General features: G+C 51.6%; 5 protein-coding genes across 5 annotated transcripts; 1 reads left to right on the top strand and 4 right to left on the bottom strand.

Annotated features, from left to right (window-relative positions):
* Nucleotides 1-18,916: 18,916 nt before the first annotated feature.
* On the bottom strand, nt 18,917-21,158 carry MIND_00278700 (uncharacterized protein; the record flags this gene model as incomplete). Its single annotated transcript, XM_037359659.1, has 3 exons — nt 18,917-19,043; nt 19,517-20,587; nt 20,635-21,158. 3 exons carry the CDS (start codon nt 21,156-21,158, stop codon nt 18,917-18,919), a joined length of 1,722 nt encoding a protein of 573 aa, XP_037224754.1.
* Nucleotides 21,159-32,746: 11,588 nt separating this feature from the next.
* MIND_00278600 (CxC2 domain-containing protein) lies at nt 32,747-36,369 on the top strand (the record flags this gene model as incomplete). Its single annotated transcript, XM_037359658.1, has 13 exons — nt 32,747-32,944; nt 33,002-33,102; nt 33,141-33,215; nt 33,260-33,665; nt 33,715-33,908; nt 33,960-34,122; nt 34,175-34,323; nt 34,370-34,803; nt 34,857-35,039; nt 35,089-35,227; nt 35,283-35,433; nt 35,474-35,987; nt 36,035-36,369. 13 exons carry the CDS (start codon nt 32,747-32,749, stop codon nt 36,367-36,369), a joined length of 3,042 nt encoding a protein of 1,013 aa, XP_037224753.1.
* A 1,028-nt stretch (nt 36,370-37,397) lies between these two features.
* Nucleotides 37,398-39,725, bottom strand: MIND_00278500 (AP-1 complex subunit gamma; the record flags this gene model as incomplete). The annotated part of the gene is made up of 10 exons (XM_037359657.1): nt 37,398-37,480; nt 37,526-37,588; nt 37,690-37,828; nt 37,878-38,093; nt 38,140-38,422; nt 38,500-38,831; nt 38,878-39,051; nt 39,103-39,244; nt 39,296-39,662; nt 39,704-39,725. The coding sequence occupies 10 exons, from the start codon at nt 39,723-39,725 to the stop codon at nt 37,398-37,400; spliced, it is 1,821 nt and encodes a 606-aa protein (XP_037224752.1).
* A 198-nt stretch (nt 39,726-39,923) lies between these two features.
* MIND_00278400 (SF3b1 domain-containing protein) lies at nt 39,924-41,718 on the bottom strand (the record flags this gene model as incomplete). Its single annotated transcript, XM_037359656.1, has 6 exons — nt 39,924-40,156; nt 40,203-40,472; nt 40,525-40,697; nt 40,756-40,771; nt 40,820-40,897; nt 40,947-41,718. 6 exons carry the CDS (start codon nt 41,716-41,718, stop codon nt 39,924-39,926), a joined length of 1,542 nt encoding a protein of 513 aa, XP_037224751.1.
* Nucleotides 41,719-41,846: 128 nt separating this feature from the next.
* MIND_00278300 (ARM repeat-containing protein) lies at nt 41,847-42,968 on the bottom strand (the record flags this gene model as incomplete). Its single annotated transcript, XM_037359655.1, has 1 exon — nt 41,847-42,968. The coding sequence occupies one exon, from the start codon at nt 42,966-42,968 to the stop codon at nt 41,847-41,849; it is 1,122 nt and encodes a 373-aa protein (XP_037224750.1).
* Between the last annotated feature and the right edge of the window lie 17,114 nt (nt 42,969-60,082).

Genomic DNA, 60,082 nt, shown 5'->3' with positions numbered 1-60,082 from the left:
GCGTGGTCGAATCGGCGGTTGAACTCGTTGGGTGCGTTTGCGTAACCGTGGGCCATTGTGACTTGCTGTTTAGGACCCAGTGGCGAGTGAAAAGATTGCATTGCTCTGGAATTTTCGTGAATCCATACGGCATCGAAACCTGAGAAGAGGTCAGCAATCCCATATATCGCATAGCCAACAAAAGATTCTGCGAATTCGTTGATATTTGGGACCATCGCGGCGTCGAGTATTGTGACTGCGTTGAGCGGCTCGAGGTTTAGAATCACTCGTACGGGTGGGTCGGAACCTGGTTTCTTGGCCACAGGAAACATAGCGCAACGATAACTCGACACGCTTGGCTCGAAGCGTCCGTCTCGCTCGCCGTCAGCGATGACTTTCCGAACCGCTGGCTCCAACGCTCGTGGTATGCGAATTGGCGCTGCCTGCCATGGTGTGTGTTCGATGGTGGGGAACTCGTAGTCGGGGTAGTACTCTCTGGAAAAGAAGCCTTTTTCGGCGAAATTCCAAGCAAAGGCAGACTCACGGGTGACGACAATAAATGCGAGGAGGTTTCTCTCTTCCTCACTGAGTATCCCTGGTTGAATGTTGGCTAACATGGCTTCTAGTCGTTCGCTCGTGACTCGTGTCCCAAGCTTAATGGTCTTGTAGTTCGGGGGATGGACAGGGAGTTCGGTTGGCTTGGCGCGGGGTATATCGCGGAAGAAATGCTTCCTCGGGTCAGGTTGGTAGGTTGGCACTGGTCGTATTTTCCTCGCTACGGGCTTGTATCGGCGCTTGGCAACGATCGGCGCCTTGGCGCCGGCGCTGGTCCGGTAAGTGTGGGTATCAGAGAAGAGACGCGTCGTCCACGGTGTTGGTACAACGGAGTCAAGGTTGACTCCTGTAGATATGGCGTAGTTCATTAAAATAGTATCGTATTCTGGTGGTGGTGAAATATGAAATAAGGATTCAAACTCGGAAAACTCAGCTTGGCCCATCAATGCCTCGATAGATCTTCCCAATGTATTTGCATGGGGCGCGGGGAAGCTCCTAGACGCGTGCCCTAGCACCAAAAATCCTCCCCCTCAGGGAGCTCCTCGACGTAAGCAGCATGGTGTGAGTGATCAGTGCCACGCGTCATTGCGATCGCGTTCCGCGGGTCGGCGGGGTTAGTGATGGCGATGCCTATCGTGGGTTGTCCACGACGCTCACCTTCCTTCCAAAGATAGAGGCTGACGGCGCCTCCTCGTTCGTAATCTAGACGCGCACAGAACCATTGCAAGAATGGTTGGCCCAGGATCATGTCGTGCGGCCCGAGTTCCTGGTGGGAAATGAAGAGGTGGTGGGGGAATTCGTGTTGGCCAATGCGAAGCGGTACGTCTGTCGCACAACCTCGCAGCTGCTCGGGGTCGCCGTGGATGCCTTTCAAGGCCCACCGTGTTCCCTGGTAGTCAACAGCGAGTGAACAGCGAGTTGGTACTGATAAACTTGCCAGGTTTAGCTCCGAACCCGAATCTATCATTGCCTTCAGCTCTACACCGCCCACCGTCACTGTTAACGACCCAGTGGTCATCGCAAAGAAACGACTTGTCGGTGGTGCTTTCGCCACCGCGTTGCTGTAGCGAACGAGGAAGTCTTCAAGCTCGTACGATGGTTCTGCTAGCATTTCTTGTGGCTCGCTACTCTGAATCTGCGAGGATAGCCGAATCAGCTCTTCTGCATCACCAAGCGAATACTCAGCTTGTTTGCTCGAGTACTCGCGTTTGGCTCGAGTCTGCTCGCTCATGAGCTTCTGCAAGGCTGGGCTCGCACCTATAATTTCGAAGATGGGGAGCGTGACATTCGTCTTGAGGATAGTCTCCAAAATTCCTGGTGGGTTAGCGCGCTCCTGTATCGCAGATGTTATATGATACTTATCTTGCGTAGGCTTGTTCGCGTCCCTCATGACAACATCTTCGCCCTGACCGCCTGCTCGCGGCGCGCGCGCATTTTTCCACCCGTCCTTGCGGTTAATCGGATTCGGTGGGGTTGGAATCTTGTTGTCGTGCGATGGGGGTGGTGGAGCTTGGGTTGCGGGGACTTTCGGAGCCGGCGGGGGCGCTGTCTGCGGCGGGGGAGCTCGAGCCGTAGGCTTTGGGGCTGCGGGAGCGTTTGGACGCTGACCGACTGGGTTGAAGCGGTTCGTATCCTTGCCGCTTCGAGTAACGGGGTTTGCTAATTGTTCGTCGTAGCTGAGCGAAGAAACAGCAAAGAATTCGCTGTCCAGTACTTGCGAGTTGCCGAACGCGAGTCCCGCGGAATGTGTCGCTGCAGCTTGTACTCCATCTGCGCGCGCACGCATGTACGACGAAACACCGCCTCGCCATCCCTGTGGAGTTTTTGGAAGGTCAGTACCGTCCATCTGGACGTATCTTTGCGTATTTGGGTCGATCTTGACAAGTGCTCGCTCGATGAGCTCGCGCATTTCAGGGCAATATCGCGGGTGAAGTTGGTGAGTGCCGACCTTTCCGCAAACGAAGCATCGCTTACCCGCATTAGTAGCGAGCTGTCTTTCCGCAAGATGGAGACGCATTTGCTCCAGCTGGCGCGTCAAGTCGGCAATCTGGGAATCTGTCGAAGTTGTCGGCGCCTCAGGCGCGTGGTCTTGAGCGGGTCGTTGCTGGATTTGGACTGGCCGCTGTTGCGCTTGCTGTTGCGCTTGGAACTCTATGGTTGGTGCAGTCTCAACATGGTTACCAAACTCGTCAAACTTAACTTGGCTTGGATTATAGGTCTTTTCGCTCCACGGTTCGAAGATCAGCGAGTCGGGGTCAAATCTCTTCTTCAAGATCTCGACTGTCGCGGACAATGTGGGTGCCGTATCGCGTGTCCGGTTGTTGGTCGGGGTACGTTGATAGAACCAATCTTTCATCGTAGTCGGAATGCCGCTAACGAACATGTAGTTCGCAGTCTCTTGAGTAATTCGTTTCTTCTTGACAAGGTTTCCTGACATCCGCAGAAATTCTCGATAGTATGTGTCAACGGCGAGCTTGGAAACGAAAGGGGACTTAGCGGCATTGGATTGGCAAAAATCCTTCAACTGCTGCTCAGTATAGTTCTGTGCTGACTCTTCGTCAGGATATACAGCAAGAAGCGCCTTCGAAGCAGTGATCCAAGTCTTGCCAGCTGCCTCAATATCAAGCTCCGGTATGTAACGTATGATGTCCTTGACGCGGTCGCTGGAGTATTTGTAGATATGGTCGACAAGTTGGTCTTTATCGACGATACCAGCTTGAATTCCGCATTCGGCGATCTGGGTGAGGAAGTCTTTGGCATATTGGCCATTGAACTTGGGCGCATTCTGTGAGCGCGGAATCGGCATGGGGGTGTGAAGGGTCGCGGTTGCGATTGGAGTTGCCATTGTCGCTAGCGGCGGGAGTGAGTGATCAGGTTAGGGGTCAGAAATGGTTAACGCAGCGTTTGTAGCTCTCGATATCGGAATACCAGCCCCCTCGCGGTGGGCTCCACTGAAGAAGGACAACTAAGTCCAAGCGAGGACTAGATGTGGGCCGAGGTCGTACCGAGGGGCGGCGCTGCGGGAGGAGTAGATGTGCGGGGTAGATTAGATAAGATTTACTTAGCTTTTGCAGTAATCGTAGAACTCGGGCTCGATGTAGCGCTTTCGCTCGCGCTCACTCTGACTTTGAGATGGGGGCAAGAAGTAAGGGATGAGATACTCTCCTATTCGACACATGAAACCGTATCTACGCGATCGAAAGGGGTGATGAAATACTTTGTAAGTACAGAGACCATGAATCCTAAGCTTGGTTAACAACCACACACACAGCCAGGTAGAGGACAATTCGGATAGGGTGGCGACGCTGCCGCCTCCAGCGCTAACTTCGGGATGACCAAGCCCGTGTTGATGCGCACCCCAGTCCCGCCGAGCTGCCGTGTGGTCGCAACTTCCGCTTCGGATATAATGAGATAAGGAGGAGGGAGGGAATAGAGAAATGGACAGATAGAGGAGTAGAGTAGAGGAATGTGGCTGTTAACGCCCGAAGATGGTCGTCGCGTGGAAGTCGCGTGACCGTGATAGCGACGTGGAAGCCAGATGGCACTTCCACATCGGCGTTGATCGTCCCGTCAGCGTTGTACACTGGGACTGGGTGCGGTAGGGCTTCGAGTTCCAGTTGCGAGTCCTCCGCGAACCGCTTGTGCATGAACTCGGAGGTGGCGCCACTGTCGAGGAGGGCGTCAACCGAGTACCCGCGGAGGTCGTTGACCCCTTGAAGGGTGACGGCTACCCGTGTAGCCGTGGTGCCCTCACTTCTCCGAAAGGGGGAGCATTTTGCAGTTGTCGCAAAGCTTGGCTACGTCGGGGGCGTACCCCGTTCGTATGAACTCTTCTAGTTCGGGCCCGTTCTCGGCTCGTCGGGCCGGATGTATCCACTGTTGTAGTTTCGCACGAGCCTTCTCGGGCTGATCTCGACCGCGCGACAAGCCTCTCGGCGCTGGCCGCGGGCCAACTTTTCCAGCGGGCCTTGGAGTGTCTCGTATGGTTTTATGCGGGTTTTTTCTGCGGGCGGAAACGGTGGGTTGCGGGGTTCGTTGTTCGGGGTTGGTTTCTACGTCTGGTCCCACGTATCTCTGGATTGGCAACACGGAATATCGATTATGCGGGTTGTAACTAGAGACACTTGTGGTATACGTCGGCGGGGCGTAGGCTTCACTCGCGACGATCGCCAAAATCCGCTTTATCCACGTTATCTTTGACAAACTCGGAGAAGATAGCCCGGATCTGGTTTGCCGATGCGGCCCGGTTCGGGCACATCCGACTGATGTGTCCTTCCTGGCCGCAGTTGTAGCAGCGAGTGCTGCGGGCCGTAGCGGGGGCCTGGGCCCGGTCGATCTCCATAGGCGCGGGCCCGTCGAGGGTCCGGCGACCGTGGTTGCCCCGTTTCCTCGGGGTGCGGCCACGGTCGGTCCGGGTGGCGCTGATCGCTGCGTTGGGCCCACCCGTTGAACGGGTTGCGGTTGCTGAGCCCGCTCTTGGCGGGGCGGGCGCCGTCGGGGGGTTTTGGCCCGAGGGTGGTTAACCTTGTGGCTTTCATCGAAAATGCGGTAGCGGCGGAGTGCGCCGTCTTGCTTGATGGGCTCTGCCTTCCAGGCCTCGTAGGTGTCGGGGAGCGTGTCCTTTCGGTAGACCGCGTTCAAGCGCCCGGAGCATACAGTTCTTGGCGACGCGAATAAGGTTAACGTCGTCGTAGTGCGCGACTTTATTGAGAGAGTCGAGGACCGTGAAATAACTAGTCGCGTCCATGTCTTTGGTCTGGACGAAGGTTTCCATCTTCTGCTGCGCGATTTCGGCGTGAGCTTCCCCGCGGAAGGCCGCGATGAAGGCTTTCTCGAAGCCTTCGTACGTAGTATAGGCTGCGGCGGTACGGAGCTTCATGGCTTGGGAGACGTTTTCCTTCCACGTGACCGCGTTCCTGCCTTTGATATAGGAGAGTGCGTACGAAATCTTTCGCACCTCGTCGTTGTAAACATTCGGGTTGGCTTCGAAGGCCAACCAACAATCGGCCAGGAAGGCGTCTACTTCGCTGGCGTCGCCCGTGAACTCCTTAGGGGGAGAGACGGTTACTCGTGTATTTCCCCCGTGGGGCCGATGAGCCAAGTCCTCTCTGGCTTGGCGGAGCAGATCGTAGCTCTGCATGACTCCCTGCTGTACAGCTGCGTATTCCCCGTTTACTCGGGACAGCTCGGCCTCGAGGACCACTTGTCGATTCGTCAGGGCGGTGTTTTCCGCCTTGAGTTGCTCCATCTCCTGACTCGTTCGGAACAGATGGGCGAACAGGAACTCCTGTTGTTCGTTATGGCCCAGGGCCATGAATCGGGCACGTTCGTCCCCCTGGCTTGGGGTGCCCATCGTACTGTCGTGCTCGGTAGACATTTATCGCGTTTCTTGCGTTCGTGGGGGAGACTAATATTCTGTCAGCGTCGGGCTCGGGCCGTATCGGGGCGTCGGGGGGTCCGACTTCGAAGGGGTCTGAGGAGCACGAGAGATGGGTATTCGCCCAGAGAATAGACGATATTAGCCTAGCGACTACATCTTGTAAGTACGACTTTTATACGCTACGGTATTAGGGATGGATCGGATGGGCGCCAGGTCCCAGGGCGGATCGGATGGGCGCTGCGTAGGGCTGTAGGGGTGAACGGAAGGGGTTGGAAGAATGAGGGGGCGTCCAGGAGGACGGCGGTATACGGGCCCCGTGCGGCCTTATGGCCCGGACGGCCCGACCCGAAACGTGACAGGGACCTTGCAGTGAATGATAAGTGAACTGTTGCACCACTTACCCACTTGCTCTGTTTGGAACTCTTTACACCAATGTTGCACTCTGCCTGCTTGTCATGACTAAGAGTTTATTAAGCTCAGGTTGAACGAATTCAGTTTGAATTGAGTGTCTGGAGCCAGGAGGTTTGCTTGTGACATAACTTGTTATGATCAAATCGTGGTACTTCAAGTCTAACTGTGTAAGTAGAGGTATAGCTGATTACAGAAGTTTGTGTGGGCATGGAGCTTTGTTCGTTGTTTGTGAGTGTTGTGGTGCTGTAAGAGTTAACACTGGTGTAAGATATTCAGTGGAACTTCTCGACTATATAGTATAGGAAAATTTTTGACAGAATTGGAGCTTGAATGAGCTCCACAACCTGCACAAACTTCTGCAATCAGCTGTAAGTAGAATACTTCATAGAATCATATGGCATGTGATATCACACAGAAACATTTTTCTCATACTGGTCTGGAATCTTGGCAACAGGTTCTCTGTTAGTGGTCCTTGCCACCCTTTTGCTATTCATTGCAGTAACAAAACTTGCAGCATCATTCATGGTGGCTTGAAATGTTCACGGTTGAAGGGACTTGGAGCTGCAGTGTATCGGTAGGTGCAGGTGGCTAGGAGAGGACATATGGTGAAAAGGTGGGGGTGTTCAAATTGGTGTATTTAGAGTCGAGGGAGATGGGACATTGGTCAGGATAAAATTCATTTTGTACAACATACCAAGGGTCTATGCCAGTGATATGACATCACAGCCATGATTCAACAATATTTAAGTGGGGAACATTCCTGGGAATGAGTGACTTCCTATAAGGAAAAAGAAATTAGATGCAATTTCTGAGCGGTGCCAATCTATTACTTTTTTAGCTAGAAATTCATGTTTGAAGACTGTGGCTTCCTGTAAGAATAAATAATTTTGGATGTGATTTGACGCAATGGTTGAGATCATTACATCATCCAATGTGATCAGTATTTATTATGACCAATATGATGCAGAAAAGGGGAGTGATGCCTAGATTATCAGAATTAGTCTACATATTAATAAAGAGAACACATGATAATTTGAGTGTCAGGGGAACCCCCACCTTGGCATCTGTCCATCACATCTCGGCATCAGACACCTGTCCATCAATTACCTACGTGATGCCCAAGCGACTGTCATTTTGTTCACCGATAGGAATCAACGTAGGTAATGCATCAGGATCTGCAAGAAGATCCTCTTGGGACCTGGCATGCGACATGGCGCAGGCATATTGCATAGAGCAACGATCATTCTTGGTGCATCAAGAGCGCGGTATATAGTTGGCTACCTGGCAGGTGGACCCTCAGAGTATCTTCTCTTTGAATCCTGCCAGACCTTGATCTCAGGCCTTGGTTGCCCTTACATTGAGCTGTAATAGCCTTTTCAATCTAATTCAACTATCAAAATGAACTTCCTGTTGATTATGTTACCAAATCAGGAAACATAAAATTTTGTTAAGTAGTAAGAAGGTATAATTTGAACTTGGGAGACATGAACTGTAATTTTCAAGAGTGTGTCAAAGTGTTTCTAAAGCCTAGAACTCCTTGAATTGCACTGTTATTATTGATTTTAGTCTGCTAGAAGTGGAAACCATTTGAACTATTTATTTAACTTGAAAAATAAAATGGTCATTTAAATGGTTATTACCATTTGTAAACATTTACAAATAGAAAAGGTTGGAGCCCTAGAATTAAAGAAAGCACAGTTGTGTGCTTGTGCTAGGATGTACTAAGTACCTATATTGCTGGCGCAGCTCATTAGTAAGCAAGATATCACACTGTGACACTGTATGACAGTGATCACAGCTGTCCCAAAATGGTAAGTTTTCATGATAGAGGCAAGAAAACAGTTTATTTAGGGGGTTCTGACCCTGTGAATAAATCTGAGCACCTTTGAGGTTTACTGTAGACCCAAATGGGGATCTCAGTCCGATGGGGTCCTGGGATGCCTGGCATCTTGGCAAAGGGGTTTATTTATGCAAAATTCATCAAATTCCCCTTATGGGAAGTTGTTATATCCATATCGACTCTGGCATTCAATTCCGATATCGACTCCGGTATTTGGTTTTTACGCTGATGAGTGTGGAGTGGGGACAGCAAATGAGCTCTCTAACTAACCAAACCAACAAAAACAACCAAAACTCCACTTTTCGTAGAGAGAAAGATGTATAATGTCGAGTAGGAAAAGTCACAAAACCCAAAAATCGTCAACTCCTTGTGCGAGTACAGGCCCCTGTGAACAGAGCCTTGGCACAAATGTGTAAGGTTGTAGGGTTGATACGAGTTTCTTGCGAAAAACGTTGATTTGTTGTGCCCCAAAGCGTACTATCGACGAAACTCAGCAATAGAGAAGCGCCAATACGATGCCCGGAGAGTTTATACTCGTTGGATCAGGACTAACTGCCTTAAACCCTCTGAGTTGTCTCGAGTCAGGAACTAACTGCCTTAAACTCTCGACCAGCAACCGAAACCCAATAAACAGCAACCGGAACTCTTGTATTCAGCAACTGAAACCCTCAACCAATAATCCTTCCGACGCGATAATACTATTTCAAAGAGCTAGCAAGATAGATTGACGAGCTAGATCCCCAGATGCACCTAGTAGAGCGGGGCAATCCGTGAACCTGCCAAATACAAAACAGAGATATAAATACTAAACAGAAATTGATAGAATCAGGGAAAATCTCGAGTAAGAAAAGTAGTCCATGTGCATATTGTATAGGTATCGTTTCGCCATACGGCCCAGAGTCGAAAATCCAGGTCCAGATGACTGGCATCGCGTGTATTGGAGTCAATGACCTGTGTAAATCTTCCGTGTTCGCGACCATCTAGTTTGTCTTGTGAAGAATCCCTCGATCTTGAGTAGGATAAGTGGATAGCTCTGCTTCCCAGCTTTCGATTGACACCCATAACTCGTATCTTGTGCATATGGCCTCAGCGGTGGTTGTCCCAACTCTCCTGGCGCATTTCCAATGTTCAGATGATCTGTTCCTCGACAGTGTTTTAGAGTCGCCGTTGATCACAGGTCCAGGCCCCAATCAATTGAGTAGGTTTTTGCCGTTTAACCGTCCCTTGGCACTCTCGATCCTCCAGCATGATCCGAAACCACGTTCCAATGATGTCAGTCGTCGATGCCAACAGAGATAGGGGTGTCCCTTATCTAGGAGAAGTCGATCCCGAGTCTCCACTGAGCGCCAAACCGAATATGCCTTTTAGAATACACTCCCTTTGGGTATTTTGCATAGAATTGGATAGATTCTAGCGTAGAACGGGCTCTGCGAACTTTTCCTAGTCAAGATTTTGGAATCACTGAGAGCGATTTGATAGATTTTGACTGGAGTTTGACTAGTTCTTGTTCAGGTAATTCCCTAGTTGACCATTCGGGACTCATGTCAACTCTGAGACGTGCGCTGAGCAACAAAATCGACAAAAATAGTCGTTTCCTGGTCTGTCCCAGACTGCGGCTTATCAACGCAATGAAGATTTACTGAGCATTTCCAATTACCCTGACTTATAATCTATGCAATCACCTATGCCTTGTTCCTCGTATGCAACTGCTCTTCTACTTTACTTGACTTCGTTCTAATCTTGTTGCTTACTTTGTTATACCTTATTCTGTTTCCGTTACTTCTCATACTATAGATACTTTGATGTATTATCACGTACTTCAGTTTGTAAATTAACATTGCTGGTCTCTATCTCTCAGCGTCATCTCGACTCTGCTCTTCTCTTCTTGTCTTGTCTTGGGCCCTGATCGGGTGCGCATCATTCACGCGAGAACGCGTGAATGTCACATTTTGTCACAGGCCGCGCGTCTTCCTTCCTGACGGCCACTATGCTGCCCAGTGTAGTCCCCCACGCTATCCGGCGCCGGCGCCACGCCCTCTTCGTGGCTATTGTTGCCTCAGAATATCTTGCAAACACCTTGCTGCGTCTGGAGCAGCCCATTGCAATCCCCATGCATACTTCCATACTCACTGGAAAAGAATGGCTCGACGAACTGATATACGGCCATGAACAACGCTGTCGTAATCAGCTGGGCATGTCGCCTGCAGCCTTCTGTTTGCTATGCTGGGAACTCGTCATCAACGGCGGCCTTACCCATGGTCGAAGTATTACCGCTCCAGAACAAGTTGCCATCTTCGTCTACTGGCTCGTTCATGGCAGTAGCCAACGAGAGCTGATGGAGCGATTCCAGCACTCAGGCGATACCATCAGCAAGTATACTAACCGCGTCCTCCGCCTTGTCTGTGGCCCATTCTACGCCAAATATATTCAGAATCCGCGCAACGAGACTCCCACCAAGATCCTCGAAAATCACCGTTACTATCCATTTTTCCGTCATTGCCGTGGTGCCATTGACGGTGTACATATTCTTGCTCATGCCCGGGCTGTCGACATGATGCGCTATCGCGATCGCCATGGACAAATAACCCAAAATGTGCTTGCCGCATGCGACTTCGACCTCAGATTTGTCTTCGTCATGGCTGGCTTTGAGGGCACAGCCGCCGATGCGCGTCTTCTCTGCAGACTGCCCGACGCAAAGGACTCTACCTCCCTATCCCATACTTTTTCCTTGGAGATGCTGGCTTCCCCAACTGCAAATTGCTGATGACACCGTTTCCCGGCGTTCGGTATCATCTGAGCGAATGGAGGCGTGGTGGACGTCAACCAGAGAATGCAGAGGAGCTGTTCAATCTGCGCCACTCCAAGCTGCGGAATGCCATCGAGCGAATTTTTGGGGTCATCAAACGACGCTTCCATCTCCTACTTGTCCGGCCCGAGTACAGCTATGTCATTCAGTCGATGATTGTTTGTGGTGCCGCCGCGCTCCACAACTTTCTCTGTATTCATGGTGGCCTGGGGGGACTTGACGACCTGGACGACTACGAAATCGATGCACCATATCTCCATGGGCCCAACTTTGGCAACCCGCTGGCTCAAGCAGTCACCGCCCGAAGAAACCCGTATCGCCAACGCTCGACGGACAGCCATTGCCAACAGTATGTGGGCCCAATATGTGCTCGAAAACAGCGACGAGGAGCTCAATTCAGATGAGGAGTAGTAGTAATACAGCTGGTGTCCATAACGTAAAGAATAAAACTATGTATCCATTTCCTCGTCGTCATCGGGTGCGTAGCTGTCGGGGACGGGAAGTCCTTGTTCGATGAAGATGGCTTTGAGAAGTGCAAGCTGATGCACGCGGGCCGGAGCGGTAGTCAGTGTACGGGCAGCGTTGACATCGTTGCTGAGTTTAGCCATTGCTGCGACATAGTAGCGGGAGCCTTTCGGAAGGAGAGCGCGGTCATTCTTGAAGAGCTTATTTATTTCGTCAACATGAGTGGTGTCCGCCTTCGTAACAATAGGAGCTGCCATATTCTGCCCAACGAGACGAAGAGACTGGGCCATTTGGGACCCAGCCTCGGCATTGCGACGGGCCACAGTACCGCTGGATATCGAGCGCTCGCGATGGCGGGAGGCGGAAGATTCGTCAGATGCAAGCTGGCTCTTTGCGTCAACCTTGTCAGGAGAATCGTCGTTGCCATTCTCTTCATGTGCCGAAGTGCGGAGACGTTTGCGCCGAGATTTAAGCTTCGCAGGGTTAAGAATTTCGTCTTCATAGAGCTTGGCAGTCGTAGCGGTGCGTTTGACAGACTTTGGTGCTTCTTCATCGCTCTCAAGCGACAAATCGAGTACTGCGTTGGACTTTGCTGCCAGAGGGATACGAGTTGGCGAGGGAATAGAGTCGTGGTTGAGGGAAGCAGCGGGAGAGGGAGCGGCATTGTGTTTGGGGTTATATGCAAATTCGCCTGTCGCCTTGCTGCCGCTGAAGAGCTGGTGACAGAGCTCATAGTAGGGGAACGAATGGGAGAAGACATAGGCGAATTTCTTCCCATAGGCCTTCAAAAAAGATCAGGAAATGTCCTTATCGATGCCAGCCGGCTGCAGGACACGCACCTCAAGATATTGCGCCTGCTGGCTCTCCTCGGCAATGACATGCTTCTCCTCCTCGTCCCAGCCCATCCCAGACAACCCACGTGCATGCTCGTATGCGTCGAAGCGAGTTTTGACCTGTACGCTATCTGGTTATCCAGACAACGCATTTGAAGAGAATACGTACATAGCTGATACGGTTGCGACATTGGTCTGCCGAACGCGGTGGACGCGCCGCAAACTGACGCTTCACCTCTGCTGCAACCTTCGTGAATGCCTTGCTTTTGAATCCGCGCCCGCCATTCATCAAATCTTCAGCATTCGCGACGATGTACTGCAACATGTGCAGGGTTTCGGGCTCATTGAACAGCTCGGACGCGTCATTGTGCTTCGCAGAACGAGCCGGCTTGGTTTGTGTGCTTTTCGGGGCAGCAACGGTCGGAGGGTCGTCCGTCTTGCGCGTCAACGTGTCCAGTACCGGTGTCGCACTGCTGGCAGTTGCGGCAGATGGTTTGGTGGCTTTGGACGTCTTGGAAGCGTGTTTGGCGGGGGATTTGACCGTGGAAGCGGTTGTGGAGGTGCGGGAGCGAGTTTGAGAGGTAGAAGGCGCGACTTCGGGTCGGACAGCAGCAAATGGGCTTGTAGATGGCCGGGTAGATGCACGGACCGCAGCAACTACTTCGGGCGCCTTTTTGCCACGCGCAGGCATCTGGAATCAAGTTAGCTAAGTTTCAGATGTGTTGGAGGGCACACACAGCAAAGACGGGGCAAAGGACAACGAAGGAGATGGACGAATGGGAAAGAGAAGCAAGCGTGACATGTCATTCACACGTTCTCGCGTGAATGATGCGCACCCGATCAGGGCCTTGGTCAACTGGAAGCCCTGGTCACCTAAACAACCTTCTGTGGTGTTCCGCCCCCAAGTGCACTTCGACTTTGATTCCGTTCTGACTCCGACTTCGACTCCGGTCCTTTGGTCAACAGGGCACTGAACGGATGTCATCTAATATATAAAGTTTCTTTTGGCCAAAAACTCATTAAAAACTTTGAATATTTTGGTTCTGAAAATTCTTTCACCTCAGCAAACTTTCACCTCAGCCAAGTAAGCATTTTTGTGGTTAAAAAACTCTTTTAAACAAAAAAAAAATTAATCCCAAAACTTAACATATTCACAGTAATGTTTCCCACCTAAACATTTTTAAAACATGGCAGTGTGCATAGAGAAGGAGAAAGTGTTTATATCACAGTGAGATGACACTTCTGATCATCTGTCACAGGATAACATAGCATGTCTTGACAAGGATCAAATGCACCTTCAACCCTGTCTTAGGATTTATCCCTTACATGAGATAAGATAGTTATCTGATGGATGGACTAACTTTAGTTAATATAATCTTACTCATCAATGAACTTCATATAGGATCAGAACATCAATACCTTGTTTCTAGCTTACACAATCTAGTTGCAAACCAGATTTTAATGGTGTTGGATAGCCCTAATATATCTCTTCATTGTACAGTATTTAACTTTCCAAAATTTCAATCGCTAATAGGTGAAAATATATTTTCTTGTAAAATTTTAAAGAAAAATAAAGATATATACATTATCTTTTAGGCAACTTCACCTTAGCATCAGAACATCCAAACCTTTTTTCTAGCTCACACAACCTGCAGACCAGATTCTGTTAGTATTGAATACCCCTCACATATTTTTTCATTGTATTATATTTAAATACCTAAAATTTCAATCACTGACAGCTGAAACATGTTTCCTTGTAGAATTCCAAACTAAAATAAACATATATTATCTTTTAGGTAACTGGTCAAGGATTTTTTTTAGTATTCTTTACAGATGCATTCTTTCCATTACTGTCTCCAAAGGCAGATACTAAAAAAGCAAGAAAAAAGAGAGAAAAAAGATAGAGTAATATACAATTATGACAAAAGTTGAATTAAGTTAAAAATCTGATCCAGAATCAGGATGTTTCTTGCAGAATACAGCTGGAAAAGATATTAACAAAACATTTAGCAAGTGAAAAATCAAACCAAACAACTTACAAAGAAAGAGCTATAGAAGATCTCACCATAAGAAGAAGCAAGTCCAAAAAAGAAAAAAAAAAACTCACAAGAAAGCACCATATATGCAATTATTTCAAAGCTTCTTGGAGAATGAAACTCCCTTGGGCAGCCGTGCATGGCCAGCAATCTGTTTCTTCCTGCCTTCAAGAGTAGGCACAGAGGTTTCAGTGTCAACCCTAGTCCTCTTGAGTGCAGAAACAGAGGTTTCATAAGGCAATTCCAGGGGCCGTTTGTTGGCACTGGTACTAGAAAACGGCTCCTCTAACTTGGCACCAGATCCAACTGGATAGAAGCTTTTGGTTGAGCCTGCATGCAAGGCCTTTCCTGTTTTCATTAAGGAGGATGGAGATGATTCCTTTACTTCAACACTTGAGCCACTCTCAGCATTCCACAGAGAGACATGTTCAGGGCCTTCTGGAAGAGGTGGCTGACCTGGAATCCTCTTATAACACACAGATCAAACACCATATGCAAGGATAGAAAGAATTATACCTCAAGGACCACTTGACAAATTTTATGTTCTTCTTTGCCAGTAACACGCTGTGCCTTGGTTGCAACATAGAGGCCATCATAGCGATATCTAGTTTTGTTACAGCCGGTTTTGAGATTGCTAGCTGAAAACCGGCTCACCCTGACTTCGGAGCATACTTGGACTTGGACTTGGGTCCTCGGATGACCCGGATTGGATTGGATGTTTCATAGCTCATCTGCCAAGCAAGCCCAGAGTCAACTATGTGTGAAGATAGTGATGACATGTGATTAATTACCTTCACTGCTGAGAAGCATAGTAGTTGTTGGGCTATAGCACCAGTTAGCCTCCACTCTGCAGACTACAACCATCCTACGTCTTTGCACCCCCCCTTGCCTGGGTAGAGGAAGTGAGTCACTGTACCCGCTGAGCTGCTGAATGCTACCTTGGCCGGTATAGATACTATGTGATATATATATCAGCTCTTTCGAGTTTCCAGATGCAAAGAAGAGCAGCATACACCACATCACCACGATCTTCGTCGTCCTCGTAGCCGCCCGTTCAAGACAATGGAGCGTGCACCCAACTCGACGTTGGCGGAGATGCCCGCGACCAGCGGCGCGTGCAGTCCGGCCTCGCGGAGGGCAGCGCGGTTAGGGAAGGTCGCGCCCGATGGGGATGCCGGAGATGTGACCGCATCACCAAAGTGACCCGAGACTCGCAAGTCGGTTATGAAGGGGTTACTAATCATAAAAGTTCCTGTAAATACTACGAATCCTAAGTCGATTCCAACAAGGCCAATGCAAGGGGATCTTCAAATGGGTAAGTTGTTGAGACTCCCTAGCAAGTTCAACAACCCTATGGGGTTCATATAGCAAGCAGCTCGTCTTGTTAATGCTTCCTGGTCGCTGTTCGTCGCGCAAGAACCAATAACTCCACACCATTCTCTCTGTTTGTTGCAGTGTAGTGATACTCTTCGGAGCACTTTTTTAGCCATACTAAGGATATGAAGTACTTGCTCGTCACCGTTCATCGCGCAATGACCAGTAACTTAACATAATTCTCTTCTTTTCTTGCAGTGTATTGATAATCTTAGTAGCACTTCTCAGCGGGAGCAAGGATATGAAGTGATTATTGACTTGCCAAATATTATAGAGATCTATAAACCCACTGAGAGAGTAGGGCTATCCTATACACCCTTACTTACTCTGTTCTTATTGTAGGCAACCAGTAAACATTCCCAGGTATGCAGCCAAATTAGGTGGGTTATTATATTTTATAACTGCATACAAAGAGCGCAGACAAGCAAACGAGTAGTAATAAAGCGTAGTAGAGTATTGGAGAGGAGAGAAAAGAGAAGAGCAGGTGCTCGTGACGATAGTCCGATTATTGCCAGTTGTGTCGAAATGCAATGCGTATGAATGCGTGGGGATTGGATATTGTTGTTGGGTGGAAGACGACTGGTGTAATTTTCAGCAAGGAACAAAGAACAACACAAGAGCGCACCGTGAAGCAACAGTCCAACAATCATGGCTGGGGAGGCTCAGGGTCAATTCGCCGCCCGGCTGCCCGGCGACGGCTCTGGACAATAGCTTCATCGTCACTTGGCTCAAGCTCGTCAACTTCCTCTCCTTCATCAGCGCCATCGCCAAAAACTCGTCTAATACCAGTCAGCAAGCAAGTCTACGAGGATATGTGACGTACTCTGTCAACCAGTCGAGCGTTTCTTCCCCCCACTCGGGTAAATCAGGATTGGAGCGGTCCTCGAATGCGCGGAGAACCTTCTCATACAGGTCGCTGAACTTGTATTTCTTGCTTTCCTTGTTTGTCCATTGGAGAACATTGCTCATTGCAATACGCATCTTGTGCACCTGTCAGGCCAAGTATCAAGAAATGGAGGGCTTGCCTGAACAACAACATACGCCACGATGTGTGCCGTGACCTTGTAGGTATTGTGGATTGAGGCCAAGCACCCATTCGGGATGTTATCATCCGATTCATGGCTGACATCGGTGCGCGTAACAAATAGAAGTCGAATGCCCTTTTGTTCGTGAAAACTTGGCATGATAAAGAAAGGGTAGACGACTCATCATACGATAGTGACCGTTTTGAAGAGGTTGGATTGATATGCGTCGGGGTCCCACTCTCCTTCGTCATAGCAAAATGATGGGAAGCGATTAGCTGACGGCGTATACTTGTTGGCGATAATCTGCTGGTGAATTCTAAAACGCGTTAGTTGGAGGTATAGATCGATTGGATTTACACTTCAGCCTCAGCACTAGGCATTTCATTAGTAGAGCAAGACTTTGACAAAGAGAGGTATAATCACGAAAGAGGTTCCGGGTTTCTAGACGCGGATGTCAGTCAGATGGAAAACAAGGAAATAGATGTCTTACTCGGAAGCCTTCGCATAAACTAGGGGAGGAAAATGAATACGATCCTTCCACGGCATTATTAGCATCCGCAGCTGCGGGTGAGCCATGCCGCGTAGGGATTTGCTTGCCCCTTGTTCGATAGGCGGGTAAAAAAAAATCAGATCCGGGTATGGGGAGCAGAATGCGCAGATTATTCTTGAAAGTGTTGAAGCATATGCAACAACTACATCGCACACTTACCCGGGCGCCCAAAGCAGTCCATGGTGCAGGAGTGGTCTTCGAATCGAAATAAAGCTGTTGAAGAACGGGCAACACCTGGAAGCGACAGGTAGCAAAGATTTTTGAGAAGACCTCCGCGTGATGTTCAGCATGCTCGCTTTCATAGAATTAGCATGGGTTCGTTGCTGCAATAGATGTGCACGCACCTCGCTGGCAGCTGAGCAAAGCGGTCGCTCGCAGACTCATCGAATGACTTAAGACAGCCATACTCTAGTATGCGTCTCATATCCCAAAACGCGTCGGCACCGCGTGGCGCGAATTTGGCGGTGTCGATGATTTGGTGAAAAGCTCCGCGGTTGGCGCTGTCAGTGGCTCAGTACAATCCAGAGAAAAGAAATTGACTTGCGCATTCCTTGGGGGCCCATGACGACGCTTTCCTAGAGAAATAGGCTGCTGGGGACCCGCCGACTCCAACGTTAGAAAACCTAGATTTGCCAGGACGTCGTTTACGTAGCCTTGGTGTTCCGCAGAAATGGAGAGCAGAGGACTCGGAGACTGTACTTCAGATTCGCCGCTCATCAGCTCAGGAGGAAAAGACGCAGGAATGCGACACTTACAAGTTCAACCGTCTTTATATGGTGCAGGGGGGCTAGACACCGCTTGTTTTGTACAAGTCGATCAGCTCAATGACATGATGATCAAATCCTTATTCCTCTAGTGAAAACACTTCATTTGGATAGTAGAACAAACCCACTAGAGGGATTTCTTAGAAACCCAAAGAATAAAAAAAAAGATGCCTTGGAAGTGAGCGCTTATCACGTGAGTATCACGTGTAGCTCACGTGCATGATCTAGGGCACCTCGTAGCCACAATTGGACACTGTCTATAGCAGAAAAACAGTTTATTATGCATCTAAGCTTCTCTCAAGAGCCTCTGGTACACGTCTATGGGACTTATACTTCCTAGAACTGAATTCCCTAACTTGAGCTTGGGCCTTCTTGCAGTCAAGACCTCCGCTGTATGCAGCAATCCACCTCCACATGCGATGCTCCCACTTTCGGATGGTTGCAATTGATACTGATGCCAGGGCCTCGGGAAAAGTTGACTTGAGACCATCAAAAGTGTAGTCGCATCGTTCGCGTAAATACCGCTTGACAGCGCCCCAAAAGAACTCAATAGGATTGAGCTCGCAGTGATATTTGGGAAGGAATATGCAAAGATGTCCCGCATTTTCGATGGTCTCCTGCACGAGAGATCGTTGCGCTTTGAAGTCTGGCTCCCGTTCCAAGATCCGCCGGCAGCAACAATTGATGCAGTCTGTCTCACAGGGCGATCGACATTCCCGCAACAAACCTGCCCGCCATTTACCACGTTCTTCCAGAATGACCTTCATGCCCTTCGGAACTCCGCGTAGTGCCAGAGTTGGATGAGTGTTTGGGTAGTTCATAGGCTGGATAACTTTGCGGCCATTTATGGTGTACCAACCATCCCGCATTCTTGCCTGCTTGCCGCCTGGATTGAGATTCATGCGTTGGGCCAGAAGAGCATCTTCACTATAGGCTGAATGCCCTTGAGAGTTGTCGATAAGGAAGAGGGCCTGATATCTTGGGCCATGTGCTTTCTCGAATGCGGGAATGATTTTTTCTTTGAGCTATTGGAGGATCGTGAGTCTCATTGGCACGTCCAATAAACGACGAACAGACCTGCTTGACAAAGCGTTCCCCATTCCAATATCCATCATAATTCTTGCCGTATTCGATAATCTCTCCTGCATCTTTCAAATGCCCGAACGTGGAACAGATCACTCCGCTGTAATGCAGTCCACGCCCCTTCCCTTTCTTGCGCAACGGTTGCTCACCCTCCGGACCCCAGCTCATCTTCTGACCATCATTCGCTTGGGCCGTTACCTCGTCGTGTGGAACCAGAACCAGCTTTCTTTCTTCGGGACTTGTTTGAGCCTTCTCGACAAGTTTGTCGACATCTCCAACGACATACTCCACTATTTTCTTCTTGCAGTCAAGCATTTTTGGCAGAAACACGTCTTGTCGATAGGCAACCACGTCTGGACGTTCGTGGCCATCGTAATATAGTGCCTTTTTGTGTTCTTGATATTTCCAGCCAAACTTAGCAAGCCATGCACGGGCTGTTCGCATTGAGATTGTCATGCCATGTCCCGCCTTCACGCCAATGCGAGGGAAAAGAGTGTTGGTGACATATTTGCGGAATGCCTTTGGTATCTCATCTTCCATAAGATCGCGGAGATATTTTTGGGTCTCAGGTGTGATTAAATTGGACTCGATGAAGGCTGAGAATTTCTCGGGATTGGTTGCCCATTTGTAAGAGCGAAGATATGAGAGAATTTCGTCTCGATTGGCTGGTTCATCGAGAATGCTAACCGTTTTGGCATGGCAGCCTCGAGCAGACGACGGAAGCCCAGCAAAATTTAGCCAGCCATGGACCCAGATGCGTACGAGCCTCCCTCCCCAATCAGCAGAGAGACCGTGACTCTCAGCTGACCGCTCAGACGCATCTGTCAGTGTGCGATGACCCTTCACAACCATCCGCAAGCAGCTTTCAATTGCGCGTGCTCGTTTGGACTGCAACCCATGCGCGCCAGCAGCAAACTCCGTCTTCTTCGAAACAATATGCTTGCTGATTCGCGTCAAGCCATCCTGAAGTCGCGCAAGTTTTGCTTCCCTTGCTCGTCGTCGTGCCTCTCTGGCAGGAACAGCAAGTTTTTGACGTTTGAGAGGAGGGGCAGTCGCTGGGGCTCTTGGAATGGGTATGGGAACAGAAGCTTCCACAGGTGTGTCGTTGTCCTCCCTGCTGCTCTCGTCGTCTGATTCTTCCTCTTCGTAGTCAGAAACGTAGCCTCCAAGGAAGATTTCGGATTCGGGGCTTGCACACTCCGATATCGATTGCCCAGAAGACGAGGGACTTGCATTTAACAAAGGTTCGGGGGCCAATAAACATGGACCGGCAGCTCCGGTTGCTGTCGTTGTCTTAAATCGTTCGTATTGTGCTTGCAATGCCTTCAACACATTTGGAGGAAGATTGAGTGACGATAGATTAGCGGGTAGAGGAGGAAGGGACAGTGGAGGCGGTAAAGGTGGTGGTAGTACAGGCTTTGGCGCTGGAGCCTCAGCTGGGGTATATTGCTTCCCAAAGAAATCGCGGAACGAGTTGGCTGACCCGCTGCAGAATTTCAGTGCAATTATCACCAGCAATGGAATCTGACCAACCTCTTTCGGCTACTCTCTGCGTTAGACTGCTCTTCACGTTCAAGCTGTCGATGTCGACGCAAGGTGCTCTCTGCTGGCTCTCCCTTTGTCTGGACAGCGCGTCCAAGCGTCTTCTGGGTCAGCTTTTTCCATTCTTTCTTGCTGCGCTTCTTCACCAGCCCCAAATCATTCCATGTTAGTTTCTTCATTGCCTCTTCCTCTATTTGCATTCTCTGACCCAAGCATTCCAGAGCCTGTATGCCATCCACAACAATTTCCACTTCGTCATCATCTTCATCTTCAATCGCGCCTTCAGTGTTTCTCTCATCTTCCCATTCCCACTCTGTGTCTGACCATTCAATAGGATTGTGCAACACACCGCCTTGCCAGGTTGTTTCTTCTTCATTCAATTCATCGTCCGACACAGCTGTCAAATCAAGAATGTCGACTTTCGGATTATCTTCACCAGCTCGTTGGCGCTCACGGCCTTTCCGGGCACACAGAGCAGCGTTGATGTATCGCTTGCGTAGTCGAGTGGGGGCCATGAAAGAGTAAAACAATTGTCACTATTCCCGCCTCTCTACCGCTGTACTACGTAAAGAAAATCGGTGCTTCAGGCAACTGAGCGGTGGCTGTGCTGTTTAGTCAGCTGTCCAAAACAGGCGGTGTCTAGCCCCCCTGCACCATAGCCTGAGACGGGTTGTCCGACGACGCTGAGATCATCAAGCAGAGCTGGTGGGATCAGCAAACGGTGGTTGCCGCGGAAGTATGTCATGCACTCGCGGCATATAGCGATACGGCACCAGCATAGTATCGAGTTCAGATACTATCCCAATGCCCTCAATGGCAAGCATTGCAGCTAGCTTGAGCTTTGATCTCCCCTTACCATTGCCAAGCATGAGCTGCATGAATGCTCACAGCTCAACTCATAGATTCATTCGGAACTTGACGCAAATCATAACGGCATCAGCTCCTGAAATCAGCGCACAACGTGCGGTGCAGAGAGCGGTACAGGGACAGACGATACTACTCCAAACCTCTTCGTTTACTCTGAATAATTTATAGCCCGGCACAACAAGATTGTTGTTATTGTTGCCAGACATTCGCAACTGCGCTGGGAGGCTTACTTCGTGCTCGTCCAATCTCATAAGTATTGGTGTAATCGACCAAGAATATGCGTTGAATATAGTGGATTTCATATATCATAGCTGTTGCAGAGGCTGAGACTAACAAAATTGTTGCGGTTGCCATTGCTGTACCATCGCCAATAGGACGGAATCAGGCGGGGAATAGAAGGATCCTATAGCTTGAGTCTCTCCCTGATGACGACCTGCGATGTACGGATGAGCACGATGCCGCAATCTTGCGCGATAGTGAACTTTACCTGCGTTTTTGGAGACTTTGACATACTCTGACTCCAACTCTTTCAGTAAGCGCGCTGCCATTGTTATCCCCGTCGACGGGGGCAGTATCCCTCTGGCAACATTGCCTTGCATCCCGTCAAGATCTGGTTCGATATCCGTGTTATGGCCATCCTGGCTTTCTGGCCCAACATTGTTGACAGTATCTTTCAGGTGCCTGACGGGGCCATTTGAGTCGAAATTTGAAGGCCATGGAGCGCTGGTGGATGGGACGAGGGAATAACTGCGAGCCTGGTTAATCATTCGACCACGGAATGAATCCAACTCTGGAGACTGGGTCGATATGAGCTTGGGCGAACCCAACTCTGAAGTTTTGGCTGAGCTACCGTATGTTTTCGGTATGGATTTGGGCGGCCATTCGATTTTGGGTATGTTCGGATGCTTGTCTTCCAGCAAAGGAGGCGGTTGAGCTAGTCCTAGAACGTGCAGTATACCCTCTGCCTGGAGACCTTGTGGGTCGGAAGCGGAGTCATAGGCTGCAATAGCGGCAGCCAAGTGAGCCGTAGTGGTAATATATAGCCAAATAATGGTAGGTGCAGTTAGGGAAACGGTTGCCTGGGAGGGTAGCTGCACCTGGCGCCCTACCTGTACCTAACTCGCTAGGCTAATGTTCTCTGGCCCTCTGACCGGCAGGCCGGCAGTCTGGCAGGGTCCTTGATACCCGATCAATGGTTCTGGGTATCACTCCATCAATTGTCGGCCATCTATCCGTTGGCTCCGAACCAGCGGGGATCGACATTGCGCCGATCGACATGGCCACGATCAGCGACCACTGCCCCATCAATTCCCTCGATATCACAGGTGTTATCTTATCATAGGTATTCGCAATGCTACATACATACTCTCTGGGTTTACTTACTGTCTATTTGCTACAGTTAACTTCAACTTCCTATTGAGTACCTTCTACAAGCTAATTTTGTGCTTATCTAATTCCTTTTTCTCTCTGTCTCTTTCTCGTTTTTTTTTTCACCAAGTCCGCAGGTCACGTGACCTTCGTACATCGTCGGCCCAAGGCCTCACGCGCTTGCAAAGGCAGGCAAAGTCAATTTTCTATGATAAGTAAAGGTAACAAAGGTGGTGCTACACTACATAGACCACATGTATCAAAATATCGTATGTGTCCATTCGTCAACGCTGCGCAATTCAATCCACCTCCATGTCGAGCTCCGTGCCAGACCACTGGGAGGCCCGCTGTTCGATTTCGTCGAGCATGCCGTTCATAACCCATTGGAGGTCGGCCATCGCGTCGTCTAGGTCGGTCGAACGCCATGTACCCTCTTCCTTCTCCTTCAACGACCACCAGTACAGCGTAGCCATGACGCTCAAGAGGCCATTCACCCCCGGGACAAAAAGCTCCCACGACTGAGTGCTTTGACGAATCGTGACGTGCGGGGCGGCCATTGTTGACTTCTCGCCAGTACGGTTGGTTAGCCGCCCACCAAGCCCACCAGTCCTCCCTGTACTTGCTCAGGTTGGCGATTTTGCAGTGGCTTCCCGTAACGCGGCGGTATTTGGTCCAGGCACCCACTTGTTTTGGTCGAGATTCAGTCGACATACGGGCCGACCCATTTGCCCATCCAAGCGAACGTTCCACGGAGAACAAAGTCTCCCACAACTTCCCATATTCCTGCCCAATGTCAGACGCCGTCAGGTCTTCGAATGGAGCCCGCAACCAAGCAGGCGCGTCCTTCCGGCAGTTGAATCTTTGCTCCTGCAACGGCAGTTGTGGAAGCGGTTGGTCCGTTTGCAAGGGTGGAGGGGCCTTCTTCGGTGTTTGGGCTCGCAGGGGTGGAGGTGAGATTGGGGGAACCTCCTTCAACGTCTGGGTCCGCGTTGTTGTGGTCCGAATTGCCTCCCAAGATCGCGGGAGTCGGGGAAGAACGACTTCCTTCAAGGTTAGGGCCTGGCGTTGCCGCTCTCATGACCCCAGTACCAGTAGTCGTAGTCGATTCGGTGGGAGGCTCAGTGATAACGCTGATTGTTGTGGCGGCGGCAGTCGCTAGCGTTTCCCCGCTGACGACGGCCAAGGGCGCAGCCGACGGACTAGTTTGTGCGCCGGAAGGCCCACCTCCAGCATCATCAGGCATGGCAGCCTTCTTCTTCGAGCGAAGCTCACGTGTCGAGGGCTGGGGGGCGGAGGCGTTGCGAGGCTTCTTCTTCGGCCGTGGCGACTCATCTTCATCGTCATCGTCATTGCCCAAGTTCAAATCAACGCCCTTGAAAATGGCGTCCCTTATGGCCTTATTACGAGCGATGTTGGCCTCTCGGAAGTCGTTGTATGCCCGACGTCGTTCACGGTCCTCGTCCTCGTTTTCTTCCTCGTCTCCACTCGCTTCACCATCTTTCTCATCTCCACTTCCACTCTCGTCACCATCTTTTTCCTCTCCACTCTCTTCGCCATCATTCTCGTCGTCACTGTCATCACCATCGTCAGTCCCATCCTCCTCGCCTCCAATTGATTGGTCGTCATCGGTATCCAGCGCAGCCTTTCGCTTCGTTTCTTCGATGTTTTGGAGGGCCCGGCTTTGTCTGTCTCTAAGGGCATTTGAAGAAGAGTCGGGTCATTCGTTGGGTCATTAATTGCGGCCCCACCCTTCGATGGTGTGGCTTTGGCTGCCCTACGTTCTTCTGCACCTGGTTGTTTAACTGTATCAGTCTACGACACGCTTCAAATTTCAATCGACTCACTGTAACAAGTATCGGCAAATTTCGTAAAGGCGCCCAGCCAATGCTCGTTGTAACCCTCATACCAGTTGGGGAATGAGACCGGTGCTACCGCCCGGTTTCGACCGACTGACATGCTGTTACGATATGTAAGATTCCAAGCAAGACCGGCGGCAGATTCGAATTTGCTTACCTGAAGGCACGAACTTCGCCGTCATAGCGGGGCATCAGGCCCGCCCCGACAAGTGTAAATTTGCATTGGGATATTTCTTCGATTGTTTCTAAAACCGGCTGCAGCACCACAGGAAGCATATCAATCGCTCTTTTTTGTCACTCGTAAGCAAGAATGTTTGTCGAAGAAAGAAAATAGGCTCACGTTTGGATTGACTCAGGCGTTCCCTTCTTCCATTTCGCGAGGTCGGCCTTGTAGGTGGCCAGCGCTGCCGCCTTGTCGGCATTGGCCCGTCGCTCCATGTCTTTCCTCAGAGTCTTGTCGGACTTGACCAGGCGAGCAGCGATTTTGGCCCCCATCTCTCTTGGCGCAGGAGCATTCCGCTCTTGAAGCGTAGCGTTCGGAGGCAGAGAGCGAGAGCCCCATTCTTCGGCAAGCACTGGCGCGATATGACTGTCCCAGCATTCGTGCATGAGTTGCTGATGAGCCGACCGAGCTTTAGAAGGAGGGGTCAGGCCGGACAACTTGGCGGTGATATACGCCTTGCAGTCGACGTTTTTCGTCTTAGTCGAAGTGCTGGCGGCATTGTCGGAGCGTTGTGCGCGGGTCTTGAACCAGTTTTCAATGTTCTAGTTGTATCATCAGACCAGGGACTATTTATTTGACTCGACGACAACTTACCGTGCCGATTGTGCGGATTCGTTCGTCCATATCGCGCCTGGCGCGAGCAACAGCGTCGGGATCTATTTCGGTCCCGTCTTCATTCGGGACAATCGCAGGCGTATACACAGGGGGGGCGAGTCGATTATATGCAGGGAGTGGCAGTTGGGGCTCCTCCCAGTCCTCCAACTCCCATCCAATTTTCGCAAAGAACTCGTTTTTGACGTCGGCGAAAAACTTTGTGACAGCCTCTTTTCCTTTACGCTTGGCCTCCCAGAATACGGGCAGGTTGGGTTTAAGAATCTCGTCTTCGCGCACGCCGCGAGCCCAGCCCCGCCTGTTACTGGCCAGGGCATCCTTTTTCGACATGCGCGGCTTTTGTTTGGCAGGCCGGCTCGAAGAGACAACTGCTGAGCCCCTGGAGCCGCGATAGTCAGCCACAACCGCTCGGTTCCAGTCGGTGAGACTCACGCAAGAGCATCGTTCATATCTTTGGCGACAGTTTCGTTGGCGGCTGTCGCCGACTCCACCCTGTTCACCAACCAAATCAACACTTGCGAACGTCAAGACATATTGCCACTCACGTCGTATGCGTCGAGACAGAAGGCCCAGCTATGGGCGACTTCCCCTTCCTGTTCTTCCCCTTCGACTTCTGTTGTTTGGACATTTTGGCGTGAGATGGACGACAAAACGAAGCCACGTCACACGACCACAGCTTCTTTGACCGCATCAAATCAAAATCAAGCGATCTGCGCCACCAACCCCTCTCCTTAAATTCCACCCACATCGGACCTCGACCTACCACCCACCCATAACGTTCAATGGTATCGCTTCCTCTGCGTTTCGCCACATCACTGACACACAATTCCTTACCAAGGTCTCCTTCAATTTTGCTTACTTTCCCGTCGATGGACAGTGCCGTCTTCGCCGCATCAACCCGAGCACTGCCCCCCATTCCGTTGACGCCAACGCGTCAATCTTATCCTCCCTCTTCACGCGCTCCGCTCTCGGCTGTACTCTCTGCGACAACCCTTACATCATCTGGGGCGCGCCAGATGCCCAGTTGGACGGGTTCATGATCATCCGGCCATGTTTCTGTAACCGGACCGACAAGTCAGACACTGACTTTTACCACAACGAAAGCGCGCGGGCCATCCTTCCTCCTGGTTATACTACCGTCGCAGGTCCATTGGTGGTCGTCAAACTCCCTGCAGTCCAGGATACTGCCATTTCGCCCTCGACACTCCCCCTCGTATCTATGGAGAGGGCGGATCTGGCCGTTGTCGACGCGATCTTGGCACGGTTCCTCATGTCCCCTTGTTCATATCATCGGGCCGCTAACGATGACTGCAGATGGATCCGGTCTCTGTTCCAAAGTCGTCATTTGCCCCCGAACTCATTCAATCTCCCTCCAGCAGTACGGTCATGCGATCTTTTTGCGCTTGCTTCTCACGAATTCTGCAGCTAAGTTATCGGGATCCCCGCGCCCGGCAGTAGACTTCTTGTATTCATTTTTTTTTTCAATACATTTCCCATCGCTCGCACTCCCCTATTCCACGTTGGCATCGCTCGCTCGTTGCTGCCGAGCCCTGCGCCATGCCATCCTTGTCCGAAGTTCCGCCCTTGTGACCAATTGCACCCGTCCATTGGCCCCCATCTCGTCCAAAGCTTCGTCGCTGCCAAGATAATTCAAAAATCATGAGGGGCTCATCAACGTGAAACTGACGTGTTGCCATAAACCTTGCCGGTGCGGTCGTTGAATGCATACAGCGTCTCTCGTCGTGAGTGGGCTGTAGATGCGGATAGCTCGGATTCTGAGCTCACCGACCTTGACATCGACGGCGATGGCGACGGCGATGGCGACGGCGATGGCGACGGCGATGGCGACGGCGAACGGGTGGCTGACTGACTGCTTGGCTGTTTCGTGACAGGTCTTGCGCGTGCGGTGGGAGATCGACGTGGAAGGGCTTGGGCGGTCGTGTGATATTACTTTCGGCTTCCGACCCGGGACAACAGCGAAATCTGAGATGTCCAACATGTAGCGACCACCTGGAGGACAATCAGACACTGCTCGATCAGGAATTGGTGGGATGGGTCGGTGATTTCCGGTGGAGTCGTCGTAATGGTCCAACACGCAAAGCAGATCCCACTGCTTTAGGGCGCCCTGCCAGCGTTGATGCGCCGTGATGTCGTCCAGTGGGATGCGTCTTGCTGTGGCAGCGTCCTCCGCATACCGCCTAGCGAGGGGAATAATTAGCATGGCAACTGCGCGTCAGGCCGCCAACAAACCGACCTTAAGGTGAAGACACCGGTATTGGGCACCAACCAGTAGAGCTTGTCTCCCTGGTCATGTGTCGGTGAACCCAACGAAATTCCGTCCAGGGATGAACGGCGGCTTGCAGGTTGTGTGGGCATTTGCGGCCATTGTCGAGGAATAAAAGAGGGCAGCAAGTGTTAGCTACCGGTACAGCCAGCTATCTTAAATCCGTCGCCATATCAATGCCGGTGACAGGCAGATCGCCTGTGGCTAAAAATTGTCGCATGGCGGGAACTTGGCGTGAAGAAGGCCCCGTGGCCAAGTGCAATCGGCACAGAAACTGGGCCTTAATGACCCAATTCTAGATTGCTAATCAGTCCAGGATCTGAAGGACGAAGTCGACGCGATATTCACCACTGCGACTACTTCGCACTCCCCGGGAATGGGCAGCTCGCCGTCAATCCGAAGCAAGTGAGCAACACAGAAAACTGTAGCCCCAGCCTCAAGCGCCATGACTGGCTCTGTGGCCGGACGGTCAAGCCAATTGAAGTGCGGCTGAGAGTTACAGGCGTGCGTCATCTGTAAAACTACCTGAGAACAGTCTATGAAGTGAGAAATTGAACGACCCACCATGCTCGTATGAGGGGTAACATGTACATAGAGCGCCGGATGCTCCCCAGCCCGATTGAAATTAACCCAAGGACTGAGGGGTTTAGGATACTTGGGATGCTTCAAGCGATATAGTGCGAGTTTATGCGACGCACCTCTGGGGCGAAAACTGTTCTGAGCTCGCAGCAGCAACCTTATGCATGGCCCCAAGTCGTCGTCGAGCGTGAAGTTCGGTTTATGGAGAACAAGATACTGGAATGCTAAGTGAGGAGGGTGGGCATGTACTTGGCATGTAGAGCGCATACTGTTTCTTCCCTGGTCGCGACCACCGTTTTGATTTGTCCCAAGAAAGAGACCCGAGCATGTTCGCCAGTCTTCATGTCCGCCAAGCTGCGAACTTTACCAAGCGGGAGCTCTTGAGGCTGGGCGAGGATGCGAGGAGGCAATACCACATTTTCCATTAAAGGTGCGCTGAAGAATCTTGACATAAACTCCGCCATCCTGAGCGACCGCTGAAGTAAGTCGATTATATGGCGGCTGGCTGAGTTTTGGCAAGCGACGTTTTGGGTCTGATCAAGCTCAGCTCAGTGGTGGTCACAGACTCACAGTAACGCCGAAAGCGTCGGGGCGACCGTTGGCCGTTTGGTCTTCAAAGCGTCGACCCGCATCCCGCATGAGAGAGTTGTCCATATGACTGGTATTTCTACGCGGTGAAACGTAGATAGTACATTCTATATATCTTTCGAGCTAGAAAGATGAGATGCCGCTCATAGACAGAATGTTCCCGAGTCCCTGGTTGGTACATGCCTCCCAGGCCATGCAACTCCACCCAGTCATGATTTAGCAGCCTCCGAACCTCGTCTCTCAGCCAGTCGTAGGCCTTCTTCTTGCCATTTTTGTCGATCTTATCTCTTAATGTCCGCTCGAAGTTCTGCTCCGCCCACAGCAAACGTCCATCCACAAGACAAGTGAGGTTATAGGTGAATTCCTCATTGTTGTCTGGCTCATCGGCCGCTTGGATTTTTGACAGGTCGAAAGGCGGCCGGGCAAGCCAGTGTTCCACGCCGTCCACATCGAAGTCGTCTTTCTGAGCCTCCTTGAAGATCCAGCACTCTTGCCGCAGGTCTGCACAGCCCCAGTCCTCTACCAGGTCCGGTATACGCAATCGAGAAAGCTTTGACTTGGCCGTTTTGCGACGACTGCGACTACGCCTTGATTCCTCACGAACACGGTGTCCTCTTATATCTGCTCAGCCGCAACATGGGAAGCTAGACAATCACGCACCTTTCGCTTTTCTCGTACTTGGTCCTGCTGAGCTTTCGAGAATCAGAGGTAGGAGTTTGCATGAGGTTGTGCAGATGAGGTTACAAAGAAGAGTGTGTGACCGAAGCTGGAATTTCGCCCAAATACTGCTTTCCCCATATTCATATCTTACTATCCTAAAAGCTGAACAGTCGTCTTGGGGCACATCAGTAGACCGTATTACCAAAGTTTTCAGACCTATAGTATCAATAAATGGCACAATTTTTGCTTATCTTTTTGGTACGACTTTAAGATCAAGGTCGATTAGTCAAGACCGCTGGGCTCAAATTTCCAGGGCAAACCGCGACATAGTCCCGTTTGACTCACAAATAGCAGCAATATAACGCAATGTGATTCGATTTAGATGCTAATTAATACGGCGGTCGTAGCGAAGGAAAACAGCGACCAAAAGGAAAACTAGCTACGGGCTCAAAGTAGCTACGGGGTCATCGCAAACATTGCCACACCATTTTCCCAACGCCGTCGAGCGGCCTCGGCCTGAGCCTGGGCGACTTTGCTGCTATGAATTTGCGCCTCGTACTCTTTGTTGGTTCGACAGCCGTTGTCTACCCATCGGAACAGCCCCCCTGCCGTATACTGCACGAAAGAGTTGCGCGTCTCGCAACTTCGAATAGGCGTGTTAGAGTGGTGAATTGCGGCGGATGGGATAAGGACTGTGGCCCCCGGAGGAAATCGGAGAACCAAACGTAGGTTCCATAGGATTAAGTGTCCGCCTAGGTCGGGGTCGAAGTCGCCCAAGGCTGTAATTGCGCACCAGCCCCATGCCAAATTGCCGAAGTCTAGGTGCGGCCGGCTGATTGCGCGGCCGAAGTTGAAGCTGCAGGCGGCAAAGACGCCGCGAGGGAAGGGCCAGCCCAGCCGTAAGGAGGGCTTCCAGGAAAAAAGGGCTGATTGAGTGGATTGGTAGTAGGCAAGCAGTAGAGGGGCCCATAAGAGCATTAGAGCTAGAAAAGAAGATAAGTTTGAGACTTTGAAGGAGGAATGACGACTTACTTCGCGTAAACCCAACGACACGATGAAAATATGGATGTTCCATCAGTTCGTTTGTGGCCTCAGTGTTGGCGACGTTCTGATGTAGGATGCCAGGCTCCTACGAGAATTAAAGAGAAGAATAGCGGGTATGTGCCGCTCACCGTCTGTCCGCCGCCGTGGGAGACGCCTCGCTACGGGACGCGAAGGCAGTCTGTGCACGCCTATGCTGCTGATCTGCCAACGAAACCTTGAGCTGGCGTTGTTGTCGATTCATAGCGTCATTGGCCCCGGCAGTTAACGAACACCACTCGGGGGTCGCGAGGGGCCCCACCTAGAACAGCTACAACCCGCCTTTCGGAGTCTTGGATGGGGATGGTGTGCCTAAAATAAGAGCGATAAGCGGGAGTCTGGTCTGCAGCGTGGCGTTGACTCACTGGCCGTCCCAGTTTATGTACCGAAAGCCTGGGCTTCCGACCAACCTGTCGGTCTCTTCTTGAGAGTATTGGCGTCCAGCCAGCCCATATCCCTCCGGCAAGGGGGAAGGGCTTTCCACGGACTCATCCAGAGCATCCTGTAGCTGACAGCTCCTATCGCCAATCCATCCAGGTCGCGAGTGAGCGAGGTTGGTCGCGTTGAAGGCGGTCTGGACGACGTGCTTGGTGGCGCAGGCTCGGCGGTCGCCGGCAACTTTTTTTAGCACGGTATCGCCGCGTTTGGTCGCTCGACGGCGATTGGACTTTCGCGTGTTGTTGAGCTTGGCGTTTAGGTTTGTCGGCGGAGAACGGGTGGGGAGAGGAACCGCGGCGGCTGCAATAGTAGGCGGGCTTGTTTTTTTTGAAGCGATTGTGGCCAGGCGGAGGGCGTACGCGTCTGGATCAACGAGAGCTTGGTCGGGTTCGTGGGCATCAGGCTCGAGGGCGCTGGCTGGGGGCGTTTCCCGGAGCACAAATGATGCCCTTGGACGAACAGCCGCAGAGAGCGCCAGCTCGTATTGGGAAAATTGGCGCCCTGAGCGCGTAGTTCGGCAATGAAGGGGGGCTAAAGATGGAGTCAGTAGGAGTGCGACCAAAGTGCGACACGAAGGAAGTGAGGCGCCGCCTGCAAACCGTACCCGCTATCTGGCGCCGAGGTCCAAGGGCGGTCTCTCTTTGCTGACCAGCGGTCATGGCTTGCAGGCGGCATGGGAAGGGTAAGGAATGGGGGAGACGGCATACGCTGGAAGTCCATCCTTCGCTTGAGGGTGAGGGGGGGGTTAGAAAGTGTCGTGCGACGAGTGAAGCCGCTGGGATACGCTTGGCCATGGGAAGATGAATCAGGGACCAACGTCAATTTGTCATGACGGTTGCTTGGCGACGCCGCGTCTCATATTTAAGCGTTTGAACCTTGACGATGTGGTCAGTTTGTCATGTCCTTGCCACCCAATCCTGAACTTGCCAAAGGCGAATCCTACACAAATGTAGACTTCATACACGCAGCACAAAACGGGTACCCCATGACCATCAGCTACGACTATGCGTGCCGAAACAAATGTCGCGGTCGAGTTATCATGTGGGTCATCGTCCGTGGTCGCCGTCAGCCAGCTTACCTCTTGTAGCCCGAGATCATCTAGACCCTCTCCCGCGCCTGTCGGAGCCCAGTCCCAGCAGATCGTTTGTGAAGTGGCGGCTATTGAAGTGGATGCTGAAGGCGTTGTGGAGTAAAGTAGGCACCATGTGAATATACGGTCCGATACTTCCGAATGTGACGATCGTCCATGATCGGAATGCATGCTTGTTCTCCTGACCACTTGGAGACTTGACTCTGCCACCCAACGTAGTGGCTTTGCGCCGCAAATTGCGCGTTAGTGGCTTTGTGCGAATGCTGAACTCCACGGCAGCGCCTTCATGGTCTGTGTTCGGTGAGTCCACCCAGCCCTAATTCCGCTCACAACGTTCTCTATGGCTCGTCAGACCAAAAAATCCACCTTTGAAGTCAGCTTCGCCATCCACAATCAGAGCGCCGACCATACGTACCAGTACAGTGCCGACGGCCGCCGGGTCTACTCTGCTGTCAACAATGTGGCTCCCCGCAAGCACCGCTCGCTTGGAGCCGGACGACGAACCCGAAGAGTATGCGGATTGGGTTGATGTTCCAGACAGTGACACCACCCAGTTCGCTGCGGTGGCCAGCACGCTGACGTCGGACGAGGGATACTTTCACCAGATTCAGGAGGGAGAGGCAAGGGGCGACAAACGCGCCAGATACATCAGCTCAGTGCGTTTCCTTCCTTCACCGTTTCGTGTTGACTGAATACTTGCCCTGACTTATTAGGATAATCCGATGCAACTGTGGCGCGAAGTAATGCCCGATTTCCTGGACGCGATGATATGTCAAGATGGCCTGGGGATGTCTCCCTCGTGGCGGCACTTGCGGTCTGTCAGCTGCTTCGGGACGCCTGTTCCGTTGCCAGGATTGCGACCACTCTGTGCAATGCGAGGAGTGTTTACGCGGGGCTCACCAGCGGACGCCGTTACACTGCATACAGGTCTGTCTGCCTTTCTACCACTACCGCCGAGCTGACTCATCTAGGAGTGGACGGGGGAGTTTTGGGTTTCCGCAGCGCTGCATCGTCTTCACATTAACGATACATCCCCGCAAAAGCTTGCGCGAGACATACCAATTGGGCCACCACGGTGGCGCATGTCCTCTGCCCGCAACCGTTGATACACGCACGATGGTGGTTTTGGACGTCGGTGGAATATTCACGCTCGACGTTCGCTTCTGTGGCTGCTCAAACAGTTTGCAAAACAATCACATCGCCCAACTTATGGGGAACCACTGGTATCCGGCGACAACGCTGGAGCCTGGGACCTGCGCAACGTGGCGTGTGCTCGAGCTCTTTCGCCAGCTCAACGTTGTCGGCAACATCAACGCCCACGACTTCGTGCGCTCGCTGGAAAAGCTGAACGACCCAACAATGATGAATCAGACGCCGGTCAGTACGATTTTCTCTTACAGCTAGGGCAACTCTAATGCTTCATTAGGATCGATACGTGGCATTCGGTAGAATGGCGCGTCAGTATCAATTTTTGAAAAGGGCCAAGCGGAGTGGTCTGGCCCACGTCGAGGAGGGCTTCAAGAATGTCGAAGCGGGCAAGCTGGCAGTGCCCTGTTGGGCGTGCCCCAAACCGGGCTTTAATCTGCCTGACGGCTGGGACAAGTGCAGCGAAGATGACAGGTCCGTTGGCTTAAACTGCGCGTTTGTCGCGAGAATGCTAATAAGCACTAGATTCTTATACTCGTTGCTACTGGCTCTGGACGCCAACTTTCGCCTGAAGAATCGGCTTCGGACGAACGAGAAACAGGACGCTTCTCTCGGGCCAGGCTGGGGCTATTTTGTGGAGGGGAATGCTTATAAGGAGCATTTGCGAGACTACGTCGCAGAGGAAGATGTAAGTCTCGCTGGGTGAGGCCGAACGGTATATGCTGACCTTCTTTTTTCAGGTCAGCACTTGTATCGCCTTTGCGGCTCTTATGCAGAAGGAGACAAGGCTGACAACGGGCCTACGAATCTCTGGGGTGGGCGGCTGCGTTTGTGCTCGCCACGGGGTGGTGCGAGCGCAAGGGATGGGTGATTTGCAAAAGGGAGAGCGGTAAGAGTTTGACATCTTTTCGCCGGCGGGGCTGACATTAAGGCAGCTACGCCAATATGGATTATATATTCCTTCACGCGCTGGGAGACACAAGGGTGAAGCGTCTGGTCCTATCCTACGACATCGCTTGTCAATGGAAGCAAAGACTGCGCGAGCGGGCTCTGACGATCCTGAGCAACGCTCAGGTTGTTTGCCCAACCACCGGCCTCACTGTGGATAAAGTCCCCAACCTCACTGACTACGAAATCAAATTCGCGCTGCCGGTTTGGCATGCGGCCGCGCACGAAACGGGTTGTCAGGCCACCCACTCTTTGAGCTATGCGTGGGGCGTGGGGCGGACGGACGGGGAAGGAATAGAGCGTACTTGGGCGCTATTAAACCCAATCGGATTCTCGACGAAGGAGATGGGCGAGGGCAACCGACTGGACACAATTGAGGACCGTATCGATCATCTTAATTTCGAAAAGAATGTCCGCCAGGGTAAGTTTATCTGTCGTTCTATGATGATTTAAACTGAAATCTATCTATCTAAGGCGATGTTCTTGCGCGAAAGCTTATCATCGCTGTGGCCGAACGAGATACGCAGATAAAGCAGTTTAAACGAGTGGACGACAGCCTCGAACCGGGAGTTCGTAAGGATTGGCAGAAAATGGTGGAGAATTGGCTTGTCGACAATACTCAGCCCAACCCATACCTGATCGGGGCCAATGGCGACGGTTCGAAGGTCTCCTTGTGTCGCTGCTTACTTAACTCACGGTGTATCAGGTCCGTCGGAGGCCAAAGTTGCGGCTCAGCTGAAGGCTGCTGAAGTCGCAGAGGCAAGGGAGCAACGAGGGGAGTTTGTTGACGGCAAGATTACCGCCGCGGCCTTCGTCAAAGGCTTGCTACATCTGGAGGACCTGAAGTACGTTTTTTTTTCCTCGGGGCAGTGCTTAGGATTGACTGAGGCGGATTGTTAGGCGAAGGATCAAGAATGAGATACGCGTTGGCGGCGTCTCTGCCGAACGAGCAAGCCAGATCGAGGAATTGAGAGTCTCCTTCTTCAAAAAAGCTGCACGCAATCCAGCAGCAGCAAGAAATTTACATGTCTGGCGTCGGTGGCCTTCGAAGGTTAGACGAGGAACGACGAGATACGGACCAGCCGCCCCAGAAGGCAGAGGATGTCAAACTCTGGCTTCCATCGGAGTTGGGGGATCGGCAAAAATGGGCCTGCAGGAAGGGGTTGTTCGAACTAGAGGCCAAATTACGACAGGCGCAGTGTGGCGACGCCTTGACAAAAGTTCGAAGCCTGCTGTATGCCAAGACGCACTTGATCTTCCATCGAAACGCTGCCTCAGTGGGCCAAAACTCGACAACTCGGTCTGCAACGTTAATCGGCCGTATGGTGGAGAAGATAACTAGGGAGGCGACCAAATATCGGCAAGCATGGGTAGCCCTTCGACGACTGAAGGGCGATGACTTCGCTCCCGAGTATCGGAAACTGGAGGATAGCGATCTGAATGTGCGTGCGGAGACGGAAAGCGACGCGATATCAAGGGCCCGACTAGGTCGGCTGGGGTCGGCCCGGCCTGCCCGAAATGAGCCGACGGCCGCGCAGGCCGGGCCTGTCTCTTGGATTTGGTTCATGGAGGGGGAGGGGGATGAAGAAGTCCGGATTCATGACGGTAGGTGGCATTTACTGTTGGCGCGCAGAATGCTGATCTGTCTATAGCGGTTCGTGTGCAATGGGCCAAGGCACGGGCGCGCCGTGACCGATGGACCGAAGAAGTGTTGTTGATTAGGGAGGAAATGCGGAGGGTTTTGAGAAGCCTGTGGTCAATCCAGCAGCAGTGGCTGGAACGCGAGACGTCTCGTCCCAATGCCCGGCCGGCGTTGCAAGAGGGCCTTGTGGCCTATGCTAAGAAGCAGCGACATATTCATAGTTTGATTGCGAATAGGTTTGTGTTGGACTGGAGGCACTGGAAGCAATCAGTGGCGAGGGCAGTGGTCGGAAAGGAGGGGGATATTTATCAGCGGCTATTGGTAGGAGATCCGGATCAAATTTAATTATAGCTGTCAGATCTGTCAATGCCAATATTATGATGCGTCTATTGGGAACCTGCGTCTGTGATTGGCTTTGAGGAAAAGGCAAAAAGAGCAAGAACAAAATGGGCCAGCTACCTGAATAGGAACAATTCTATCAAATAGGAACAATTCTATCAGTGCCATCAGGGCCATCAATACCATCAGTGCCATCACCAAGTGCCCTAATGGCCAGCTACCTGAATAGGAACAATTCTATCAGTGCCATCAGTGCCATCAATACCATCAGTGCCATCAGTGCCATCACCAAGTGCCCCAATGGCCAGCTACCTGAATAGGAACAATTCTATCAGTGCCATCAATACCATCAATACCATCACTAAGTGCCCCAATGGCCAGAACAATCCCATCAGTGCCATCAACAGGCTGGGCGCTCCCCATCATTACCATCAATAGTGCCAGCCATGAACAGAGCCTCTGAATCATTACCATCAGTACCATCAATAAGCCCCGAGCCTCCCAATCATTACCATCAGTACCATCAATAAGCCCCAAGCCTCCCAATCAATAACCCGGACATGAGCTGGCTTCCGATCAAATGTAGCGGGCTGCCAAGCAAACTACAAAAATAGCTATGATCGCTGGGATCGGCCAGCGCATCGTAAGGTTGACGATGGGATCAGTAAGATCAAGCGCATCAGCCCAGTAGATATGCCGCAGGAGGCCGGGGATGGTTGCTGAGAGGAAAGGTGCTGGGGAAGCTAGGTGTGGATGGCCCCAGGTGCAGCTACCCTCCCCGGCAACCGATTTCCCAGCTGTACCTAGTACCGCAGGCTAATTCTTACAGCTACGGGTGGCCAAGTCCGAGTCGGCTGGGCATAAATCCACGAAAACGGGAGGAGGGGTCTCCTCTCGCTTGACTGGTTGACTGCTGGTCGGGTTCATATCCCCCCCAACCAAGAGACCACGGAGAAGATCATCGTTGCTTTTCGTGACGTTTGTTGCAGGACTAGTAGTAACTGCGTCGTCCGAACCCAGAAGATCCTAAGTTGTTAAGTAACATCAGGCAAACGTGCTTCAGAACGTACGTCGACAACAGTGGCTTTCGTTGAGCCAACTGGTTTCTGTTCACTGACTGTGCAGAGTGAGACAGTGTCCACAAGAGTAATAAAATACGCACCGACAGCGATAACAGTAGCTTTTAGTTCCGGAGGCGGTATTTTCTCCAAGACACCCTTCTTGACTTGACCAAGATTAAACTAAACAGGCTAACGAACTCGATGGCTTGCTGTTGCAGTTCTAACTCAGGACTCGTTGCATATTGTAATAGAAGCTCCGAAATACGCTCATGCTGAGTTACACCGACTGCTGGCAGCGATGAAATCTTCGTGACTGCAGTCAGCACAAACTGTCGCATAAGGAGGTTGGCATATGGTGAATTGAGAATCGACACCAGCAAGTCAATTAATTGCTTGTCCGAGACCTGCTCAAGGTAAGAGGGTATTTGAAATAAAACTGTTAAAAAAACACACAGGTTTGCGTGGGTCCTCGTCCACAATTCCTCCCTCCAACAGCAGTTCACTATATTCACCGATGACCCAGGTTGCAGCGAGGGTTAGAGACTCTTGAGAAATATCGGCCATCAAAGCAACATAGAGCTTTGATGCAGTATATGCTTGCAGTTCTGATGTATGCGCTACCATACGAATGAAGGCGGACAATATCTCTTCCCGCACGAAGTTTCCAGCCTAGTCGACGGCGATGAGTATGCACTGGGAATCAGGGGACCCTCACCAGTTGCAGGAATCGAAGGACAGTGTCGATGTGCCACCGTTTGTTTGGCGCGAATCGTTCTGCAGCGAGAGATATTTGTGTGGTCATTCCAAGCTTGAATTCGTCGTCAGCTACTTCAAGGAAGGCGAGCAATTCTTGAACAAGCACGCGGACATTGCCTTCATTAATGAGAGCATAAGATAGCTCCAGAGCTCGCCGCCTGATCGATATGTCGCCATCTCGCAAAGCAGTCCAGAATAATGTTGCAATGCCTTTGTACGGCGTTGGTGTCCAATGAAACCACCTTATTCAGCGTGTTCAGCGCAACATAACTTGGTCCAAGCATTAACCAACAGATGGGAGTGAAGTAAAAATGCTCACCGAATGTTGTTATCCCGATCGCTCAAAAACTTTCCCAAAATGTTGATAGCAACGACGCGCAGTCCAGTGTCGGCTTCGATATCCAGAACAGTAAGAACGGTCTCGTAAAGAATCGAGTTGCCAACATTCTTCGTGGAGTCAGTGTTGGTCGCAACCTGTGCGAGGATATCGTTCATAGCTTCGCTCGCTGTTTCATCACCCCGACCAAGAAAACGGAGGAATCGCAAAATTTTGACTTGTAAGAAGGGGTCTGTGATGCCTGAAACGTCGTGCTCTGGACTATAGCCTGTCGTTACAAGAGACTTGAGGTTGCGAACGAGAAGAGGTACGGCCTGAAGAAACTTCATTTTGTGCTGTTTGGGAAAAGGTAAAACCCACGTTTCGGAACTCGTCCCGTATCGCAGGCTCTGAATGGCACATTTCAGTGACAAGTGTTATTGAAGACAGCAGGACGCCGTGATTTCGGTCGGTCAATAAGTTCTTTGCTTTGGAAATAAAGTGGTTGGTGAGTTCCGGGACTTTCTTGATCACACGAAGCGCGCACAGTGCCGCCTAAAGCTGATTCAGCAAAAGGAGAACTGACGAGGCTTTTGATGAACGCACCTTCTTGCGAATGTAAGTGCTGCTTGAGCCCAAAAGTTTCTCGATTTCATTTGCCAGGTCTCTTGACATCTCCTTCGATGCTATGTTTGCGAATGTGCATAGGGCCAGCCCAACAACGTACGCGTTGGAGTGATTCATGTCGCTGAGAATTCACGATTACCCAGCGCAAACAGAGGAGAGCTCAAGCACGCACTTTTTCAACGAGTTGGTGACCAATGTCAGAGTCTCCTGGCTCTCATCCAAAAGCAACATGATCCCCAAATATCCTAACCGTTTGTCGGCAAAACGTGGACTGGCGACCAGCCTTAAGCACTCTAGTATCTGCCCAAAGTGAGCAGGTGACCCAAGCATATGGATGTAGAGGAGTTTCGCGATATCATTGTTGTGTCGCGCAAAACGAGTCCTCTTCCTTGAATGACGTCCGTATTGCTGCAGATTCCTGCTGGATGAGAGTGTGCTCATCGGCCACGGTCTGTCGCGATAGTTAGAAGCATAGCAATTTCTCGCCACATTCACTACTTTGCAGGCGCGGATGCCTTTGATGAGGGCTGGAGTCAGGACTATCAGACGACTTGAACGGAGACAGAAATCCACAACCAACCTTTCAGATTATTATAGACCATAGCGCAATAAAAGGAGTGCCGTCAGTCCCCGTAAGTTCCTTAAGTTGAAGGAAAGGCAATTAGGTTGGTTGCGACTGGCCGATGTCGGCGCCAGTGAATGTCGTTGAAGGCCAAGTCACACGTGACAGAAGAATTGGCAGCAAAAATCTACGATTACAGTTCTAGCTAGTACAGAAATACGGTGAGCTACGATATCGTTCAAATAAAGACTTGAAGGGCACTGCGATTGTAAGCGTTGGGTCCTTCACTCAGTTCACCAAGGTCTGGATAGAAAGGAACTAAGGCGTCAGCTGCTCCGAGATAGAGCGCGTTATAGATGCGCCAATAAACCTCCCTGACTTTTCTGGCAGGATGGAAGAGACCCTGAAGAACATAGCTGAGGAGAACGCCTGGCCCAAGTGTGACGCGCATTGCCTCAATAGCGTCCATGACTGCACCGATAACATGGGGTGACGTTTCGAAGCAATTCGGCCAAACCAAGTTCATCAGATGCATCATCGAAGTCTTCGCAACCTAATCCAGCAACACCAAGAGCAAGGTGTTTGACAATGGTGCTTGCTGTTTGTCGGTGAACCAGATCACGGTCGGTGAGTGCGTCCTCAAGCATTGTGACGACTGAATCACGGTAATAGGCTGACTGTGGTCCAACATATTCGAAGACGAAAGAAAGGGCTGTTAGACAGCCTGTCCGAACATTGAGCTCGGCTGTTCGATATTCGTTCAAAAAGGCATCGATGCAGGTGAAAGCTATCGTGCATTCAGTCATCGAATCAACCCGAAGAGAGACGAAAAGACTCACGACCACACGTTTCTGCGACGATCGCAATTGCAACTGTGCTGCATACACGGCTCTGGCGCTCTTGGACGCGAAGATTGGTCAGCAAAACGGACAAGACATCTTGAGGCCCCAAACTTCTGGCGATATAGCCAAATGTGTTGACGGGCTGCTCGACGAATGCCCTTTTTGTGGGCCTTGAGGAGATCCAGCAACTCGAAGCAAATGCGCATCCATTCACGAGCTGGCACAAACTCAGCCCCGCGATCCGCTGTTAAAATCATGAGCGGGGACGATATGGTCGAGAGTGAATGCTTACCGATACGACCAATCAAGTTGATCGAAGCTTCTTGCACCTTTTCGTGCCTGTTGCGAAGAATTGGTATCATTCGGGGAACTGACAAACAAGTTAGTGATCTATAAAAAGAAAGCGGAATAAGACTCACGAAGATCTTTGACAGGTGGGTTCATTTGGGTCATACCGACAACATTGGCAATCGCTCCCTCGGCTGCGATGATGGAACCAAGAGTGTCAGGATACTCCTCACCCAACTGTTCGAAAAGCACAAGCCCGAGTTTGCTCAGCAGCTGGTCCTCGCCACACTGCTTGATGACGATGGCAAGACGAGTTGTGAGATCAGCAGCCTGTTGACGAACTTTGGCACTCTTGTTGTTTAAGCGCCAGAGGATGGTGGAAACGATTTGGGTGAGGTATGGTTTAACGCGAATGCCGAGAGCATTGACGACGGTACCGAAGCCATCCAGCATGACTTGGTCTTCCGTCGTCTGCTCTTGGAACGAATAGATGATACCATCAACGAGGCGCACCTCCAAACGCTTGTCGATGTCAGAGGCGCCGAGCTTCTCCACGACATTGGTGATTGTTTCCATTACCATCTTGCGGTAAGGCTCCGCTTCATCCTTCAACTCGTTCACAATCTTACCCACAATTTCTGCGACACCAGCTTTCTCGGCAAGTTCGACTGTTGTTTCAACGACTTGACGATAGTTCCTCCGATCAAGGGCCATCCAACGAACCCAGAACGATTTGAAGAAATCAGGGAGGATGTCGCGCTTGATGTAGCCAAGAGTAACACCCTCGGTAGCCGTGCATTGTTTAACGACCTTGAAGACGATTTCTTCGTCTGAGGTTTGGAACTCACGAATGAGGATCACCGTGACTTCTTTGGTATAGTAGGACGCGTATTCCGGGTCCATGAGAGGGATGATAAAGCCGATGGCCTTGAGGAATGCGGCTAAACCCTTTCCACGATGCCAAGCGAATACCTGTCCAGAGGGGCTTCAGCACGTTATCGAAAGACTCAATTCCGTAAGGGGCGGCAGCTTCAGCGAGGGCAGCAAGTCCCAATGCAGTCATGGTTCGGTTGTTCATCGGACAACCCCTTGGCAATACAATCGACGAGATTGCAGAGATGAGGGAGAACAGCACAACCCATCATGATGGCAATCTGCTGGACAATACGAATGCCGGTGTGTCGAGCTTGCTGTGACTTTTTTGAGTTGCAGACGGCCTTGAGGAAAGGAAGAAGGGACGGAATACCCAGTGCCGAAGCTACAACTGAGAAAGCGCGAGCGGTGGTATTGTGTATGTACTTGTCAGCATGATCGATATCTGGACGCATGGTAGATATCATATGGGCGAGACCAGCAGCTTTGGACAGGTTGAAAATGATTTCACGTCCTTCAACACGGGCGTAGTAATCTTCGTCAATGAGCAATGGTTCAATGACGACAAGAATCTTGTGCACGTATGGGCGAACAAGATCATCCAGCTTGTACAGGACTCGATCGATAACCTTCACAAGCAAATGTCGTTCTTGGTCCTCCAGTGTGCGTTCCATTAGTAAAGGGAGAATTTTATCGAACAACGGACCGGCACCAAACTTGCGAGCCTTGTCAGTGATTTGACGAAGGGCAGTCTTTCGGACGGGGGGAGTGCCGTTCTTGATTTTGAGAAGAAGACGCATGATCTTGCGCTCCTTCATTTTGTCGACCGAAAGCTCTGTTTCGTCTTCTTCCTTGGAAATTTTGGCGAAATATTGAGTGTCCTCCGCTTTGAAGAACGTGAGGGCACCAACACCAGGGATTTCAGTCGGAAGTTCTGGGGCAAGACCGGCAGCAGCAGCAATGGCGGCGGCGTCCGAGCCTTCCTTGATTTGGAATCCTCCTGGGTGACCGATGGGAGTTGCCATCGATCGACGAGGAGCAATGGTGGGCGCGTAACCAGCTGGAGGAGTCACAATGACATAGCCAGTGGCAGGGAGGATAATGTTGAGCTCTTCGTCGGTGAGATATCTGTTGTGTTTGTCGTCCTGCATGACGCCAGGTGCGTTCATGATGATTCGTTCCATAGGTTGCTCAATACCACCACTCGCTACTAGAGGAGTTTGGTCCCATCTCGAACATTTGATTGGTTCAGCGTTGGGGGTATCAGCTGGAGTAGCCATTTCGCCAGCCTCTTCTTCACCAGGTTTCGGATCTCATCGACGTTTACGTTTACCAGTTTCTTGATTTGCTATGGGAAGTTCTTTAGCAGCAGCAAGCTTGAGAGCAACGTCGTCAAGTTCGGCGGCAGGAGGCAGTCCATCTTCATCTTTTCATCCTCCTTCTCTCGTCGTTCTTTCTCTTGGATGGCGCGATGTACCCTGGCCTCCTCTTGCTCAAAACGAGTCAGCCGCGTGGCATCCTTGTAGCCGCCTTCCAGCTCTCTTCCATCTTCTGCCTCAAATGCATCGGCACTGGTTGTGCGATTGAAGCGACGGTTGCGGTAGTCCGACTGTCGAGCTGCAATTTGCCCCTTCAAGGCGGTTTCTCCAGTAGTAAAGGGAGAATTTTATCGAACCCAGCGAGGGGAAGAAGGAATGCGTTGTATGGGTGAATGCCCGAGTTAATGTCGTTTTCAAGGAAGGGACCTGGCGGTGGCAAATCTACCAGGTCTATGTCGTCGTCTTTAGAGCTCTCAACAGGCTCTGTTTTGACCACTCGAATGGCGCTGTCAATTGGCATGGACAGGCGAGTTTCCTGACATCGGCGACAGGGTTGGCTGGATATGTTCTGGGTGTTCTGGGATGCCCAAGCAAGTTACCCATAGGCCTGAATGTGAACATCGAGCTTATTGAAGTCTTCTGGGTGAAGGAGACAGTAGGGAGGGGAAAATTGAGTCGATACGGCTGTTGGTGAGACGAGTCGTTTGTCACCAAATGGACATTTGTTGAAGGCTGAGATTGCTGTTATCGCATTCGGCTTTGGTGGCAAGTGTGAGCGCTCAGGGTCTTAGGATACTGAAGTCGCCCACTCACATTGTTGGGCTATCGTTCGTCTAGCCAGCGGCCACTCCCAACTCCACGTCAGCTATTTGCCCCACCACCGCAGCCCGCGACCGTCTGACGAGCCAAATACACGCAAGTTGCCGATAATCGTCTTGGCGGACAAGAAGCCAGGTGAGGGGTTGGGTCGCGCGGGTCGCGCTGGCTGTCGCCGTTGAGTGAAAAGCACGTGCCAAATAATTTGACGGCGTACAAGTACCGCCGCCCCCATTTCGCATTGGAAGACGATTTGATTGAAAATACACATTAGGAGTTGGTAGCAGAGGGGGGAGAGCGAATAGCAAAATAACAAAAAAGCACTTGATAGCGATTCGATAGCAAATTTGACTCTGAGGCGACACTGTAGGTAAAGTATGCGTGAAGGAGAACGAAATATTGGTTGGATTCTAGGCTGAGTTAGAGGTCGTGAGCTCCAAGTCAATTGGTTGAAGGTTCGCTCTTGCCACAAGACCATCGAACTCGCCTGGGGGCATCCTGTTGGGGAATTAAATACGGCCCCGAAGAAATTAATGCTGGGCACACCGAAGAATCGTCTCCGTACTTGCAGTCATATCGAAAACATGTTGGGCCATGAAAATGCCATCTCTATGACGGAACACTCGCGCAAAGGCATCGAGAACCAAAATAAAGTCGTTAGAATCCTCGAGAGCAAAGGGGATATCATAGACTGCTTTCTTGGCGAGCCGAGCATCTCTAGCATGAAGAACTTTGCGAAAAGTGCGTCGAATCTACAAAATCTTAGTATAAGTCTAAGGAAGAAATGAACTTATCGTCACCATTGCCCCAGCGAATGCATAAGTCGGCAACGATATGCCAGCTGGTCCTTTTCTCAACCCCGCTCTCTCAATGATAGCAAACGTTGCCTCAGTTAACGCTGGATGCATAAGGCGGCTATCTCCATTCAATTTTTCATCCTAAGTGTATTAAGGTCAAGAGGATCGGATGAAATGTTGCCGCGTACATTTTTACGATAGTGCAAGTGTTCATAGTTGGCAAGAAGTCGTGCAGCCTCCGTCTCCTGGAACGACAGAAGGTCGTTATGAGAATACGCCAGGTCAGTTGCTGGGTTGATAGGAACCGGACTAGTTTTTCGATCGTATTTGTCGCGTTCGCGGCGGGTATACTCCATTTTGGTGTCGGGATTGATCGCGCCATGCGGGATGCTGAGATACTGGTTGTGCGCTACGTTCTCCACATCCTCTGCTGCTTGTTCACGGATTCTGCCTCCTGCTCGCCGAAGCTATTGATCGTGAGACGGGAGTGATGCAGAAAAACATTTAGCAACTTACAGCGATTTCGATATCCCCAATGTGGCCAAAACTTTCTGGACTGGACGTTAGAACGATGCAGAATTTCGAGTATGCCACATTACGCCATTCAAAGTCGTTCGACAATCCCTTTTCCCTCCTTTGCGCCATAACCTCTGACAGCATCTCTACGACGCGTCGAGGGATTGCAACGGTGGGATTTGTGGTGATGGCTTCAAGGGCGGTGATGCTGTACATGTCAACAAACGCAGATCGGCAGAACTTGGGTATTTCCTTGCTCAACTCTGTGATCAAAAGAATACCTCCATTTTCCTTCGTTGTTCGGAGTTCCTTGCGTTCCTTTGCTGAGAGATTCTGTCCCAGTGTAAGGGGAGCATGTGATGTGACAGCTGTGACTGATCACGTGACTGGTCCGTGCGCAGATAGCCCTGTACTTAAGTAGTTGGCCGTGGGGCTGTTCCCCCGGCTTTGGTATCAACTAGGCACCTGGACCCTCATCCCCTGACACCCAGCGCTGTAAGAGTTTCATCAGCAAGGTAATCTGAAATGATGGCGGCCGAGGTTGAATGAGGGTGGACGCGTAATTGTGAGTGGTGCGGTCTCTTGTGCGACTTTGGTCGACCATCCGACGAAGTCCCAGATGATGCGCTTGAATAGGAGGAGCGCAAGTGCGCAGTAAGATATCCAGGACGCGCGTCGGGGCTCAGCTCAATTGCCGATTCATCTCCGCCAACATGAGACGCCAGAATGGACTGTCGAGCGCTTAAAAAGGCAAAGTTTGTCAGAGGATAGTCGCATACCGCAAGCAAACGCTGAGAATTGTTCGGAGATCTGGTTTTGAAGACCATTTGAACAACTGAGAGTTGATAGAGTTAGTCTAGAACCGAAGAAGGGAGGGCGCAGGATGGCAAACCTTCTTCGACACGACTAGTTTTGGACCCGTTTGCCGATTCAGGGCACGTTTGTATTTGCGTCGAGGAACTCATAGCAGTGGCTGAAGGCACAAAACCGGAGTTTTGTGAATGTTGCGTCATAGGAGGCGGGCTTGCAGCAGGCTGGGATTGCGGGAAATGATTCCCCAGCGCTTTCACACTTTCTTGCTTCTGTTGAAGCAGACCCCATTGCATCATCAATTGTTGCTTTTCCTTCGCAAGCTCGGCTTCTTTTATTTGCTGCTGGCGCGCAATCAATTGAAGGGATTGATGCTGGGCGCTGAGGCGGGCTTGCGCGTAGACGAAAGAGTTGGGGTGGGCCTGAGGCTGAGGCTGAACGGGCCACGCTGTTGCGTTCGGGTTGGGGTGGACGTGAGGCTGAGGCTGAACGGGCCATGTTGTTGCATTCGGGTTGGGGTGGGCCTGAGGCTGAGACTGAGTGGGCCACGTTGTTGCATTCGACCACGAGTAACCTGGGTCGATGAGATCGTAGTGGTCTTGTTGAACATCTGGAGCCCAGCCCAAGACGCCGCCGTTATGGGAATTCAAACCGGCTGGAATTCCAGTGCAGCAGGAAGCCTGAGGGTTGGCGTTACCCCAGGTCGCATCTGTGACGAAGTAGCTGGTTGTCTAACATGTCGTAGAGACTGTCGCCGCCGCCGCCCATCGGTGGGGAAGTTCCTAGTGCTGAGTGCAACGTCGGTGGGTAGTGAGAATGGCAGCCGCGGGGAGGAATCGAAGGATAGGAGCTGCTAGACGATGTGAATGAAGCTGAAATTGGTGCTACAAAGATGTTAAGTCGCGTTGAACCAAACGCAGACTGTATGCGACGCACAGGTTGAGCAAGCAGCGGCCCCGGATGGGCAGGCCATGATGGCAGGAAGAAGAAGGGTCCGTCCGCCGTGACGCCGCATTTGCGCGCGACCCTGGACAGACCAAAGCTGCTCGCTGGCCTGTTGGCGTCAAAGTCGTCGGCAAACGAGAGTTTTGATGGTATCGCGATAGCTCCGTGTGACAATCGGAATGAATCCCGTCGTTACGCTTAATTTACAGGCCGGTCTATTCTTATTCTGAGTCTTGGCGGGCAATGCCTATATCTTCTCAACGTCATTCCAGCTAGTTATCGACACGTTCTTCGGCGACTTTATTGGCAGCTCTTTCAACGCGGAAGGTATTGGCGATAAAGTGACGCGTTAACCTCGATACAAATCATAAAACTAAGATATTTCTGGGATGACCCAGTACCCTCGTACTACTGCGCGAGAATACTTACACAATGCGTGTTCCACCATAATTAGGTCTAGTCCAATGGCCGCCTGAGTATCTTCTGGCAGCTTTGCGCGAAGATACGCGTAGACCATTTTGAGTCCGCGGGTGCACTCTTCTGCAGACCGTTTACCAGACTTGCGCTTAGCCAAGAGGTGTAAGAGCTCTAACCCGCGGACTGCGCCTTTGTTCATTGAAGCAATTGCCGCCCCAAGTTCTTCCACGCTCGGGGGGGAAACCAGGCGGGGGGCTGGTATACGAATAGTCGGCGGCAAGCAGATAGCCCGCAAGCGGCCCGATGCCAGGGAAAGCCTTGGTGCTCTTCTTTTTCCTCACAATCGTCCTTTGCTGAGTCCACTTCCAGAATCGCGTGAAGCCAATAGATGGCTGGCCTTCTTGTTCAGGAGCGAGCAAGGAGGAAAAATGGTGCGTTGTCATACGAGCGTTGTACAATGGCGCAAGGTCGAGTGTACGATGGCGGTTAGCGGGACCATATGCTGCTGAGTTGCAGAAAATGCGTTTGGGCGGCTGCTGACCAGTAGCCGCCACATACGTCGTTCGCAGCTCCTCTTGTGCGCGTTGAAAATCGTCTTGATCAGCATACAAAAGGCGGCCGTGTCGCGAAAACTCCGAGTTGAAAATGACGCCACAAAAGACAAGAGCACTGTAGAAGCCTCCCCTTTCGGCAACGTGAGCTGGAGCATAAGGGCCATCGGCCTGATATGCGCGCTTCAAGGACGGGGCCAGATGGTGGAATAGATATAACGAATCGGGGAATTTGCGCAGAGCAGTCGCCCACTTTGAATTCCCATTGTTCTGAAGCAGGATTTCAGCCGCAGCTTCACCGATGAAACAGACGAAATTGTCAAGATAGAACTGGAGTGTAGGAGAAATTGTTGTTGTGGCACGAATATCAGGAAGGGGATGAGGGTTTGGGATAGAAATGAGAGCAGGAACAGTGCTGTAGTCTTGGTTAGGAATTGGAAGAGCTGAAGACGAGGCTCGGTTACAGTAGGTCTCTGCCGGAGTGGACATAATTGACAGCGTAAGCGGGGTAGGCTTTTGGATGGATTCGACAAGATCAATCATCCGGTTGAGAGTCTTGGATTCGGTAGAAGACGGATTCGCAAGTGCATGGCAGCTGAGCTGTTGATCAAGCAACTGGAATCGTTGCAAGACGTGCTTTGCACTTCTTGATTTGCGAATAACGGCGGAAAACACTTGTCGATAGGCAGTCCAAACGGCGCTCAGAAGCAAACCGCCATTCCCAATCGACGCAAGGACGGAGGATACGAAGAATGCTTGCCAGCGAGATGCGCGATTTTGCGGATAGTGAAACCAGTACGCAAGGATTCGCAAACACCAATATAGGATCCCATTGTCGAGAACGGGTCCAGGGGGGTATTTTTGATGTCCGCCGTTACTGTACTCGAAGGACCGCGTTGGAATGTCAAGTTGATACTTGTCAGACCGAAAATTATGGGCTGTTGACCCGCTTTCGAGCACTTGTTTGACATCAGTGGCAAGTTCTTCGATCCAGGTCTTGTTCTCCCTCCCATTCTCAGCCTTCATCCAATCGATAATGCAGCCCCGACAATGGCTATAGAGCCAGTTCCATGCTCGGTAATTGGAGAGCATGATGCTCTCTCTCGTCAGGCGAATTCCGAATGCGTCAACCGCTTGAGCCGTATCAAGCAGCTGGATATCGTTCCAAACTGTAGCCAGAGCAATAGCGGCATCACGTGAACTAGGATTCTGATCCAGAGTCGCGTGCGTGTGAGCAATGCTGTCGGGGGAACCTCCCTTTCGGCCCCTCGGAGACGCCTCCGATTCCGGTCCGACTCCGGTTCCGTCTCCGGTCCGGCCCTCCATCTCGCCCGCACAATCACCGATCCGTCAACGCCCTCCCGACGGTCGCCCTGGGACCTCGCCTGCGACGCCGCCCAAGCCTTCTGTGCCCGACAGCGGCAGCTACGGACAAGCAGTATATAGTCAGCTACCTAGCAGGCGGACCCTTAGAGTTTCTTCTCTTTGGATCCTCCCCTGCTAGGTCAGCTTCATTTGTATTCGCTTACCAATGTTCACGCTTTGGATCCTCCCCTGCTAGGACCTTGATCTCAGGCCTCCGGGGTTGCCCTTACAGCAGAAGAAACTCTCTACGGGATCAACCGGACAAGATTGCCAGGTTCGGCGCTGACTCAGGCTCGGAGTACGAGTCCGTTCCGCCCTCGTCACCGCCCCTGCCACTTGTCCCCTCCTCCTCTACTCCTGTGGTCCCCGCACCCGTCATGCCGTCCGGAGTCACTCCTACCGCAGACGCCCGGCTGGACTCACTCGAGGCGAAAATTGATAGCCTAACTGAGGCCCTTGCTTTACTCACCAACCAGGCTTCCGCTGCCGCTGCCGCCGCTAATAATGCTGGCGGACCCCAAACACCATCGCCGGAGACGTCGATTCCGACTCCGACTCCGGTCCAGGGCGACTCCGAAGCCCTTTTTGGTGACATCAACCTCGCCTCAAAATTGGTCTTGCGACCAAACCCCCCGTTCACCTTCAACGGCGACCGGAAACGCGGCCGCGCGATTCCTCTCTACGCGGTCCGCACCTCGCCCGCCTTGCCCCTGAGGCCTTCGTGGTCAACGGAGAGGCGAGCGAGGAAAAGGCTGTCCGCTATGCCATGTCGTTTATGGCAGAAGGACCCGCTCAGCAATGGGCGGAGCGCCACGGAAGCAAAGCCCCGTTTCCGTTTCCGTCCTGGGGCTCGTTCGTTTCCGAGTTTCGACTCCGGTTCGTCGAGGAGAATGAGCAAGATCACGCTCTCTCCAAGCTGGAGACTTCCGCCTATCACATGGGTACAAAGGATGTCTACCAGTACACCGACGACTTCGAGGACCTGATGGACCTCGCCGGATTCGAAGACGCGCTGGTCAAGGTGACCAAGTTCCGCCACGGACTTGACCCCTTGATCAACAACGGAATCACGTCCTCGAACGACCCCCCGGACCTCCGGGATTACCTTAGCTGGCGCACCCGGGCCTTCCGTCAATACGAGGCCCTGGTCCGGGCCAAGCTGATCAAGTCAGCCGCCCCCAAGACGCCTGGCGGTTTGATTCGGACTCCGTTTCCGGTCAACCGCATCCCGGCTCCGGCCCCTTTCCGCCCGGTGGCTCCGGTCATGCCACCCGCGGCCCGCGCCCCCGCTCCGGCGCCTCCAGCTCCTGTCCCTATGGAGTTGGATCGCACCAGGGCTCGGGGTGCCCCTCGTCGCGCCTGCTTCAGGTGCGGCGACCCAAACCATCTCGCCCGGGATTGCCCCCTCCCCGCCGATGTCCGCTCAATGGACATCCTCGACGAGGTGATCCAACAACTCGGTGACGAGATGTTAGCGGAGTTGATCGCCCGCTACACGGACACAGCTGCCCTGCCGGAGACGGCAGCGGAGTCGATGGCCGGAGAGGATTTTGTCCCCCGCGACGAGTGACTGGTGTGCCCTCGTTCGCGTCTATAAATCGTTTTGCCTCTTTGTATGATGAATGCAGTTCCTTGCCCTACAATGAGCCCGAAACGAAAGACACACCCTCTCCTGCCCCCGTCTCGACTCCGTCTCCGACTCCGCCCGCGACTCCGGTCATCGTCCTCCGCCGCCTCACTGCCTGGGAAAAGAAACTGCCCAAGCAGTACACCGTTGCCGCTGCCCCTGGGGCGAACTCCCTCCACCTCCCGTTAGAGCTCGAGTCCACCACCAGCGCCTGAAGCTCTCACTCTCTGGGCTTGTCGACTGTGGTGCCACCTCCGACTTCATTGACACGAACTATGTTGCTCGGAATGGCATTCCGGTCCGCACCCTCGATCAGCCGATTCCGGTTTTCAATGTTGATGGCACCCCCAATGACGCTGGCTCCATCAAACAGATCGCGGACTTGGTCCTGCGCTACAAAAAGGCCATGCCGAACGAGTTCAGCTGGCCGTCACCCATCTTGGCAAGCAAGACCTCATCCTGGGGTATTCCTGGTTGCGGAAACATAACCCAGAGATCAATTGGGAAACCAAGGAGGTCAAGATGACACGGTGCCCCCGAATTGCTCGACCTGCCGTGAGGAAGAGCGGGTCGAACGGACCGAGTTGCGGCGACTCCGGTCGCTTCAGAAGCGTCTCCGCTCCGGCCCGTTCCCCTCGGTCTGCGCCATGGACCTTTCTGGGTCTGATGACGGAGACGATTCCGTCTCCGGTGACGACTCCGGCCTGCCTGATCTGACGCCGGACTCCGGCGACGACGATGACGATGGTCAGCTTGAAGATGGTGACCGCATCTTCTACACCTCGTTCCGCCCCTCGGAGGAGATACGCGCTGGCAGTACTGTCTCGCAACGCCTGGCCGAAGCCTTCGCCAGGAACTCCGCCCCTCCGCCCTCCGAGATCCCGGACTGGGCTAAGGAGTTCCAGGACGTCTTCAACAAGGAGTCCTTCGACACGCTACCGGAGCGGAGAGCCTGGGACCACGCCATTGAACTCGTCCCCGACGCTAAGCCCACCAACTGCAAGGTGTACCCCATCTCGCCCCCGAGAGCAACGCAAGCTCGACGCGTTCATCGAGGAAGGGCTTTCGACGGGCCGGATTCGCCCCTCCAAGTCTCCGATGGCGTCTCCGGTCTTCTTCGTCAAGAAGAAGGACGGCGGACTCCGCTTCGTCCAGGACTACCGTGCTCTCAACGCGATGACTGTCAAAAACCGGTACCCCCTTCCGCTGATCAACGACCTCATCAACCGGCTCAAAGGCGCCACGTTTACTTCACCAAACTCGGCGTCCGTTGGGGCTTCAACAACGTCCGGATCAAGGAAGGTGACGAGTGGAAAGCGGCTTTCCGGACTAACCGAGGCCTGTTCGAGCCCTTGGTGATGTATTTCGGCCTGACAAACTCTCCCGCGACGTTCCAAACGATGATGAATGACATTTTTCAGGACCTCATCCTCTCCGGAGATGTCATGATCTACCTTGACGACATCCTGATCGCCCATTCCGACCTCCGGAAACACCGGCAGATCGTTCAGGAGGTCTTGCGGCGACTCCAAGAGCACAAGTTGTACCTCCGAGCGGAGAAGTGCGACTTTGAAAAATCGTCAATCGAGTACCTCGGAGTCATCATCTCCCACAACCACGTCGAAATGGACCCCGTCAAGGTCGCAGGCGTCTCCGCTTGGCCGACTCCGGAAAACAAGAAGGACATTCAGCAGTTCCTCGGGTTCGCTAACTTCTACCGCAGGTTCATTCGGGACTTCTCGACCCTTGCGCGCCCTCTTTTCGTGCTCACCAAGAAGGACCAGCAATGGACTTGGGGCGACGCGGAGGCCTCCGCGTTCCAAGCGATCAAGGACGCGGTCACCTCGGAACCGGTCCTGGCGATTCCGGACGACACACGGCCTTTCCGACTCGAGGCGGACAGCTCTGATTATGCGACGGGGGCGGTTCTTTCACAATCCGCCCCGGACGGTGATAAGCCGCAGTCTGGGACAGACCAGGAAACGACTATTTTTGTCGATTTTGTTGCTCAGCGCACGTCTCAGAGTTGACATGAGTCCCGAATGGTCAACTAGGGAGTTACCTGCACAAGAACATATCAAAATCCAGTCAAATCCTATCAAATCGCTCATAGTGATTCCAAAGTCTTGACTAGGAAAAGTTCGCAGAGCCCGCTTCTCGCTAGAATCCATCCAATTCTATGCAAAATACCCAAAGGGAGTGTATTCTAAAAGGCATATTCGGTTTGGCGCTCAGTGGAGACTCGAAATCGACAACTCCTAGACTAGGGCCACCCCTATCTCTGTTGGTATCGACGACTGACATCATTGGAACGTGGTTTCGGATCATGCTGGAGGATCGGGAGTGCCAAGGGACGGTTAAACGGTGAAAAACCTACTCAATTGATTGGGGCCTGGACCTGTGATCAACGGCGACTCTAAAACACTGTCGAGGAACTGATCATCTGAACATTGGAAATGCGCCAGGAGAGTTGGGACAACTACCGCTGAGGCCATACGCACAAGATACGAGTTATGGGTGTCAATCGAAAGCTGGGAAGCAGAGCTATCCACTTATCCTACTCAAGATCGAGGGATTCTTCACAAGCAAAACTAGATGGTCGCGAACACGGAAGATTTACACAGGTCATTGACTCCAACACACGCGATACCAGTCATCTGGACCTGGATTTTCGACTCCGGGTCGTATGGCGAAACGATACCTATACAATTATGCACATGGACGACTTTTCTTACTCGAGATTTTCCCTGATTCTATCAATTTCTGTTTAGTATTTATACCTCTGTTTTGTATTTGGCAGGTTCACGGATTGCCCCGCTCTACTAGGTGCATCTGGGGATCTAGCTCGTCAATTTATCTTGCTAGCTCTTTCAAATAGTATCATCGCGTCGAAGGATTATTGGTTGAGGGTTTCGGTTGCCGTTTAAAAGAGAGTTCCGGTTGCTGTTTATTGGGTTTCGGTTGCTGGTCGAGAGTTTAAGGCAGTTAGTTCCTGACTCGAGACAACTCAGAGGGTTTAAGGCAGTTAGTCCTGATCCAACGAGTATAAACTCTCCGGGCATCGTATTGGCGCTTCTCTATTGCTGAGTTTCGTCGATAGTACGCTTTGGGGCACAACAAATCAACGTTTTTCAAAGAAACTCGTATCAACCCTACAACCTTACACATTTGTGCCAAGGCTCTGTTCACAGGGGTCTGTTCTCGCACAAGGAGTCGACGATATTTTGGGTTTTGTGACTTTCCCTACTCGACATTATACAACTTTCTCTCTATCTCAAGTGGAGTTTTGGTTGTTTTTGTTAGTTTGGTTAGTTAGAGGCTCATTTGCTTTTGTCCCCACTCCGCACTCATCATCTGGAGCCCACCGCGAGGGGTGATCGAGTATTGCTGAAACTTGGTTTCGTGCAATTTGTGACAAGCAAGAAGAAAAGCAAGCGCCCACACGCTTGGATCGAACGTCAAAATACCACCAAAAGGGAAACAGCGAGATCTAACTGATTCCCAACCGAACGATTTTCCGAATCTACTACGGGAGTTGGAGAACTGAGACCGACACCGTTATTCGTACCAAAACTATCTGCGAACGCGAAACCGAGGACTACCCGTAACTCGCAAGGCGATCGAAATCGGACAATCCCGACAAAATCGACAAAATCTCAAGCATCTTCGTCGAAAAGACCGACTCAAGCATCAACACAAAAGCGCGTTCAATCGAAATCTACAACAAAGCGCAAAACCAACACAAACTCAGCGACTGTCGAAGAAGAACAACAATCTCCGACACCATCTTCGCCTCTAACCGACTTATCAGAGAGCGAAATCAACACGAATCGGCTTAACGAACCTCCGATTCAACAAAACAACGAAAACATGGACGATGGAAATGGTGGAAATGGCGGGAACGGAGGTGGCGCGGGTGGCGCAGGTGGAAACGGAGGTGGTGGAGGAAGAAACGCTCAAGGAGGAGCAGCGGTGCGGTTCAAGGTGCCTGAAACATGGGATTCTGGTCGTCCTAGCTTCGATGGAAAGACTCCTGCCAAGTTGGAGAAGTTCCTAGAGGAGTGCGAGCGAATCATCGTGCAGGGAGGCATCGACAACGACGCGGAAAAGAAGGAGACGGTGCTGAGGTATCTCGACACTAAGCATGTGAAGGAAGCGTGGCGGAATCTGACAGCGTTTGCTGGAGGAGACTTCGATGGGTGGAAGGCGGAGATACTGAAGATGTATCCAGAGTTGGAGGAGGTCAACGAAGGATCGAGGAGACGCTTGAAGGAAATTTGCGCCGAGGCACGGGGTGCTAGTCGTGAAGATCTGGGTCTAGTGATTCGATTTTGTGCATTCTTTTTGGCAGAATCCGAAAAACTCCTCAGACCACCATCGCAAATCACCAACAAAGAGTTGGTATCGTTGATTCTTGGTACGCTCAGCGATGATTTTGCTTCGGCAGTCGAAGTTGTGTTGAACCAACCGAATGTGGCAAATATCTTGGGTCCGAACGCAATGCGGGAAACCAAAACGCGGGAAATACTCGAAGAGGCGATAAGTGGAACTACAAGGACGTCTTGAAGGTGGTGGAATGGTTGGCGAACAATTGGTCTGGACGGGAGGCAGATGCGATGATGAGAAACGACTCGAAACCCTCGAATTTGCTCTCGAGCTCGAAAAGCGGAAACTCTACGAACGATATTAGAGTGAAAAACGAGTTTCGTGATCAAATGGAGAGTTTCGCCTTAGAGATAAACGCGTTGAAGGACGTTATGGCCGTTAGGGATAAGCAACTCATCGAGACGATGAAGCAGTTCCATCAGGCTACAGAAAATAAGTCCAAGGAGCATGCGCACCCTCAATCGGGACCGCCGCAACGCTATTATCAACAAGGAGGAAGTCGTGGGTATGGAGGACAACAGAGTGGAGGGGACCAGTGTCATTTCTGTGAAGAAACTGGACACATGGTGCGAGATTGCCCAAAGAAGAGGATGTTGTTGGACCAAGGGAAGATCGTTATGGAGAATGGAGGCTTGCGCCTACCAGGAGGTCAATATATTCCTAAGTATCCTGAGAATGTCTCGAGGTATCAACGAATTCTCGACTGGTATGGCAAAGGCGGAGGGAATATTGTGTCAGGAAATGCGCAGACGAACCTTCAGTCGTCGTTCTACAACGAATATACTCCCAGCGAGCAGTATAATTTGCTGTATGACACGAATGAGGACGAAATCCGTTCATTGAGGGCGCAAATGGCTGCTATGACTAGGCAATATCAATCGAATAATGTCTCAGCTCATGAACCAGCAAGATTCTCGAACCAGCCGGGGGCGATCCAATCGTTTCCACAAATCCTACAACGAGATTCAGCGTCGCAGCAAGGGATAGGAGGTAGACAACAGCAGAGAATGGGGGAGACGGGGCAAAAGAGTGAAGCGTACCCTGTGTACCTTCAAGGGCCTGTTCAACCAGGCTTGCCCCCGGTCGATCCGAACTTTCAACAGTTCATGACGATGTACAATATGGTTCAGGCCATGCAGAACCAATCTGGATCCAGTTCGCAGTCCGCGAATCAGTCGATGGAGTCCCAATTTGCGAATACGCGTTCGGGAAAAGACTCTAACGCTGGGGAGGGACGAAATTTTTAGATAGTTCGAGGAAGGAGACAGGGAGCTGGCGAAAGAAAGCTCCTGAGGCAACGAAATCTCCTGAGAACCGATCGAAAGTTGCGAATAAGGAAAAGGAATCGTCGAAAAAGAAGGAAGATCGAAGGAAAAAGGATGATCCTGTCGAGTCTTCAAGTGAGGAGGAAGAATCTGAGCCGGAGGTGCTGGAGAAAGAGGATGTGCCGAAGAAGAAACGCAAAGCTCAATTCAGAGGAGAAGATTCTGAGGACGAAAAGTTGGAATATGCTGCCAGGATGGTACCCAGTTCGGAATCGCCCAAGCGCGAGACGAATAAGAAGCGAGATGTAGAAGAGAGGGCGTATAAGTTGGCGACGAAGTTCGACGACCCGCATATAATTAAGCGAATTGTGGAAAAGACAGAAAATACAGTCGTGCACGATGTTACTGTGGGCGATCTGATCTCTCTTTCTCCAGAGTACGCGAAAGCGATGCGGAAATCGACGAATCGGACTCGACAACCTATAAAGCCAGTCTTGTTACATGGGAAATTGGATGAAGGATCGGAATACCCGTTCATGGAAGATGAGAACGTTGAAGTTCGACTCCAAAATGACGCGGTAGACATCGACGAATTGCCAATGGTCACCTGCCCTGCCCAAATCTGTCAACAGATGAGATGTGTTGATGGGACCCGATCGTGACATCTCCGGGGTATCAAAAACCTCAATTTCTCTTACTCTTTGAGAATCCTCTCCGACAATTCCCTCCCATGGACTTCTCCCCTGGGCTCAACGCAGCCCGGGCGGCCTGCCGCTGCCATCAACGGCGCGGCGGCATCACTCGGCGTCAGTTGCGTGACGCCGCCTCTCTCTGCGGCTTCTCACCGCGGCGCCGCCTGCCCGCCCACTGCTGTCCCCCGCGCTCCCCGTCGGTCGGGCCTCGGCGCCCGCGCATGGCCGACGTCACGGTGCGTGGCGATCACCGCGTGATGTCGCTCTGTCAGCTGCCACGCGTATGTCGACCACGCCGCCTGCTCACTGTCCGCCCGCCGCCGTCGCGTTCCGGCCGCAGTGACCACTGTCACCGCTCGGTCACCGCGCTCGGTCACCGCGCGCTCCCCGTCGGGCCTCGGTACCGCGCCGCTAACGTCACAGCGCCGAGAACGGCGTGACACCGTGGTCAGTGCTGCTCCCTCAGGCCTTCCCGCCTCACTGTCTGCACGCTCGCTCCTGCCGCCGACCACCGCCATTGTGACATCAGTGACTACAGGCTGCCCCGTCGACCGCACCTTCCGCCCGCCTGCTGGATCCAGCTCTGACAAGTGCCCCCCTTTCGCGCTCGCTGCCTCCGCACCGGCGCGTTGATGTCACAATGCGATCGGACGACCCGGCAGCTACGTCCACTGCCAACGTCGACCCCAACCGCCCGCACGCAGCTGCCGCGCTCGTTGCCTCCGCATCACCGCCGGGCTGACACGCTAGCGCCGCATCACTGTCCCACAGTCACCGCGTAACCACGTCGACCCGGGCCCCGGCTACACATCGACCATGCATCCCGCCCATCCCGCCCACCCTCTCGTTGGCTGCGCGTTGGCACGCAACCCCGCATTGACCCCGCGCACGACCGCCACAGGCGCCATCGCTCTCAGTCGGCGCGCTTAGGCACGCAACCACGCATCTCGGTCCCACGTCCTTCCTTGATCCTTCCCGCCCTAATTGCCTTTCCCGCGTCATGACATGACACCCGACAAGCTACGCGAGGGCAACGCGAGGGTAAGCGCAGAACTGGAGACTGTGGGGCAACCGTACCCGGGGCTGATCTCCTCTTCGCCTGCCCAGTACCCACCCGCACCTGCACGAGCGCCCAACCGCTATCTCGTTGTCCACAGCGTGTGACCGAGGCCATGATGCGAGGGCCGCCCGCTGTCAGCTGCCATTTCAATGTCTCTAACGCAGTTCCCGGAGCCAACGGGTTGCCAACGGGTCAGCGGCGCGAGACCAGACGCACCCCACCGCGTGACCCTTCCCTAGTGTTAATCTTTGCCCACAGCTAGCCGCCATGCCAATGCATCAATGTCAGCCCCACTACCACAGTATAGCTCACAATTATAAACCGATGTCATAGTAATATTAGAATCTAGATTGATCAATGCCATAATCACCGAAGCCTTTGAGTCGCTGAGCTCAGTTGATCTTCCATCAATTATGTTCACTGGACTATATCTCTTCAAAAGGATGCTTCCAGCAATTGCAATCACATTACTCTTCTAGGTCTGTACTCTTTGAAAGTGTCAACTAACTTTATTTTCTTTCTAACTGACACAAGAGCATGTCAGATATTGTCATCTTTGGCAAATGATGCCAGTGGATCTCACTCAATACCCCCTAGATAGTCCAGATATATTGGTTCCTAATGCTTAGCATATTACACTATGAACTGATGCTATTCACATATTTATAAAAAGTGGAAAAGCATTGTAGGATGGTTCACAGGAAATTTGATTGCCAATGCTCTAGCTCAGACAGGTCTTCATGATTTGGTGCAGAACTGAGTATAGGTGCTTGAAATATGTATTGGCTCAGTCAGGGAGCCTAAAATGCATTATCAGAAATTCCATAGTCCTAAGATAGTTCTCAGTACTTTATCACATATACCTAAGATCTTCCTGGATCTGGGGCTAGATAAGCTATCAGAGAGTGTAGAGATGAAGAATAGACCTATGTGTACCATGATATTGATTTGAGTATGAGATCCCAAGCCTTTTATATGCTGCAATTTGGTGAATGTTGCATGTGTCACTTTTGTGACCTGCTTTGCACTCAAATATTGAACTTGTGGTTTGGAATACATGCCACAGAGGTCAGAAAGTGGTCTATTTGTAGGCTCATGACAGTTACTGATAACATATATGCATTGTTGTGAGCAGCTCCAGACATTAGAACTGCAGACAGGGTTAGTACTCTAAAGGCCAAAAGAACTGTCTGCGCTATTACATCTGGTGAAATTTTTATTTCAGGTAGGAGTCAAGAAACCTATATAGGTGACTGGAGGACTTCAGACTGACTCTTCTGGCACTTAAATCAGCTTACTAACTATCTTGGATGTTACATGATTGAGGAATCAGTGTTATCTTTGCCAAAATCAACTACTTAATATCTGTACTGATTTTTGGCCAAATGAATTGGTAGTGTGGGGTGTGGTAGAGTGCCTGTATAGCTCCCAGAAACTAGCATGCACACCCAGCTAAGCCTACCAGAAGTCAGAATATAATATGCACAATAATCCTTGCTATTGAGTGATACCATCAAGTGCCCCTAACTCAGAAATGGGTCAGATCGCATTATTTCATCCCTTATAATGAAATCAACTTAGATCAATCTTATCCACCCAGTATATATGAAGAATTCAGCTTGTCATTCCCTAGGTAGTCCAATATAGGCAATGACTGCTGAATAATATTGCATGAGGCTGTTGATTAGCATTGATCCCTCCTGTTTAATGTCCTAGATCTTCATACCTTTCAAATGACTACTCAATCATCCATATCCATGGGTTGGATGTGGAGATATTGTCCAGCATCAGGTGCATCAAAACCATATGATCAAGTGATGGAAAGCCG

Source organism: Mycena indigotica, assembly GCF_014461135.1.
Source record: "Mycena indigotica strain 171206Taipei chromosome Unknown Mind.scaff0002, whole genome shotgun sequence".
NCBI lineage: Eukaryota > Fungi > Basidiomycota > Agaricomycetes > Agaricales > Mycenaceae > Mycena > Mycena indigotica.
This window is presented reverse-complemented; position numbering and strand designations above follow the sequence as displayed.